Here is a 72,089-nt window from a genome sequence, read left to right as displayed (position 1 = left end):
CAATACGCCATGACAGAAATGACAAAAAGCCCGAAACGTCTCGTCAGTTATGTCATAATGGCCTTAAATGCACGTCAGCCGTCAGTTGGCTGTTCTTGGACGCGAAGCATTGCGAAGCCCCTATAAATACCTCCTCCCTTGTTCATTTTTTACTTTACGTTCAAACCTCTACCCTCGTGCCTTTAGAAATCCAGTACCCTCTTTTATACTCTAACATTTTAACCTCCGTTACGCAAGTACGTTGCAGAATTTTTACTCATTTTCTACTCAAGCCAAGATATATGAGTTGTCAACTTTCACCCTTTCTCTATCTTTTTCAAATTTTTCCCATACAACAATTGCCAAAACCTCCAAATTCATTCCCCAAAAGGTCGCTTCTACCTCCCAAACGACTGTCAGAACCAATGAAACCACTTCCGATGTGTTCGACCTTGGGAGATCCACTACTAATATGGTTACCGATGAACCGGCTCCTGAACCTCCCTTGAAGATGTTCATTCCCGGGGGTTGTTTGATCGCTGATGACTTCAAGGTCGAGAAGCCCTCTTTGGTGCAGGGGCGGGGTGAGGAGGCATCGAGATATATTTGCTCGATCACTGAAGATGATCTCCTCTTAGTCCAAAAGGACTGCAACTGGGCCGAAAAGGACATAGTGGTCCCCGACTCTGAGGAGGCCATTACAACCCACGTTGAGGGATACTTAAGTGTCTACACTTATCACTTTACGTTGGGCCCGGTGGATCCGATCATTATAGACTTCTGTAAGAGGCACAAGGTATGTCTCGGCCAGATCCACCCATCGTTATGGAGGATCGTAATCCTCCTTTGATTTTTTGTGAACAAGATCGACTGCTGTCAGTTCACCATAGATCACCTGCTCCATTTATACAGTCCCCAAATCTTCCGAGGGGTACTGATAAAGCTCGTGCACCGGGCTAGTAAGGCCCCATTTTCAAGCATCGATAAAGACCGGGATCGAGGTTGACATGGGCGTTTTGTCCGGGTTAGGACCCGAGAATTGATTCTGCCCGATTCTAGGCTATTCCCTGAGAAGTGGAATGCATCACGTAAGTACAACTTCTCTTTGAATTTTAATTTCTTGCTCATCTCCCTTTTTCCTCATTGGTGTTTGTGGTGGCGCAGCTGTCGCTCAAGTCCCGAATGTCGTTCCTCGATTAAAGGAATGGATCAAAGGCATTATCTCGTAGATGCCCTACTCCGAGCACTCGTGGCACAAACTTTCGAAGGGCCGTTGGGAGGCCCGTTCTCATGGTAAGATCTTTTTCCCGAATAGGTTGTGCTAGGCTTCTTCTTCTAGCACCACGTTCTTATTATTATTTTTTTACTTCTCTTGTTCAGGTTTGCCTAAGACCGACGAGCTTAGGCCCCCGGTTGGGGACGAGGACTTACCTGTCAATTCTTCTGCTTTAGGATAGCTCAGAGCCACATCAGGGGAGAAGAAAAGGAAAAGGACCCCGAGTTCCCCGAGATCGGAGAAAAAGAAAATGAGAAGGAGGCTGGTTCGTAAGCCAAAGTGTGATGACCCGATAGGTTATCTTATATTTTAAAATCTAATTATGTGATCCAAAGCCTTAAAAATCTCATTTTACCCTCCTCGATTTGCGTGCGCAGTCCCGGCATATTTCCGGAAAGCTTTTTTATGTTAAAAACTATGAAAAATAAGAATTTTTGCTAAAAAATTTCATTTCAGTTGACTTCAGTCAACATTTTGAGCAAACAGACTTGGATTGGTGTTTTGAGGCTCTCGATGGGTCCGTATCGTAATTTCAGACCTGGGCGCATGCCCAGAATCGAATTCTGAGGTCCCTAGCCCGAGTTATTGATTTTTGTTGAAAATTGCAAGTTTGAAAGATTTATGATATTTAAGAATCGACTGATATTTGGATTTATTGATACTGTGTCCGTATTTTCGTTTCGGAGCCCAGTATAGGTCCACTATAATATTTATGATTTGTCTGTGAAATTTGGTGAGAAATGGAGTTCGTTTGACGTGATTCGGACATTCGGTTGTAAAAATAGAAGTTTTAAAGTCTTCTCGAAAATTTCCTTTGATTTAGTATTCAATTCGTAGTTCTAGGTGTTATTTTGGCAATTTGATCGCGCAAGCAAGTTCGTATGATGTTTTAGGACTTGTGTGCATGTTTGGTTTGGAGCCTCGAGGGATCGGGTGAGTTTCGGATATGCTACAAAGTGTTTTGAATTTAGAAAATATAGCAGCTGCTCCAACTGATCTACAGACTTCACATTTGCGAGGTTTGGCTCGCAAATGCGAGCCTCGTATTTGTGAAGAGACCATCGCATTTGCGAGCAGTGGGCTGGGGGGAAGACCTTCGAAATTGCGAAGTTTTGATCGCATTTACGATCCTGGTAGTCCGCATTTGCGAACACTAGTTCGCATTTGCGATCCTGGTAGTCCACATTTGTGAACACTAGTTCGCATTTGCGAACACTAGTTCGCATTTGTGAAGGCAACAGACATAGCCATTCTTCGCATTTGCGATCACTGGGTCGCATTTGCGATCAAGCCTGAGTTCGCATTTGCGAACTATTCTTCGCATTTGCGAAGATTGCAGAGGTGTGACATTTTTCGCATTTGCGATGAAATCTTCACATTTGCGGGCTTCGCAATTGCGAAGCTCAGGTCACAAATGCGACATCTGCAGCTGAACAAATATGACTTAGACGGGATTTTTGGTTCATTTCTCAAATTTTCAAAACCTAAAACATTAGAGGCGATTTTTCCATGACTTCTTCTTCCCCAAATCATTGGTAAGTTATTCTAAACTAGTTTCTTTCAATCTTTCATTACATTTCACAAGTTTTCAACCTAAAATCTAGTGTATTCATGGTGGAAATTTGGGGATTTGGGTAGAGTTAGGGATTTCTGAGGAATTGGGATTTAGACCTCAAATTGAGGCCGGATTCTAAAACAAATTACATAACCAGGCTCAGTGGTGAATGTGTAATCGGGTTTTGGTCCGAATTTCGGGTTTGGACCAAGCGGGCCCGGGAGTTAACTTTTGTTGACTTTTTCAATATTGACCTAAATTGAATCTTTTGCAATCGTGGGTTATCCGTAAGGCTTATTTTGAATCATTTGGTTGGTAATTTGCTAGATATTGTTGGTTTGGAGGCTGGTTTGAAAGGCAAAGCTGTTGTTGAGCTTTGTGTGGTCTTTGGAGCGAGGTAAGTATTATGTCTAACCTTTACTTGAGGGAATTAGGAACCCTCGGACTATTTGCTATGTGAATTTCATGTGAGTGGCGTATATTTGAAGTGACGAGTGCTTATGCGCCGCCGAATTATCTGTTTTTCCCTATATTTTCCCGTTCTTCTTATATTATCTCTTTCCCTGTCTTAGTTGTTATATGCTCTAAATGTGTTTCCATGCCTAATTGCCACTTGTAGTCATTGTTTCCTCCTGTTTATGATACTAGTTCTTTCCATAGATTCATAATCTCCTACCATTTGCTCAAGTTGGTTTATCTGTACCTTATAGTTATAAATTCTGGATTTGTCTCACTGTGTAGTATTACTTATTTGGATTATCCTACTGTACAAGGTTTCCCATTTGTTCAGTTTGGTGTCTTGGAATTGTAAAGGATTTTTCTATGATTTGAATTGTGAGTTTTACTGTGCTTATTGAGTACGTGATATTGAGATGGTGGGATCGGGTTGCACGGCACAACAAGTGAAATAAGAGTGATTTGTTGAGGTGGAATAAGGGTAAATTTGTACTATACGGTGGGATCAAGTTGCACGCCGCAACATGTGGAATAAGGGTGGATTGACATGGTAAAATAAGGGTGAATTATGATTCTGATATTGACATATGGTGGGATCGGGTTGCGCCCGAAACATACACACACACACACACACACACACACACACATATATATATATATATATATATATATATTATATTATTTACTATTGTTGAAATCCTTACGGTGAAATAAGGGAGGAATTTGTGTTGTTTGGTGGGATCGGGTTGCGCGCCGCAACAACCTATATGTTTCCATTTCTTGAGCTGTGTTAGTTTTCTTTTGGTATTTGTATCTGAATTATTAAAGATTGGTGATTCTGGACGACATTAGTTTATTCTTGAGACTGTGGTTATTATTTTCAGTTGGCTATTTAATTCCGTTCAGTATTTCCATTTTCTGTCATTATTATATACTGCATTCAGGTTGTAGTGTAGGTGACCCGCCTTAGCCTCGTCACTACTTCGTCGAAGTTAGGCTCGGCACTTACCAGTACATAGGGTCGGTTGTACTGATACTATATTCTGAACATTGTGCAAATTTTGAAGACGGTCCCAGCGGCGGCTACTAGAGAGCTCGAATTGGACAGCCTGCGGAGACTTGAGGTACAGCTGCTCAACGCCCGCAGATCCTGAAGTCCCCGTCTTTATTTTTATTTAGCTGTGTATTTTCATTCAGACAACTTTGTATTTATTTCAGACCCTTGTATGTATTACTCTAGAAGCTCGTGCACTTATGACACTAGGTTTAGGAATTTGTAGCAGATGTTTTTTCGGTTTTAGCTTCAGCATTTATATTTGGATTATTACAGTTAAATCAGTTCTTCTTCATTAATTAAGTTTAAATTGTTAAAAAGGATAAATTGTTCTAACGTTGGCTTGCCTAGCAAGTGAAATGCTAGGTGCCATCAAGGTCCCAACGGTGGGAATTTCGGGTCGTGACCGTTGGTGAAATTAGGTAAGAATTTCGGGAATGAAATGCTGTGTATTTTCATTCCAAAGACCATTCCTTCCCCAAATCATAGGTAAGTGATTCTAAACTAGTCTCTTTCAATCTTTTATATCTTATAACAAGATTTCAACCTAGAATCTAGAATTTTTATGGTGAAATTAGGATTTTTGAGTAGAACTTCGGAATTTTGAAATTTGGGGATTTAGACCTCGAATCGAGGTCAGATTCCAAAACCAATTGTATATCCGGACTCGTCTCGGAATGGGTTTTCGGATTTCGTAAGTTTTTTTGAGATTTGAGACGTGGGTCCCACTGCCGAATATTTTAATAAATTTTAGATTTTATCCGAAAAATTAGTAAATTCATATGAAATTAATTCCTATGATTCGTATTGAGTACATTAAATTGTTTGTGAATAGATTTGAAGCTTTCAGAGACAAATTTAAAAGGAAAAGTTGTGGTTGAGTAATTGATTGGAATTTGCAAAGAGAGGTAAGTGTCGTGGTTAACCTTGACTTGAGAGAATAGAACCCTTAAATTAATTGTTATGTGAATTTCATGTGAACGGCGTATAGGCGAGGTGACGAGTGTCTATACGTCGTCAAATTAATTGTTTGCCTGCTTACTTGAAAAATCATAAATTGCTTTAAATCATGAATTAATTATTATAATAATTGTTTCTCTCCTATTCTTTGTCAAATATTAATTCTTGAATTCCTGCATTAATTGTTACATGGTATTTGAATTATGTGTCTTAATTGTTATTTGACATTTAACATATTAAATATTAAACTGCATATATTCTCTCTGATTTCTATAATAATTTGCTATTTGCCTTTGTTTGTTCGTAAATAAATCATAATTATTGTATGCTTGTTGTCTTATAATTTTATATTAATTGTTGCATTTATTGGGAAAATTGTTCTATAAGAATTGGTAAATGAATATGTTGGAGGAGCGGGTTGCACGCCGCAACAGAATTAATTATAATAAATATATTGGAGGATCGGGTTGCATGCCGCAACAGACTTATTAAAAGTCCATATTGGAGGATCAGGTTGCACGCCGCAACAAACTTATTAAAAGTCCATATTGGAGGATCGGGTTGCACGCCACAACAGACTTATTAAAAGTTCATATTGGAGGATCGGGTTGCATGCCGCAACTGACTTATTTAAAAGTTGACATACATATATATATATTGGGGGATCGGGTTGCACGCCGCAACAGACTTGATTAAAATGAATATATTGTGATAGCGGGTTTCACGCTGCAACAAAATTGAATGTGAATATACTGTGAGAGCGGGTTGCATGCTGCAACATAATTGAATGTGAATATATTGTGAGAGTGGGTTGCACGTTGTAACATAATTGATGGAAATGATAATTGGTTATGACTGCTGAGTTGGCTTCAATTATTATAAACGAGTTACCCGATTTATTTCTATTATTGTTATTGTTACTAATATTGCGTACAGAAAATGTAAGTGACCCGCCTTAGCCTCGTTACTACTTTGTTGAGGTTAGGCTCAGCACTTACCAGTACATTGGGGTCGGTTGTACTGATACTACACTCTGCACTTCTTGTGCAAATTTTGGAGTTGGTCCCAGCGGCATACCATAGACTTGCTCGGATTTCAGCTACTCAGAGGAGACTTGAGGTATAACTGCACGACGTTCGCAGTTCTGAAGTCCCCATCTGCTTTACCTTAGCTGTGTATTTGTTTTCAGACAACTTTATTTTATTTAGGCCATTATTTGTATTTATTCTGGAAGCTCGTGCACTTGTGACATTAATTCTGGGATGGTATTTAGACACCGGTTTTTTTAATGGATTATTCACTATATTTAAGACTTTAATTCCGCAATTGTTCTTTGTTATTAATAAATTTAAAAATTATTTTAAAAATGAATAATATTATTCTAACGTTGGCTTGCCTAGCAAGTGAAATGTTAGGCGCTATCACGGTCCGAAGGTGGGAGTTTCGGGTCGTGACAGTACTTGATATTGATATGGTGGTATCGGGTTGCACGACACAACAGGTGAAATAAGGGTGATATGTTGAGGTGGAATAAGGGTGAATTTGTACTATACGGTGGGATCGGGTTCCACGTCGCAACAGGTGAAATAAGGGTGGATTGACATGGTGAAATAAGATTGAGCTATGATTCTGATATTGACATATGGTGGGATCGGGTTGCGCGCCGTAACTATATATATATATATATATATATATATATATATATATATATATATATATATATATATATATATATTACAGTTGTTGATATCGTTACGGTGAAATAAGGGAGGAATTTGTGTTGTCTGGTGGGATCGGGTTACGCGCCGCAACAACCTATATGTTTCCATTTCTTGAGTTGTATTGGTTTTCTTTTGGTATTTGTATCTGAATTATTAAACATTGGTGATTATGGATGACACTGGTTTATTCTTGAGGTTGTGGTTATTATTTTCAGTTGGTTGTTTAATTCCATTCAGTATTCCCATTTTTTGTCATTATTATATACTGCACTCAGGTTGTAGTGTAGGTGACCCGCCTTAGCCTCGTCACTACTTTATCGAGGTTAGGCTCGGCACTTACCAGTACATAGGGTCGGTTGTACTAGTACTACACTCTGCATACTGTGCAGATTTTGGAGACGGTCCCAGCGGCGGCTACTAGAGAGCTCGGATTAGACAGCCTGCGGAGACTTGAGGTATAGCTGCTCAGTGCCCGCAGTTCCTGATGTCCCCATCTTTATTTTTATTTAGCTGTGTATTTTCATTCAGACAGCTTTGTATTTATTTCAGACCCTTGTATGTATTACTCTAGAAGCTCATGTACTTGTGACACCGGGTTCAGGGATTTGTAGCAGTTGTTTTTACGGTTTTAGCTGCATTTATATTTGGATTATTGCAATTAAATCAATTCTTATTCATTAATTAAGTTTAAATTGTTAAAAAGGATAAATTGTTCTAACGTTGGCTTGCCTAACAAGTGAAATGTTAGGCGTCATCACGGTCCCAACATAATAATTAGGTTTGTTCGGAGGTTCGAACAATGCTCGTTCTTGATATTATTTTGTTTAAGACTCGTGGGGGGCTTGGTATGACCAACATCTTTCCCCGAAGTGTTTACTTAGAATTTTTTAGATTATAATTTTGCCGAGGGTAGCCTTTGAACCAGTTAGAAATTTTGAAGGCCTTATGTTTTGGTTACGGATCTCAGACGTCTACAAGCCGTTCTAGGACGGATGTAGCCTTTTAAGTTCGGGTGTTTCCCAATGGGCTAATTACCCCGAGTCATCTGAGCTTTCCCAAGACAATAGTCCCAGAATGGGGATGGCCGTAGCCTTTGAAGTTCGGGAACTGCCTAATAGGTTTTGTGCCCCCGGGCTTTATAGCCCGAGTTGTCCGGGCTTGCCCATGACGATAGTCCTTGAGCGGGGGTGATCTCTTGGATTCGGACAGAGGTGGCCCTTGGGCCCGATGTCCTTAAGGAACAAAATACAGTAGTTTTTAAGAGACAAAATACATATCTATAAGGTAGAAACTTTCTTTTATTTATGTGTAACATACAAGATTGCAAATGTGTACAAGCTTCATGTTATGGCCTAAGTGGTCTATGTGGGCACAGTTCATTTGGCCGTTTGGCCCTTACAACAAATCCTATCCACCAAGTCCAGATTTGTTTGAGCACGGAGTTTCCTTCCTGGCTAAAATTATTACCCGAGGGTGATGGCCCTCAGTATTCGAGGATAATCTTAGTGAGGGCTCGGATACTATTGATACGAACCTTAACTCCGGTTCATAGTCGGTCTTCAATTCTAAGTTAGCACGATCCACTGTTGCCTCATTAAAAACCTTGCTAGAAAACCAATTTGGGACAAAACCAGTTCAAGGGAAAAAGAGTGCAACGCTTGCTTTAAGGCCTAATAGTTACATAATTTCTTGGTCGTTACCTGCAAGCATTAGTCCAATTCGTATTATATTTAAAGAAGAGTAATGAATGGGGTCGTACCTTAGCAGTAGTATCATTTTAAGTTGGTTATGTTCTAGTTGTTTGGTAGTCGTTCATTGTTCAGTGTTTCGAGTTTGTATGATCATTTGCCGATGATCTCGATAATTCAATATGGACCTTCCCAATTCGGTCCCAACTTCCCTTCGTTCGGGTTTTGGGGTGCTTAGTGTCACCTTTCTTAAAACATTGAAGTGTCAAAGGTTTGCTCTCCGATTGTAATATCTTTCGATCCATTATTTTTGGGCAGCCAACCGGACAAGGGCGGCCTCACGCCTTTCGTCTAACAGTTCCAGGTTCGTACTCATGGCCTCGTTGTTTGACTCTTCGGTCGCATATCGGAACCTGAGACACGGTTCTCCTACTTTGATCGATATAAAAGCTTTGGAACCGTAGACCAACGAGAATGAGGTGGCCCTGATACTGGATTTTGAGGTCGTATGATATGCCCATAGGACTTCGGGCAATATTTCCTTCCATTTCCCTTTGGAGTGGGTGAACCTCTTTTTGAGGTTTTGGAGTAAGGTTTTGTTTGTGGACTTTGCTTGCCCATTTCCACTAGGGTGATTGGGTGTTGATAGGATCCTTTTGATCTTATGGTCCTCGAAAAACTTGCTCACTTTGCTACCGATGGACTGCTTCCCATTGTCGCACACGATCTCGGCCGGCATTCGAAATCGGCATATTATGTGGTCCCATATGAAATCAATAACTTCTTTCTCCCTGAATTTCTCAAATGTCTGGGCTTCCACCCACTTAGAAAAATAATCAGTTATAAATAAGATAAATTGAGCCTTACCGGGCGCCAAGGGCAGGGGATCGGCTAGGGTGACAAGACCGAATGCAGCAGTTCCCTGGGCTGATGGATCATCAGAGCATGACTCTGATATTCGTCACATTTTCACACGAACTCTTTTGCGTCTTTTTCCATGTTGATCTAGTAGTAGCCAGCTCTGATTATCTTCTGAACCGACGACTCGACACCTGAATAATTCCCGCAGATGCCCTCGTGGACTTCACTCAAAACATACTTGGTGTCTACCGGTTCTAGACATATGGCAAGTGGGCCATCGAATGTTCTTTTGAATAGGGTACTGTCTTTGAACAAGCTGAACTGGGCCGCCTTCGTACGCAGAGCTCTCGATTCTTTAGGATCCGAGGGAAGTTTTCCGGTCTTCATGTAATCTACGTATTTATTTCTCTAGTCCTAGGTTAAGCTTGTCAAGTTTATCTCGGCATGGCCTTCCTCCACTACCGATTTCATGAGTTGTACGACTGTTCCCGAGTTGAACGCATCATCGTCGATCGACGATCCCAAGTTAGAAAGAGCATCGGCCTCGCTGTTTTGATCCCGAGGTATATGTTATAAAGTCTACTCTCTTAATCGATGTAACGTCACCTGTAGCTTATCCAGGTATCTTCGCATTCGTTCCTCTTTAACTTCGAACGTTCCATTGACTTGGTTCATGGCGAGGAGGGAATCGCGATTAGCTTCGATCACCTCATCCCCCAGCTTTTAGCCATTTCAAGACCTATAATCATGGCCTCATACTCGGCCTCGTTGTTAGTCCATTTTACAGTTCTAATAGATTGCCTAACTACATTACCCGTCGGTGGCTTCAACATGATGCCAAGCCTGGACCCCTTTGCGTTCGAGGCACCGTCTGTAAATATAGTCCAAATTACGAAAGAGGTCCCCGAGTTCAACAACAAATCCTTCTCGACCTCCTGAATTAGGGGCGGCGTGAAGTCGGCCACGAAGTCTGCCAAAATTTGAGATTTGATGGCGGTTCGGGGTCGATATTTGATATCGTACCGGTTGATTTCCACGGCCCATTTGGACACTCTTCCCGAGAGCTCGGGTTTATGCATTATGTTTCTTAATGGGTAAGTAGTCACAACACATATGGGATGGCATTGAAAGTACGATTTTAGCTTCCTAGAGGCGCTTAGTAAAGCGAGCGCCAATTTTTCTAGGTGAGGATACCTAGTTTTGGCCTCGCCTAGAGTTCTGCTAACATAATAGATAGGAAATTGCACACCTTCCTCTTCCCGGACTAGATCTCCACTTACTGCTACCTCAGATACCGCTAAGTATAGGTAGAACTGTTCGTCTGCCTTCAGAGTATGAGGCAAATGTGGGCTCGAGAGGTACCACTTGAGTTCCTCCAAGGCTTGTTGTCACTCCGGGGTCCATGAGAAGTTATTCTTCTTCTTCAATAGTGAGAAGAACCGATGGCTCTTATCGGAGGACCTCGAGATGAATCGACCCAAAGCGGCTATGCGCCCGATTAACCTTTGAACGACTTTGATATTGTCAACAACGGTGATGTCCTCGATGGCCTTGATCTTATCGGGATTAATCTCGATTCCCCGATTAGATACCATGAATCCGAGGAATTTCCCAGACCTGACTCTGAATGCACATTTCTCCGGGTTCAGCTTCATATTATATTTCTTCAATATGTTAAAGGTTTCCTGCAAATGTTTCAAATGGTCCTCTGCTCGTAGGGACTTAACTAACATATCGTCAATGTAAACCTCCATTAATTTTCCTATATACTCTTCGAATAGCCGATTTACTAGGCGTTGGTAAGTGGCACCAGTATTTTTTTTAGTTCGAATGGCATTACATTATAGTAGTAGGTACATTATTTAGCGATAAAGGAAATTTTTCATGGTCGTTCGGGTCCATCCAAATTTGGTTGTACCCGGAGTAGGCGTCGATAAAACTGAGGATCTCATGGACGACCGTTGCATCGATCATGCGATCGATGTTTGGCAGAGGGAAAGAGTCCTTGCAGCATGCCTTGTTTAAGTCTTTATAGTCTACACACATTCTTAATTTATTCCCATTTTTATGGACTACTACTACATTTGCTAACCAATCCGGGTACTTAACCTCCCGGGTGGACCCTATTTTAAGGAGTTTAGATACCTCGTCCTTGATGAATGCATGCTTGACTTTGGACTGAGGGCTCCTTTTCTGCTTGACCGGATGGAACTTCGGATCTAGGCTCAGCTTGTGAGTAGTTATCTTTGCCAGAATCCCTGTCATATCGAGGTTGGACCAAGCGAAACAATCTATGTTAGCTATAAGTAATTGAATGAGTTCTTTCCTGAGCTCGGGACTTAACCCCGTGCCTAGGTATACTTTACGATCGGGCAGGTGTTCGATCAATATGACTTGCTCAATTTCTTCGACCATTGATTTGGTAGCGTCAGAATCATCGGGGACTATGAAAGACCTGGGAACTTCGTAGTCATCGTCCTCGCTCGTCACTCGCTTCTCCGGTTCGATCGAGGTTGGTGTCGATACTTGCTATTTGGTTTCCTCTCTGGAAACTATACTTATACCCTTCGATGTCAAAAGTGTGGATACCGGGATCACCTCATCGACCGCGAACATCTCCTTTGCGGTCGGTTGTTCTCCGTAAACTGTTTTAATCCCTCCTGAGGAATTTCAGCACCTGGTGCAGCGTAGAGGGTACTGCCCTCATTTTGTGAATCCAAGGTCTCCTGAACAAAGCATTGTACCTCATGTCTCCTTCGATCATATATAACTTAGCTTCCTATTGGTTCTGGCGGAGTTCACCGGTAATGTTATCTCCCCTTTAGTGGTCATACATGCCATGTTGAATTCGTTTAGAACTCTGATTGTAGGCACGATTTGTCTTGTAGACCTAGTTGTTCCACCACCCTCGATCTAATGATATTGGCCGAGCTACCTAGATCAATTAACACACGGTTAACTCCATATTTATTTATGAGCACATATATTACCAGTACATCGTTTTGCTACTGTACGATGCCTTCAACGTCCTTGTCGTTGAAAGACAACGTTCCTTCTAGTACATAATCTCAATTCCTTTTTTCCCTCGTGATGGATACTTTGGTGCGCTTTAACATAGGCCTCTAGGGAACGTCGACCCTACCGATGATCATGTTAATGACATGCTGAGGCTCCTCCTGCTTGATCTACTTGCTAGAATCTCTATTCCTGAAATGGTTTTTGGCTCAATCGCTCAGGATCACCCGGAGATGTCCGTTGTTGAACAACCGGGCTACTTCATCTCTCAATTGTCAGAAATCTTCTGTTATGTGGCCATGAGTGCCATGATATTTACACATTAAGTTGGGATCCCCTTGGGCTGAATCAGACTGTAGAGGTCGAGGCCACTTGATGTCTTTGATACGTTTGATATCAGATACGATGGTAGCGGCATCGACGTTGAAGTTGTACTTCGATAACCTCGGCGCTTCCTTAGGCCCGATGCACCTGTCGAAATAATTTTTTTCTCATGAGTCCTTGGTTATTTTGACCTCGATTGCTTCTTATTTCACTCCTCACATGGTTTTGTCCAGACCCGTTACCTCTACGATCACTATTGTATGATTAATACCGATCTCTACTTATCCTTGGTTCACGGTCAATGTATCTTTTGGATCTGTCACTAGCTCGGACTGGATAAATAGACCTGGAAGGGCCCCCAAGCTGATCATCTTCGACCCTAATTTTTGATTGATACCGGTTATGCATATCGGCCTAAGTTACAGCCGGATATTCTACCAGATTTTGCTTCAACTGTTGCAAAGCCAATGAGCTTCGAGTATTGGGTCCTTGGGTGAAGGCCTGAACAACCCAATCGTCTGCCACTGGAGGAAGGTCCATCTGTTCCATTTGAAACCTTGACACGAACTCCCTGAGAATCTCGTTATCTCTTTGCTTTACCTTGAAGAGGTCCGACTTCCTGGTCTCGGTCGTGATGGCTCTGGCGTGCGCTTTTACAAAAGCATCTGCAAGCATAGCAAATGAGTCAATAGAATTGAGGGGTGGGGGTAAGTTGTGATATCATATCATAGCTCATTTTTGACAAGGCCTCTCGGAACCTTTTCAGCAGGACAGATTCAATCTCATTATCTTCCAAGTCGTTCCCCTTGATGGCGCACGTGTATGAGGTCACATGTTCATTTGGATCAGTTGTTCCGTTGTACTTAGGAATTTCAGGCATGCGAAAATTGTTTGGGATCCGCTTCGGAGCTGCGCTCGGAGGAAAAGGTGGTGCTCCGGGGATTTGGTCGACCCTGAAGTTGTAGCTCTCCACCTTCTTGTCGTTGGCTTCGATTTTCTTTTCCCCTATTTCTACCCGTATTGTCAATTCCTCAAGCATATTTATTATCTCAAGATTGGTCCCGGGTTCAGCTTCATTTGGCCTATATGTGGCTGGTTCATGAGTGTTTTCCCGAGATGGTTCGGACTCAGCTCTACTGGGAGCGCGGCTTTGGTTCTGCAGTTGAGCTATCACTGCCTGCTGAGCCTGCATCATTTTGAAGATCACCCACAAGTTGATCCCATCTCCTTCACTGTTACGTGTATTTTGGGCTACCGATCAGACTCCCCCGCGGACGTTGTTCTCAGGAACGGAAGGCAAATTTGTGTTAATGGCCACATGTGAGTTGGCATCGATCGGGTCCGCGGCCGGAATTTCGTTGGGATCGGTAGGGGTCACCTCGTTACCGGGCACCATATTGTTGTTCTCTCCATGGTGGCCAGCCTCAGCAACCGTGTTTAGAGGGGTAGATTGGAAGTTCGACATTTTAAACTTAGACTAGAAATTAAAGACACTTCAAAGAACAAGTGTGAAGTAGGGTGTGTTATGGAAATTTATATCAAATTGACACTATTACACTTAGACCAACGGTGGGTGCCAATCTGTTTACCCTTAAAATCGGATAACAATTAAATTTATAAGTGGTTTTAAGGATATACAGATTAAATTGATACTAAACAATAAATTGAGTTAGAATGGACAAGTAAAGATACAGTAAATTCAAACTACGCGAGAAGGATGATTCCAGCCTTAGTAAGCATTCACCCTCGATCCGGGCTCATAGTGGAAAATTTTGATGAACGAGAGAAAAAGCTTACCATAACAATGAAAATAGTAGTATATTTCTTTGGAATGTGTGTTACAATGTGTCAAATAAATTATCATACCCCCCTTTTATATAGTAGGGGAATCCTACTCTAAGTACAATTCCATAAAAGGTAAAAAATTCTTCTGTTTAACTGATTTTCGGTTCTTTATCGATACGTGTCGAGATCCACGACGTGATCTCCGGCCGGTCGCAGATATTACGGCCTTCTGTTGGTCGTGCTTGATTGCCCGACCATGTTCTCCGAAGTCTTTTAGGATTTGGATTGATCTCGAATCATAACCCCGATATTCTCGAGGGCAGGCATTGTTCCCACAGATTCTTACTTGATGAGACCTTTACTTCGATTCTGATCCTTTTGCAATGACCCAACTTGTCATTTTGAGAATTAGCATCTCGTTCAGCAGCTTAAGATCTCGAGCAGCTTTGTAATGCGTATTATGACTTACGTGTGTGGTCGAATTTGGTTTTCGGGTGATTCGGGATCAAATTGGATGAACAATTCTTGTTTAAAAAGTTTAAAAGAAAAGTGTTGACCGGAGAGTTAACTTTTAAGCAAATGACTCTGGAATGGAATTTTTATGATTCCAATAGCTTCGTATGGTGATTTCGAACTTAGGCGTATGTTCGAATTTGGATTTGGAAGTCTGTAGGGCAATTTGACGCATAGTGGCGAAAATTGGAAAATGAAAGATTTTTAAAAGGTTTGACCGGGAATTGATTTTGTTGATGTCGAGGTTGAAATTCGACTCCAGAAATTTGAACAGGTCCATTATGTCATTTATGACTTGTATGCAAAATTTTGAAGTCAACCGGACTTGATTTGATAAGTTTCGGCATCGAATGTAGAAGTTGGAATTCGATAGTTTCATTTAAGCTTGAATTGGGGTATGATTTGTATTTTAGTGTTGTTTGATGTGATTTGAGGAATCGGCTAAGTTCGTATGATGTTTTAGGACTTGTTGGTATATTTGGTTAAGGTCCCGAGGGCATCGGCTGGATTTCAGATGGTTAACAGAATTTAATTTGGATATTTCTAGGATGTTTCTACGTCCTTTATTAAAGAATAAGTTGTATAACATTAAGAAAATGAGCTCCAAATTCATTTTTGATTTAATCATTAAATCCGTATTGAAATTTCGGAGCCATAGCAAAAAGAATCATCGAATTCGGACATCGTATGAGAGAGTTATACCCATTTGCGTGTCGGGAAATATTTTTCGTCGTCATTAGCGTCCAGGGTAGCGTGGGGCGCTATCCCTAGCGCTGGGACTTCTGGAGTTCTGGAAACGGCAGCATAGACAGCGCCCCACGCCACTTGTGGCGCTACAAACATCAGAGGCTCTATAAACACGGGTGTATTCTGCCATTTTTGACAAAAAATAGAGTTGGGGAGCTCGATTTGAGCGATTTTCAGAGGCAAATTTCACCACACAACTTGGGGTAAGTGTTCTTAACTCCCCTGTGATTATATTTCATGAATCTATGGTTATATTCATCATTTAATTCGAGTTTTGATTGAAGAAATTGTGATTTTTGCAAAATCTTACAAAAATGAAATTTTTAGATTTGGAGGTCGATTCGTTATCAGAATTTAATAAAATTGATATGGTTGAACTCGTATCGGAATGTGTGTTCGTATTTCGTAAAAATTCTGTCAGGTTCGGAGAGGCGGGTCCCCGTTGACTTTGGTTGACTTTTTTATGTGAAATTTTAAGTCGACGTTTTATTATCCTGAATTGTTTCCGATGAATTTTGATGAAGTTATACAATCAATTTGGATAGATTTGAGCTGTCTGGAGTTCAATTCAAGCAAGAAGGCTATTTTAGAATATCAGCCTAACTTCAAAAAGGTAAGTATCTTGCCTAACCTTGTATGGGGGAATTTCCTCTTAGGCATTGAGTCTTATGTGGAAATAGTGTGATTGAAAACCATGTACGTGAGGTGACGAGTTTGTACTTGGTTTATATGTTTAAATTATATCGGTTGAAATTCGTAGACACCCTTATGTATTAAATTAGAAAATTGTTGGAACTTAGTAAATCCTTGATTTGTCATGCCTCATTCCTTGTTTGTCGAATTTGTATTTTATATGATAATTTGGTGTGATTGCCACTTGGATTTTTATGTAAATTCCGTGCATTTGTTGATTTGATATTTCTTGGAAATAATCACATTATGGATTTTTCATATAAAATTAATTAAATAAGTTTAAATTGAGGCGTTAATATATTTATCAGAAATTTGGATTAAAGAAGAGGTTGTTCTTGCTGAGTTATTTTTCCATCTTTGCTGTTGCTTTTGAGACTTTTTTATACATTGTGTGGAGCCTTGGGCTATTTGCTGTGAAATTAATTAATTTCGTTGTATCTTTGGAGTTAGTTGTGGCAGGAAGGAAAATTGTGATATGAATTGTTGTATTGTGATGTCGTTTAAACACTCTCCTTGATGTTATTTATGCTTCCTACCTTGCTTGTTAATGATATACATGTGCTTGGTAAGGAAGAGTGTAAAGAACGAAGGGTGATGTCGTGCTATTTGAGAGTGTAAAGCCCGAAGGGTGATGTCGTGCCATTTGAGAGTGTAAAGCACGAAGGGTGATGTCGTGCCATTTGAGAGTGTAAATGTGATGATCCGATAGGTCATCTTTAAATTTAATAATTATTTATGTGTTCTTAAACCCCAAATAACACCATTCAGCTTTTCTCGACTTGCGTGCGCAGTCCGTAAATTTTTTATGTGAAAAAAATTGATTAAAATGTGAAATGGAGCTTCAAAACTTATTTGAGTTGACTTCGGTCAACATTTTGAACAAACGGATTCGGATCAGTATTTTGATAGTTCCGATAGGTCCGTATCGTGATTTGAGACTTGAGCGTATGCTCGGAATTTAATTTGGAGGTCCATAACTCGAGTTATCGTCATTTATTGAAAATTAGAAGTTTCAAACCTTAAAGATTCCCAGGTTTGACCGCAAATTTGACTTTATTGATATCGGGGTCGGAACCCGATACTGGAAATTTGAATAGCTCCATTATGTTATTTATGACTTGTGCGCCAAATTTGAAGTCATTCCGAATTCGTTTCGGCACGAGTTTTGTAAATGGTAAAGTTTGAAACTCCTAAGTCTGAATCGAGGTGTGAATTGTAATTTTGATGTTATTTGATATAATTTGAGACCCCGAGTAAGTCCGTATTATGTTACGGGACTTGTTGGGATATTTGGACGAGGTCCCAAGGGGCTCGGGTGAGTTTCGGACGTGTATCAGATCATTTTTATAAAAATTTGCAGGTATGGTTCTGGTGTGTCGCACCTGCGCAATTTTTGGCCGCAGGTGCGTGATCGCTTCTGCAGAGGTGGTGTCGCTTCTACGACTTTGAGGCCAGGGGTGAAGCTTCGCTTCTGCGAAGCTTGGGACGCAGGTACGATTCCTGCTTCTGCGGTGCCAAGATCGCTTCTGCGGTGCCAAGATCGCATCTGCGATCTTTCTTGCTTCTGCGGCTTCCTTCGCGCTTCTGCACAGTCGCTTCTGCGACGTAAAGGACCGTAGGTGCGGTCCTCTGCTTGGCTGCCCTGTTCCGCAAATGCAAAAATGCTGGACAGAACACATAAAAATCGGGTGTTAGCCATTTTTACTCATTTTTGAGTATTGAGTCTCGGATTTGGGCGATTTCAAAGGAGCTTTTTTCACGACTTCAACTTGGGTAAGTGTTCTATACCCCAAAGTGATTATATTTCATAAATCCACGCTTATATTCATCGTTTATTTCAGATTTAGATGGAAGAAAATTGGAATTTTTTAAAAATGTTTCAAAAATGGAATTTAAGATTTGAAGGTCTATTTGACATCGGAATTTGATAATTTTTGTATGGTTGAACTCGTTTCGGAACGGGTGTTCGGATTTAGTGAGTTTTTTCGAGATTCAAGATGTGGGCCCCACTATGAATTGTTTAGATGAATTTCAGATTTTAATTCAGAAAATTAGTAATTTCATATGGAATTAATTCCTACGATTCGTGTTGAGTATATTGAATTGTTTATCACTAGATTTGAAACTTTCGGACATGAATTCGCGAGGCAAAGGTTTATTGGAATCTTGAATTTTGTTGAGAAGCGAGGTAAATATCATGGTTAACCTTGACTTGAGGGAGTAAGACTTATTTGTCTATTTGTTATGTGATTTAATGTGCGGGTACAACATATATGTGAGGTGACGAGTACTTATGCGTTGTGGTTGAGTCAAAGCATGCGTGTGGAATTTGTTTATTGTGAATAATTACCTATTTAATTAAGATATTCCTTCTTAAGTCATTATTGTTTATTTGATCAATTTTCATGAGATTATTGCTAGTTTAATTATTGTTGAATATTTTGGAAGTTGAGGTCGGTATTCTGGTATTGAATTGATTGATAAGTATATATCCCCGCATTTAATACTCTTCCGAATTTATATTATTATTTTCATAGTAAGGAAGAGTGTAAAAGCACGAAGGGTGATGCCGTGCCAATTTCACATTATTATTTATTGAATTATGAAGTGAGGAAGAGACTTAAAGCACGAAGGGTGATGCCATGCCAAAAGAAAATTAAAGTATGAAGGGTGATGTCGTGCCAGAAGAGAGTTAAAGCACGAAGGGTGATGTCGTGCCAATCTTATTATTTATTTATCAATTTATGGAAAGAATGAGAGTAAAAGCACGAAAGGTGGTGCCATGCCATTTCATATTTTCAGTTGCTCATTTTAATGTTTATGAATTAATTGGCTGCTACGCGACACTTCTCCTGCTGAAATTACTATATCATCCCTCTTCGCATGTTCCCTCCCAAATTTATAAATTGTTATTTATTGTGCTATTGTTGCTTCTTATGTGTATATACTTGTACAGGTTGTTTACGTACGTGTCTTGTCATAGCCTCATCACTACTTCGTCGAGGTTAGGCTCGACACTTATGGAGTATATGGGGTCGGTTGTACTCATACTACACTCTGCACTTTTTGTGCAGATTTTGGAGTTGGTCCCAATGGCGTACCATAGACTTGCTCGGATTCAGCTACCCAGACGAGACTTGAGGTATAACTGCACAACGTCCACAGTTTTGAAGTCCCCTTCTATCTTATCTTAGCTGTGTATTATCTTTCAAACAACTTGAATTTTATTCAGACCTTTATTTGTATTATCCTAGAAGCTCGCTCGTGCACTTGTGACACTAGATTCAGGGATGTATTTTGATGATTCGGTTGTTGTGGTCTTCCGCACTTTATTTCAGTAATTGACTTCCGCTTAAATTGATTTGTTTAAAAATGGTTAAGATTATTCTAACGTTGGCTTTCCTATCAAGTAAAATATTAGGCGCCATCACGGTCCCGAAGGTGGGAATTTTGGGTCGTGACAGTAAAGCACGAAGGGTGATGTCGTGCCATTTGAGAGTGTAATAGCACGAAGGGTGATGCCATTCCATGTCAGTTATATTATCATGTGAGAAAAAGTATAAAGCACGAAGGGTGATGCCGTGCCATTCTTAATATACACGAAGAATAATGCCGTGCCATTTCAATTATATTATCACGTGAGGATGAGAGTAAAAGTACGAAGGGTGATGCCGTGCCATTATTTTTATATTATCATATGTTCATGGCACGAAGGGTGTTTCCGTGCAGGCGAGGATAAGAGACATATATTATATTGTGATATCTTTTCGTATGCATTCATGCCTTTATTTTGAGATGTTATTGTGCACCTATGTTTTCTATGTGACTTGTAGTCTTTGTTGCTTCCTGTGTGCCTCCCACTTTATTTCTTTTATTATTATTGGCATTCTCCCACCTAGTTGGTACTGTTATATGTATGATCTGTGAGAAAAGAGATAAATGCACGAAGGGTGTTGTCGAGCCAATTGATTTGATATATATATATATATATATATATATATATATTGGGTGAGAATGAGACAAGTGCACGAAGGTATTGCCGTGCCATTTGATGTGATATGTTGAATATATTATTCACACCAGGAAAGTTATGAATTTAATGAGATACATGCACGACGGTGTTACTGTGCCATTTGATGTGATATCTTGAATATATTTCTCACACCAGGAAAGTTAAATGAGGTGTCACATGGTGACTTTTACTTGAAAGAATTATATTCGAAAGATATTTACTTGAAAGAATTATATTCGAAAGATATTAATTTGAAAGAATTATATTCGAAAGATATTTACTTGAAAGAATTATATTTGAAAGATATATATTTGAAGGAAGTATATTCGGGATATATTTAATTGTACGGATTACATTCTAAATATTTTTTTTATTTGAAAAACTTATAGATAAAAGATGTATATTTTGAAGGACTTGATTAATTGGTTGTACTTTTGTTTATTATTCATTTGAGCAATATTTATGGTGTTCTTGCTGCCTTGCTGTTTATATCACTAGTTGATTGGTGTTGCTATCACTGCTATTTATTTTCTATTATTTTTGTATGCTATATTGCATAAGTTATTTGACTAGTGAGTGTCTTGACTGTACCTCATCACTACTCCACCGAGATTAGTCTTTATACTTACTGGGTACCGACCGTGGTGTACTCATACTACGCTTCTGCACATTTTTGTGCAGAGCCAGTTATTGGAGATATCGGATTCGGACAGAGATTAGAGTATGATCGCAAGGATTCAAGGTAGGACTGCTTGGTCGTCGCAGTCCCTTGGAGTCTTTCCATTTTATTGTACTGTTAATTTCTTATTCGAACAATATTGCATATTCGACCCATGAGATAATTTCATGTATTCAGTTAGAGTTCGTGGCTCAGTATTACCAGTCTTGGGAGGTTGTTACCCAGGGAACTCTATCCCAAATATAATATCCATTGCGCTCATTATGGGGGGTGCAGACTCCGAAAGGGCTCCTTCAGCCCAAGCGCTATATTAAGCCAAATCCAGGCATAAATAAATAAAAACATGATGCGGAGTGCTGCCCGATCTCATAAATATCACTCACAATCAGGCCCTCGCCCCTCACTCAGTCATCAATCTCTCCAGCCTCTCGGGCTCACAATGTCATGAAACTAGCCCCAAATGATGATATGATGTATCAATAAATAACAACCAAGGCTGAGATATGATATGCAATGAATGAATATGATTGAGTATGACAGTTCAATTTAAACATATAATTCAACAACAGAAACGACCTTAGTGGGTCCCAATAATACCGGCATATAGCCTCAGCATGATTTTTAACATGATTCTCAGCTCAATTTCTTTAACACATGAAAGTACTTGGAAAATACCAAGATTATTTAACTACACAATTTCACGAAATCAATTACGTCATAATTTTCTATGGTACGCGCCCACATGCCTGTCACCTAGCAGGTGCGTCACCTCCAAACGAATAATATAACATGTAGTTTAGAGATTTATACCCTCAGAACCAAGTTTAGAAGTGTTACTTACCTCAAACCATGCAATATCTCTATTCCAATATGCTTGTGCCTCGCGAATCGGCCTCCTAACGCCTCGACTCAAGTCACAATTAATTCGATAAAGTCAACACAAATTATAGGAATCAATTCCATATGAAAATACTAAATTTACCAATTAAATCTGAAAATTCACCAACCAATCATCAGTGAGGCCCACGTCTCGGAATGCGACAAAAGTTACAAAATATGAACGCCTATTCAACCACGAGTCCAACATGCTTACACTATGGCGTGTTATTTATACCAGTCCAGGAGCATGAGAATCTTATTTCATTATCATATACATGCGTACTTGTTTAATTGCTCTTGCATGATATGCTGGGACTGGAGGCATGGGACCATGCCAGGCGATTTATACTATTGGCACATGAGTTGTCCGTGCCGTGTGTGAGAATTTTATTTCTATGATAATTTATCTGATTCATTGCTTTCCTTCCTCTACAATTATGCACATGCGCCTACGGTTATCCTCTTCACGAAATTTGAGGAGTTGGTTGTAACATTGCGGTTGTGGTAATGCTTGTTGAACTTGCAATACGGTTCTCTTCTTTGAGACATCTCCCATATTTGGATACATAGATTGCGCAGTTGTGGCTTGAGTTATATTGGCGTGGCATGTCTGTGGGATAGTTGAGTTTAATAATATAAGGTCATTGGACCTAGAATGAGTGCTATCATGTTTGATTATGGCATGTTGAAAGAATAATTTAAAATTCGGTTTAAATAATTGGCCATGGTACTTGTTGAACGAGGGAAATCTCCGTGACATGTTGATCCGGTGAGTGGTTTGTGAGTTCCATATGTTTCTTTCATTACCAGCAGTGTACGAAGGTTTTGGAATGAGGTTTTGTTTGATATGGGTTTAATACCAGTACCGGGTTGGTTTTGGAGTAGTTACTATGATCGGGAATGGTGCTACAAGCAAGCAAGTTGTGTAGTATGTTATGTGATTATATCTTTGGTTATGGTTATGGCTTGATATAGCGTGTTCAAACTTATACAGTGTGTAGATGTGAAACTCGGGTCTTGTAAGGAGTTTTGGGTCTTGGAAATTGGGTTCTTAGTTTTTCAAACTAAGGTTAAAGTAATAATCTTCAATTATATTATTTTGTCAGGCCTATATGGAATAGGGTGGCGTGGGATCACCCCCGGGTATGTGCACCATAAGGTGAAATAGTGATTTGAAGGTTTAGGAACAACTCTTGGCACATTCGAGGACGAACGTATGTTTAAGTGGGGGAGAATGTAACGACCCGACTTGTCATTTTGAGAATTAGCATTCCGTTCGATGGCTTAAGGTTTCAAGCAGCTTTGAAATATGTATTATGGCTTGCGAGGGTGGTCAAGTTTGGTTTTCAGATGATTCGGGATTTAATTGAAAGAACAATTCTTGTTTTGGAAGCTTAAGTTGAAATAATTGACCTGATGGTGAATTATGTATAAACGACCTCGGAATGGAATTCTGATGGTTCCAATTACTCTGTATGGTGATTTTGGGCTTAGGATTGTGTCTGGATATTTATTTTGAGGTCCGTAGCTAAATTATGCTTGAAATGGCAAAAATAGGAAATTTAAGTTTGGAAGTTTGACCGGGGAGTTGACTTTTTGATAACGGGATCGAAATCCGATTTTGGAAATTGGAACAACTCTGTTATGTCATTTATGACTTGTGTGTAAAATTTGAGGTCAATTGGAATTGATTTGCTAGGTTTCGGCATCGATCGTAGAAGTTGGAATTTTCTTAGTTTTAATAGGCTTGAATTGGAGTGTGATTCGTGTTTTTGATGATATTTGAGGGCCCGACTAAGTTTGTATCATATTTTAGGACTTGTTGGTACATTCAGACGGAGTTTTGAGTGGCTCGGGTGTGTTTCGGGGTTAGTTTCGGCACTCTGATGTTGTTCTGGAACTTTTGGAAGTGCGGGGGCACATTTTGGAGTGTTGAAGCAAAGCCTCATGTGCGGACCGCAGAGAAAAAGTGTGGACCGTAGAAGAAAAGTGCGGACCGCAGAATTATTCTCGTGGCCGCAGAAAAGAGATTCTGCAGGTTCGATGGTCCGATTTCGGAAGCTTATATCTTTTAATCTACAAGGAATTTGGAGATGCTTCAAAAACAAAAATTGTATCCCTTTGTATCTCATTTCCAGAAAGGTATATAATTAATCATTTGGACATTTGTAGAGAAAGTTATGGTCAATTTACTAATGCCTGGTAGTGCAAAGGCTGCTGAAGTGCGGCAAAATAATTTGGAGTACGGCCATAGAACCTGGAATGTGCGGTCAGCACAATGAGGGATCAGATTTTTGTACTTTATAAACGAGGCTTAGAGTATTATTTCATATTTGGACTTTGGGAGCTCGGTTTGTGGCAATGTTTCGTGGGAGTTTCAAGAAATTCATCGGGGTAAGTGATTATAACTCGGATTTGGTTAATATACATGAATATATTATTATTTTCATCATTTAATCAGTATTTTGAGATGGAAATTTGGGAAATATTGTAGAAATTTCATAAAACAAATTTTTGGGACTTGAATGTCGATTCGAAGTCGGATTTGAGTGAAACTAGTATGATTGGACTCGCAATTGAATGGGTTGTCAGATTTTATGAATTTTGTCGGATTTCGAGATGTGGGACCCACTGCCGATTTTTCGAACGGGGTTGGGAATTTTTATAAATTGTTATATTGCAAGCATTGGAGTATATTTTGATTAATTTTCACGTTGTTTGTATAGATACAAATTTGCATGTTGTTATATTATAATTTGCACGTTGTTTGTATGGAGGTTGATACGCTCGGAATGGAATTTCTGGAGCATTGTTTAGCTTGCTCGGCAGCAGATTCGGCCTATTCGAGGTAAGTAACATCTCTAATCTTGGAGTTGAGGGTATGAACCCTGATTATATGTGTTATGTGAATTGTTTGGAGGTGGCGCACATGCTAGGTGACAGGCTTGTGGGCGTGCACCGTAGAAATTGAGACTCGGTTGATTCCGTAGAGATTTATATTCAATTAACTCGTATTTCTCCATGTATTTTTATGTGTTAGAGAAACTGATTTGTGACCCATGTTAGAAATCATGCTTAGGCAAATGTTGGTATTATTGCCTTATTGGGACCCACTGAGGTCATTTTTGCTATCGAATTATTTGTTTAAATTGTAACTTCATACTCAATCATGTTCAATCATTTCATATCATCTCTCAGTCTCTGTTGCTATTTATTGACTCATCATATCATCATTTTGGGCTGATTTTCATGACATTGTGAGCCCGAGAGACTGGAAAGATTGATGACTGAGTGAGGCCGATGGCCTGATTGGGAGGATGATTATGGGATCGGGCTACACGTCGTAGCATGCCATATTGACTTTATATATATTATTATTTATGGGATCAGGCTGCACGCTGCATCATGGTAGAATGATTTATGCCATGATTGGCTTGTTATGGCATTTGGGCTGAAGGAGCCTCTCCGGAGTCTGTACATACCCCCCAGTGAGTGCAGGTACCTACTGAGTGTGAATGTCGAGTGCCGAGTGACGAGTGCCGAGCGATTGGGAGAATTGAGTGACTATGAGGACTAAGTGACTGTGAGGACTGAGTGACTGGGAGGACTGAGTGAATTGATACTCTGAGAGTATGCATATGGTTTTATCACTGAGTTGCATCGCATTCGACATGGACACTTGACATAGGGGCATAGAGATGCATTTTTTACTCATGTTGTACGGTATCATATCATTTATGACTTCTCATAAATATTGACATGTAGGCATAGAGATGTATTTCCTCATGCCTTTTGAAAATGAAACATTTACCTGTTGAAAGTTTTGAGAAAAATCACAGATCTCAGACTTACTCATATTTCGGTGATTTTCGGCAAAAGATTTGAGTTTTACTATTATATTTAAAAAAGAAAATATTTATTTTTCTAGAACTGTATACGAGTTGATCATTTTATTATTGAGTTATTACTAGTGCTGCTTTAAATTGTATTGTTATGAGATGTTATTGGTTATGGGTGTGGACTCAGACCTTGGTACAAGCTCGTCACTACTTTCAACCTAAGGTTAGGTTTGTTACTTATTGAGTACATGGGGTCGGTTGTACTCATACTATACTTCTGCACCTTGCGTGCATATATTGGATGCTGATGTTGCTGTGATCGATGGAAGCTGGATTTGAAGATTTACCTGTGTTCCGGTCGTAGCTGCCTCTTGTTCATGGTAGCCTTAGATTTATAAAAATATGTTTATGTACTTTTCGAATAGATGATGTATTTATTTTATACTAGCTTTGTAAATTCTAATCTTAGAAGCTCATGATTTGTACTACCAGTCCCTGAGAAAAGTTTTGTATAAAAGCGGTGTATTCTTATATCTTATCTGAATAAATCTCATTAAGTTGGATAATGGTTAATTGACTTACCTGACGGATTGGGTTAGGTGCCATCACGACTAGGTAGATTTTGGGTCGTGACAAGTTGGTATCAGAGCTCTAGGTTCATAGATTCTATAAGTCATAAGCAAGTGTCTAGTAGAGTCTTGCATATCAGTATGATGACTTCTATACTTATCTTCGAGAGACTATAGGGCATTTAGGATAATTTCCCATCTTTCTTTCCTTAGCGTGCGAAATTGATTCAGCTTGATACATAACTCTTTGAATTCCTTCCACGCATTCGTGTGTGCATGTGAGCGCTCGGTATCAGTTGTTCATCACTGACTGATGATTCTATGAATGAGGTTCGAGATGTGTATTGTGTGTTTTGGTGATGAGCTAGTCTGGAGAACTTGAGGCCAGGTTTAGACCGCAACTTAGGCTCGGTAGCTTCAGTTGTTTGTACTTGTACATTTGGATTCATATATCCGGTAATGTCCATATGAGTTGAATTTGTGGCTCGATGAGCGGTTGAATGGCTATATGATAAGTATGATGTGACTGCGGGATGTGTTCAGGTGGTTTGAATATGACGAGAAGTGTTTCGTTTTGATGTATAGTCTCGAGTTATGAGTGTGTTGAAGAAACTTTAACGTTGTTAAATTGTGGGACAAATTAAATTCTCGTGTCTTGTGGTGAGTTTAGACCCAGGAAAATTAACTGATTGCGTAGTAATTGTGGCTGCGAAAGGGTATAGCAAGATGCCAATTTGAGGATATGCAGGTGGGTTGTCTCCTGCGGAGTAACCTACGTAGTTGTGTCCCTTATAATGTTGAGTAGGGAGTATCTTTACTACAAGCAGTGTATACGTGTTGAAATTTGAATTTGATTCTAGTTGAGAAAGTTTACTTGGGTGTCAAGATAATGAATGAGAGATTAGCGGATGATTGAGGTATTTTATGGTTGGTGTTGCATGATCTTGAGAAGAATTTTCGTTGAACTGACTACAATATTATGGCAGTAATAGAGTATGAGTATTGTGAGTTATCGAGAGTTTTAATCTATGGCTTTGAGCCAAGTGGGGGAGCCTGCTATTGACAATTTAATTTCATGGTTATATATTAAATTTTAGTCCCGGTTTAGGACATATTTGTGGATCAGTTATGACTTGCAGAGGTTGAGATCGAGGATGACTCGAGTAAGAAAATTCCTGGATATGGGTTATATTGCACTTTATGAGTATATGAAAATCATAGGGATGAGCAAGTTGTTATTTGTGAAGGATATAGTGTGCACGGAGTATGAATTTGATCGGTGGTGTTAAGGCAAAGATTACTTCTTTAGGTGTTGTTATGCTAATGAGGCACGTGTCTTTCGGCCCATTTGGGAGGTACAATTTAGATGTTAGCAGAGTTGATAACTCTCGAGAGGGTTGTAACAGATTCAAAATGTATATGTGGCAATTGAAAATTTTTCGAATTTGTATATCACTAGAATCGGTTATTTACGTTGGATGGTGTCGGGAATTGCGGTAATTCTTTTTTACTATGGATTCTACATTCCAGTATAAGAAAGGTAAAAGAACAATTTTAAATTCACATAAGGTACTTTCAGAGTGGGCTTTTCGGTTGTGGTACTTATGGGGGGTGCTTAAGAAGAATACAGCGGCTTATGGGCCTTAGGGCGATATCGTTTTATGTTAGGATGTCTTATACTGAGCTTTGGGTAATTATGACGTGGTGAGGCTCTACGGATGTTTTGGCGGCAATATTCTTGGGTTTGGTGACCTGTGTGGCTTGGTCGAGTTAGAGGAATTCAGTTCTGATAGCTTGGTTATGTGCAAATGGATTTCAAAGTGTTCTTGATAGTTTCTACCATGGTTTGAGCCAGATATTTTCTACCGGTGTAAGGAACATGTTGTGTATTGTGACTTCCCCCTGGATGGAAGCAAATGGAAGGTTTCTAACTGACCGGGTATGTAATTTGTTGGTAAGTCAGAGTTGATAATGAGAATCCCGTGCTTATCACATGATGGCATGATAGATGTGGTGTGTTGTGCGGGATTAAGATTTACATGTACAAGGTGGCAGTTTATTCTTGAAGGGAAGGTCATAAATTATAGACAGAATGGTCAGTTTCATATATTTAGATTAATATTATAACTGCTCGATAATTCCTGAGAAAGATGCGCATCTCAGAAAGCGCAATGTGTTTTGACTTACGGATGTTCATTGATGTTGCAGCACTCACCTGGTTGATAGACTGCTAATATTTAAATTATTTCTATGTGGTACAGAAGAATTATAGAAGTATTCCTCACGAGGTGATCGTACATGAAAGATGTGTTAGTCATTCGGGTGCTGAACTTGAGATCGGTTATGGTGATTTATGTATTATATGAATGTGGAGACTGGGAGTTGTCAAAAGCATATTGTTTCAAGGTTGCGGCATGTTTGAGATGAGTATTTTATTTAAACTCAGTGGAGACACTAATTGTGTTAATTATTTGTGATAGTTGCGCGCTACGAGTGTGTATATATGCGAGGTTTGAGACCATGTGCAGGCGTTGGGGCAAGTACTCATACTCGGAAGAATGCTTAGGCTATGATATGCCTAGAGATGACTGTTAAGCATAAAGTTATAACGTTTCTCATATTCGTACCTTTGTTGAGAACTATTTGGTCTATACTTGAGGTTACAAAGAGGCTAATTCCTTGAATAAACTGGGTAGTTACTATTTCTGCATAACTTGCCGATTTGAATTGTGATAGCAGACTTTGCACGTGCTTACACTATGGCGTGTTATTTATACCAGTCCGGGAGCATGAGAATCTTATTTCATTATCATATATATGTGTACTTGTTTAATTGCTCTTGCATGATATGCTAGGACTGGAGGCCTGTGACCATGCCAGGCGATTTATACTATTGGCACGTGAGTTGTCCGTGCAGTGTGTGGGAATTTTATTTCTATGATAATTTATCTGATTCATTGCTTTCCTTCCCCTACAATTGTGCACATCCGCCTACGGTTATCCTCTTCATGAAATATGAGGAGTTGGTTGTAGCATTGCGTTTGTGGTGGTGCTTGTTGAACTTGCAATACGATTTCTCTTCTTTCAGACATCTCTCATATTTAGGTACACGGATTGCGCAGTTGTGGCTTGAGTTATATTGGTGTGGCATGTCTGTGGTATAGTTGTGTTTAATAATATAAGGTCATTGGACCTAGAATGAGTGCTATCGGGTTTGATTATGGTTTGTTGGAAGAATAATTAAAAATTCGGCTTAAACAATTGGCCATGGTACTTGTTTAATGAGGGAAAGCTCTATGACATGTTGATCTGGTGAGTGGTTGTAAGTTCTATATGTTTCTTTCATTATCAGCAGTGTACGAAGGTTTTGGAACGAGGTTTTGTTTGATATAGGGTTTAATACCAGTACTGGATTGGTTTTGGAGTAGTTACTATGATCGGGAATGGTGCTACGAGCAAGCAAGTTGTGTAGTATGTTATGTGATTATATCCTTGGTTATGGTTATGGATTGATACATCGTGTTCAAACTTATACAGTGTGTAGATGTGACATTTGGGTCTTGTAAGGAGTTTTGGGTCTTGGAAATTGGGTTCTAAGTTTTTCGAACTAATGTTAAAGTAATAATCTTCAATTATGTTGTGTTGTCAGGCCTATATAGAATAGGGTGGCGTGGGATCACCCCCGGGTATGTGCGTGATAAGGTGAAATAATGATTTGAAGGTTTAGGAACAACTCTTGGCACGTTTGAGGACGAACATATTTTTAAGTGGGGGAGAATGTAACGACCTGACTTGTCATTTTGAGAATTAGCGTTCCGTTCGGTGGCTTAAGGTCTCGAGCAACTTTGAAATATGTATTATGACTTGCGAGGGTGGTCAAGTTTGGTTTTCGGATGATTCAGGAATTAATTGAAAGAACAATTTTTGTTTTGGAAGCTTAAGTTGAAATAATTGACCGGATGGTGAATTATGTGTAAACGACCCCGGAATGGAATTCTGATGGTTCCAATAACTTCGTAGGGTAATTTTGGACTTAGGTGTGTATCCGGATATTTATTTTGAGGCCAGTAGCTAAATTATGCTTGAAATGGAGAAAATAGGAAATTTAAGTTTGGAAGTTTGATCAGGGAGTTGACTTTTTGATATCGGGATCGAAATCTAATTCTGGAAATTGGAACAACTCCGTTATGTCATTTATGACTTTTGTACAAAATTTGAGGTCAATCGGAATTGATTTGATAGGTTTCGGCATCGATTGTAGAAGTTGGAATTTTCTTAGTTTTAATAGGCTTGAATTGGAGAGAAATTCATGTTTTTGATGTGATTTGAGGGCTCGACTAAGTTCGTATCATGTTTTAGGACTTGTTGGTACATTCGAAGGCTCGGGTGTGTTTCGGTGTGAGTTTTTAGCGAATCTGGGCATTTCGGCACTCTGATATTGTTCTGGAACTTTTGGAAGTGCGGGGGCACATTTTGGAGTACTGAGGCAAAGCCTCATGTGCTGAACACAGCGGAAAAGTGCGAACCACAGAATTCTTCTCGCGGCCGTAGAAAAGGGATTTTGCAGGTTCGATGGTCAGACTTCGGAAGCTTATATCTTTTAATCTACAAGGAATTTGGAGATGATTCAAAAACGAAAGTTGTAGCCCTTTTAATCTAGTTTATGTACATTTGTAGAGAAAGTTATGGTCAATTTATTGAAGCCTGGTAGTGGAGAGGTTGCTGAAGTGCATCCGCAGAACCCGGAATGTGCGAACCGCTCAAAAATTGTGCGGTCAGCACAATGAGGGATCAGATTTTTGTACTTTATAAACAAGGGTTAGAGTATTATTTCATATTTGGATTTTGGGAGCTCGGTTTGTGGAGATTTTTCATGGGATTTTCAAGAAATTCATCGAGGTAAGTGATTCTAACTCGAATTTGGTTAATATACATGAATATATCATTGTTTTCATCATTTAATCAGTATTTTGAGATGGAAATTTGGGAAAAAATGTAGAAATTTCATAAAATGAATTTTTGGGATTTGAATGTCGATTCGAAGTCGGATTTGAGTGAAACTAGTATGGTTGGAGTCGTAATTGAATAAGTTATCGGATTTTATAATTTTATCGAATTCCAAGATGTGGGCCCCATTGCCGATTTTTTGAGCGGAGTTGGAAATTTTTATAAATTGTTAAATTGTAAGCATTGGAGTATATTTTGATTAATTTGTACGTTGTTTGAATAGATACAAATCGTTTGGATTGAGTTGAGGAGATAGGAAAGCGTGTGGAGGTTGATACGCGCGGAATAGAATTTTCGGAGCATTGTTTAGCTTGCTCGGCAACAGACTCGGCTTGTTCGATGTAAGTAACATCTCTAATCTTGGAGCTGAGGGTACGGACCCTGATTATACGTGTTATGTGAATTGTTTGGAGGTGACGCACATCCTAGGTGACAGGCGAGTGGGTGTGCACCGTAAAAATTGAGGCTCGGTTGATTCCGTAGAGATTTATAGTCAATTAACTCGTATTTCTCCATGTATTTTTATGTGTTAGAAAAAATGAGTTGTGACTCATGTTAGAAATCATGCTTAGGCAAATGTTGGTATTATTGCCTTATTGGGACCCACTGAGGTCATATTTGCTATCGAATTATTTGTTTAAATTGTAACTTCATACTCAGTCATGTTCATTCATTTCATATCATCTCTCAGTCTCTGTTGCTATTTATTGATTCATCATATCATCATTTTGGGATGATTTTCATGACATTGTGAGCCCGAAAGACTGGAAAGATCGATGACTGAGTGAGGCCAAGGGCCTAATTGGGAGGATGATTATGGGATCGGGCTGCATGCCGCAGCAGGCCATATTGGTTTTATATATATTATTATTTAGGGGATCGGGCTGCACGTCATAGCATGGTTGACTGATTATGCCATGATTGGCTTGTTATAGTGCTTGGGCTGAAGGAGCCACTCCGCAGTCTGTACATACCCCCAGTGAGCGCAGGTACCTACTGAGTGTGAGTGCCGAGTGTCGAGCGATTGGGAGGATTGAGTGACTGTGAGGACTGAGTGACTGTGAGGACTGCATATAATCATACTCTGAGAGTATGCATATGGTTTTATCACTGAGTTGCATCGCATTCGACATGCACACTTGACATACAGGCATAGAGATACATTTTTTCCTCATCTCGTACGGTATCACGTCATTCATGACTTCTCATACATATTGACATGTAGGCATAGAGATGTATTTCCTCATGCCATTTGAAAATGAAACATTTACCTATTGAAAGTTTTGAGAAAAATCATAGATCTCAGACTTACTCATATTTCGGTGACTTTCGGCAAAAGATTTGAGTTTTACTGTTATACTTAAAAAAAAGAAAATATTTATTTTTCCAGAACTGTATACGAGTTGATCATTTTATTATTGAGTTATTACTAGTGCTGCTTTAAATTTTATTGTTATGAGATGTTATTGGTTATGGCTATGGACTCTGACCTCGGTACAAGCTTGTCGCTACTTTCAACCTAAGGTTAGGTTTGTTACTTATTGAGTACATGGGGTCGGTTGTACTCATACTACACTTCTGCACCTTGCGTGCAGATATTGGATGCTAATGTTGCTGTGATCGACGGGAGTTGGATTTGAAGATGTACCTGTATTCCGGTCGTAGTTGCCTCTTGTTCATGGTAGCCTTAGATTTATAAAAATCAGTTTATGTAATTTTCGAACAGATGATGTATTTATTTCATACCAGCTTTGTAAATTCTAATCTTAGAAGCTCATGATTTGTACTACCAGTCCTTGAAAAATTTATAAAAGCGATGTATTATCATTTCTTATCTTAATAAATCTTATTAAGTTGGATAGCTGTTAATTGGCTTACCTGACGGGTTGGGTTAGGTGCCATAACGACTAGGTAAATTTTGGGTCGTGACAAATATTGTCCCAACCCATGTTTGAAATGTCCAAAAATGAGAAAATATTGGACCCCTCTGTCTTATACACTGTCCAATGTTTTCACTTCTGCGGAATATTTAACTGTATTTGCAGTCTCGCAGATGCGAGAATTCCCTTTACTTCTTCGGTTTCATCGCTTCTGCGGACAAGAGGTCTGCTTCTGCGGACACACTTTTGCGGCGGCATTGCCGCTTCTGCAAAGCGGCCCTTCCCTTTCACTTCCGCTTCTGCGATTGACTCGTCGCTGGTGCGAGTCTGCTTCTATGGTCCTCCATGCGCACCTGAAACCACTGCCCTTTCCAAGCCAATTCTGCTTCTGCGCAACCAAGCTCGCTTCTACGAGCTCGCACCTGCAAGCCAAGTTCCGCAAGTGCGATTGCATCAGAGGGAAGAAAGTTCCAGCTTTGTTCTAAGTCCGATTTCGATCTATTAACCATCCGAAACTCATCCGAGGCCCTCTGGACCTCAACCAAATATACCAATAATTTTCAAAACATCATACAAACTTAGTTGAGGCCTCAAATCACATCAAACAACGCTAAAACCACGAATCACACCCCAATACAAGCCTAATGAAAACTAGTGAATTTCAACTTCTACATTCGATGCCGAAACCTATCAAATCGAATCCGATTGACCTTAAATTTCGCACACAAGTCATAAATGACATAACGGACCTATAAAAATTTTCAGAATAGGATTCTGACCCCGATATCAATAAAGTCAACTCCCGGTCAAACTTTCAAACCTTCTATTTCCTAATTTCGCCATTTCAAGCCAGAATCTCCTACCGACTTCCAAATAATTTTTTGGACACACTCCTAAGTCCAAAATGACCATACGGATCTATTGGAATTATCAAAACTCTATTCCAGAGTCATTTACATAGAAGTCAACATTTAGTCAATCTTTTCAACTTAAGTTTTCATCCTTGAGACTAAGTATCTCAATTCATTCCAAAACCTCACCGGACCCGAACCAACTACCCGGGCGAGCCACATAACAATTGTAATGCATAAAATGAGCAGTAAATAGGGGAAACGGAGCCATAATTCACAAAACGACTGGCTAGGTCGTTACAATATTCACTTTGTAGCACAGTTAAAATATAAATAAAGCCATATAGTATTGTATTTCTTAAAAGTCATCTTATATTATATAAAAAGATTACACAAAATAAAATTTCGCAAATAAAAAATTAATTATCCAGCAATTACATTCTCTAATTCCATATTACATAAAGAAGGTTCAAGAGACTCAACTTTATTTTTTATAAGGTGTTGAGTTTAATAAAAAGATTTAAATTGGTATTCTTTCAACAATATGTGTAAGACATGAAAGTAGTCTAAAACAAGAAAGAGAATAAATAATTTCAGAGGAAACAAGTGTCACGACCCAAAATCCCACCACAGGCGTCGTGATGGCACTTAGTCTCCAAAACTAAGTAAGCCGATTATAATTACAATACAAGCCAATTTGTTTTTTTTAAATAAAAACTAACAACAGAAATAGTTACAAACAACCTCCCAAGACTGGTAATACCGAGTCACGAACTCTAACTGAATACATGAAATGATCTCAAGGATTGAATACTCAATACTATTTGATTAATAATTAACAGTAAAATAAAATGGAAATACTTCAAGGGACAGCGATGACCAATCAGCTCTACCTTGAATCCTTGCAATCACACTCTAACTCTGTCCGAGTCCGATAGCTCCAATACCTGGCTCTGCACAAAAATATGCAGAAGTGTAATATGAGTACACCATGGTCGGTACTCAATAAGTATTAAGACTAACCTCAGTGGAGCAGCGATGAGATACAGTCAAGACACTCAAATAAATATCTTTCAAATAAATATCTTTGGAATAAAAGTTACCATGTGACACCTCATTTCAAAATCATAAAAATACGGGTCTCAACCCACTTTCATATTTCCACGGCACCTCGTGCCAATTTCTCTATCACAACCGCACGGACAACTCACATGCTAATGTCATCATTATTTACTCATGGCACCCCGTGCCCACATTTCATATCACAACTGCACGGACTGTTCACATGCCAATATCATTATTATTTACTCACGGTACCTCGTGCCCACATTTCATTTCATAATCCTCCTGGCAATAGCCACAGGCTCTCAATTTCAATATAGACCAGACTATTATCAATTTACTAACAACAAGACAAATTGCACAGGATATAAAAATAAACACAAGGAAAATCACAACATCACATGAAAATTACCAACGCAATAACCCCACACCATCGCATAAAAATTACCAACTCAATAACTCCACATCATCACGTATCATCCCTAACAATGGCCACCCTTATCTCTCCTATAGCCACCCTTATCACTCCTATAATAGCCTCCCTTATCCCTCCGCCCTGACAATATCAATAGCCACCCTTATCGCTCATATAGCCACCCTTATCGCTACGTATAATAGCCACCCTTATCACTCCGCCCAGACAACATCCCAACACACAAAATCACGGTGAAATGCCACCCTTATACCCACAAAATATCAACAGTGAAATGCCACCCTTATATCCTTATAATAATAACTCCAATCACACAACAATTTACGCGGGATATTATCACGACAACACAACACAATCAATTCCTATCACAATTTGCCCAACAACCACAACCAACTCCAATGATATAGTAAAATCAATAAATTTCTCAAAAGTAGCCCAAGGCTCCACACAACATATATAAAACCTCAAAAACAATCAACAGAGATAGATAATACTCAGTATAGGGCAACACCATCATTAATTCAATTTCTTGATAATTATATTAACGCCTCAGTTTAAACTTAGTTCATTAATTATTTGCAGATGAAAAAAATCCATAATATAATTATTTTCAGGAAATATCAAATCAACAAACTCATAGAATTTACATAAATATTCAAGTAACAATCATATCAAATTGTCATATAAAAACAAATTCAACAAACAAGGATTGAAGCATGTCAAATAGATGATTTAATAAATGTCAACAATTATCCAATTTACTACACAATAATGCCTATGACTTTAACCCAATAAAATTTGCACATATAAGCCCGAGTACGTACTCGTCACCTCGCGTACACGACTTTTCACATTTCACAAATGGCACATAAGACTCGATGCCTAAGGGGTAATTTTCCCACTCAAGGTTAGGCAAGATACTTACCTTTTTGGAGTTATGCTGATATTACAAAATTGCCTTCTTGCTTGAATTGACCTCCGGACAGCTCAAATCTATCTAAATTAATTGTATAACTTCATTAAAATTCATCGGAAATAATTCCGGATAATAAAATGTCAACTTAAATTTTTACATTAAAAGTCAACGCGTGGCCCGCCTCTCGGAACCCGACAGAATTTTTACGAAATCCGAACACCCATTCCGATACGAGTTCAATCATACCAATTTTACAAAATTCCGATAACAATTCGACCTCCAAATCTTAAATTTTTGTTTTATAAAATTTCTAAAATTTTCCCCAAATTCCCATCTCAAAATACTAATTAAATGATGAAAACAATGATATATTCATGTATATTAACTAAATCCGAGTTAGAATCACTTACCCCGATGAGTTTCTTGAAAATCCCACGAAATATCGCCACAAACCGAGCTCCCAAAGTCCAAAAATAAAAAATGAGATGAAACCCTCGTTTATATAAAACAAAATCTGATCCCCATTGTGCTGACCGCACATTTTCGTGTACGGTCGCACATCCCAGGTGCTGCGGTCGCACTCCAAATTGTGCGGCCGCACTTCAACAGCTCTACACTACCAGGATTCAATAAATTAACCATAACATTCTCTACAAATGTCCAAATTATTAATGGTATACCTTTCTGGAAACTAGATTCAAAGGACTACAACTTTAGTTTTTAAATCATCTCCACATTCCTTGTAGATTAAAAGATATAAGCTTCCGAATTCGAATCATTGAACCTGAAAATCTCATTTCTGTGGCCGCGAGAGAAATTCTGCGGACCTCACAATTTCAAGTGTCGTCCGCACAATTACCACTACTTTTGCACTTTGGGAGTTTGTGGCCGCACATCCGTACTCCAAAATGTGCCCTTGGCACTTCAACTGTCCCAAAACATCATCAGAGTGCCGAAATGCCCAAACTCATTCAAAACTCACCTTGAAACTCACCCGAGCCACTCGGGACCTCAACCAAACATACCAACAAGTCATAAAGTATAACACAGACCTAATCGAGGCCTCAAACCACATCAAATAACGTCAAAACTAAGAATCACACCACAAATCGAACTTATAAATTTCCAAATCTTCCAACTTCCAAAACTCGTGCCGAAACATATCAAATCAATCCGGAATGACTTCAAATTTTGCACACGAGTCATAAATGAAATAATGGAGGCATTCAAATTTTCAGAATCTGATTCCGGCCCCGATATCTAAAAGTCAACTCCCTGGTCAAACTTTCAAACTTAAATTTTTGTTTTAGCCATTTCAAGCCTAATTTAGCTACGGCCTTCCAAATAATTTTCCGGACATACTCCTAAGTCCAAAATCACCATACGGAGCTATTGGAATCATCAAAACTCTATTCCGGGGTCGTTTGCTCAAAAGTCAACTCTCCGGTCAACTCTTTCTTTTAAGCTTCTTAAATAAGAATTGTTCTTCCAATTTGATCCCGAATCATTCGAAAATCAAACTCAACTACACACGCAATTCATGATACATATTACAAAGATGCTCGAGACCTTAAGTCACTGCACAGAGCATTAATTCTTAAAATGATAAGTCGGGTCGTTACATTCTCCCCCTCTTAAACATACGTTCGTCCTCGAACGTGCCAAGAATTAGTCCGATGACATTAATTTACTGAGTGAATTATTTCACACATACTCATGGATGATTCTACGTCACCGTAAATTTAATAGGGGTCCAACAATACCATCTCAGTGGAGATTATTTCTTTTATCCACACTTATAAACTTTAAAGTCAATTCCTTACACTTCAATCAATTTCAAATGCCTGATTTTTTTATTTTTTATTTTATTTTTTTCATATTAACACACTGTGTTAGTCTCAACCGACTGTATCAATTTCGTGCCCACACACACATTATACGTATGCCCATAACCACATCTCTGATCATAATAGTCATTCATAATTAATTTCAGTATCCTTAATTAATCTCATATTAACCAAAATCTTGTTTCAAATTTTTACAACACTAACAACAACACGAGAGGCATGAAGACCTCATAATTATTTATCTGAATTAACGAGTCACATTTAACGTCACCTGGGCACCCACCTTGTTGGCTAAAACTCAATATTTATAGCACGAATATAGCTAAACATGCACAGAAATACATAAAAGATTTATCAATTAAGCCTAACAGGCATGACTCACTATTAATACTATAGTACAAATTTAGTTTCATAAAGGAAGAATTTAAACTCATAAACTTTTTACTACAAGGACCTCGTCCTTATATAACTTCCACCGCGTCTTGTAACCCAGTTTAAATATTTCACATCATATAAAAATGCAAGGAACTCGTCCTCAACTCATAATCATAAGTATTTTGCACATTGTGCCAACCGAAATTTTTCCATTCCCTTTCTTTCTTCTTTTAATAAATTTCGTAAATAATTTTCACAACACATAATGAACCCCCCATACCAATAGGGCATATAATTTATAAAATTGAGATCAATTATTCTAAAATCACATCAAAACCCACTATAGTGAGTAATAGAAAGTCACTTTTGGACTTATAGCCCTTAATGGTGTACAAAAATAAAAATGATAGACACGGGCTAACACCATAAAATCTCCCAACAGGGATAAACACGGGAGTGGAGTACAAATTCACTAATCCTCCATATAAGGAGTATGAAAGGAGTTCTCCCCTCGATAATCGGAATCAAATCAAAATAAGAATAGTGCTACTTTTACTATAGATTAAACCATACCTGTAACGACACCATCTGGTATATCGGCCTCAGCCAATTCATAGAAATTATATCAACGGGCCGGGCCTCTCCCTCTTGGGAGCCCCCTACCTGCCTGTCTTTCACCCCTCACTAGCTGTGCAAGTGGAGCATCAATCACAATAAAGCCTATAGCCTGAGTGTTTTGATGAAATTCATCTCTCCCAAGTCTAGGACAATCTCTCATGATGTGCCTAGTATTACCACACTCATAACAACGCCTCTGAGGTCGCGACTGCTTGTACTGAACCTGTGCCGGATAACTGGAATACCACTGTAAGAATATCGTGTCGGTGGTGCACTATAAGAACTTACTGGAGCACCCCGGGTAATCTGATGTGCAGATTGAGCTGGCCGACTGCTCGAGCCTCTTCCATAATGGGTCATAGCTGAAGAGTAAAATCCACTGAACCCTCTAGAGCTTCGAGACCTTTTAGCCTCCTTATACTCTATTTCCTCACCTAGAATATCCTCAATCCTCCTCGTAATCTCCACTACTTGTTGAAATGGAGTATCAGTTTGCAACTCTCGAGCCATGCATATTTTAAGATCATAATCGAGCCCTCAATGAATCTGCGGACCCGCTCTCTGACTGTAGGAACCAAGATAGGTGCGTGGAGGGCTAAGTCGCTGAACCTGATAGCATATTCTGACACCGTCATGGTGCCCTGACACAACCGTTCAAACTCTGTGCGCCATGCATCCCGGAGAGTTTGGGAAACAAACTCTTTCAAAAATATTTTCGAAAATTCAGCCCAAGTTGGTGGTGTTGCATCGGCTAGTCTACCTTCTTCATAGATTTTCCACCACTGATACGATGCCTGACAGCTGAAATATAGTATAGGCAACTCCACTCACTTACACAATACCCATGGTGCGGAGAATACAGTGACATTTTTCTAGAAATCCTTGGGCATCCTCTGTAGTTGTGCCACTGAAAGTAGATGGACTATACCTCAAAAACCTCTCAAGTCTCTTTTATTCTTCTTTTGATGCCTCTGGCCTGACTTCAGGCTGAATCGGAATAACAGTTTGTACCGATACTACACCCGGAACCTGACCAATGTGAACTCGCTGCTCTGGAGTACGGGCGGTAGGAGTCTGAGTTACTCCCCCAATCTTTGCAATATTTGGTGCAACAAAGATCAATCTCGCCTAAGTTAATGTACCCAACATATTCAAGAACTGTGCTAAAGTCTCCTGAAGTTCGGGGGTAACAACAGATGCTTCTGGTACCTGTCCCCCAATTGGAGGTACTGGCGGCTCCTCAAGTGCTGCTCTGACTGGTGCTCTAGTCGCGGCACGTGCCCTTCCTCAGCCTCTACCTCGGTCCCGGCCTCTTGCGGCCCTAGCACTATGTGTGGGTGCCTGCTCAGCTAACCCGGTAGTATGTGTCCTCACCATCTGTGAGAGAATAGAGATACAAAGGCTCCAATTCCACAATCAACAAATCCGCACGACAGGAATGAAAGAAGTGGAAATTTTCTAACAGTTCTGTAGCTTCTCGAAGCTAAGTACAGACGTCTTCGTACCGATCTGCAAGACTCTACTAGACTCGTTCATGACTCTTATAACCTATCAACCTAGAGCTCTGATACCAACTTGTCACGACCCAAAATCCCACCACAGGCGTCGTGATGGCACTTAGTCTCCAAGACAAAGTAAGCCGATTATAATTACAATTCAAGCCAATTTTTTGTTTTTTTAAAAAGAAAAAAACAACAGAAATAGTTACAAACAACCTTCTAAGACCGGTAATACTGAGTCACGAACTCTAACTGAATACATGAAATGATCTCAAGGATCGAATACTCAATATTGTTTGATTAATAATTAACATTACAATAAATGGAAAGACTTCAAGGGACTACGACGACCAAGCCGCTCTACTTTGAATTCTTGCGATCACACTCTAACTCTGTCCGAGTCCGATAGCTCCAATACCTGGCTCTGTACAAAAATATGCAGAAGTGTAGTATGAGTACACCACGGTCGGTACCCAGTAAGTATCAAGACTAACCTCAATGGAGTAGTGACGAGGTACAGTTGAGACACTCACTAGTCTAATAACCTGTGCAATATAGTATACAAAAATAATAATAAACAAATAACAACGATGGCAACAATAATCAACTAGTGATATACATAGCAGTGCAACAAGAACACCATAAATATTGCTCAACAAATAATGAATACAAGTACAGCCAATTAATCAAGTCCTTCAAATATAAATCTTTCGCCTATATTTTATTTTTTCGAATAATAATCTTTAGGATATAATACTTTCCAATAAATATATTTCGAATATAATCCCTTCAAATAAATATGTTTCAAATATAATTCTTTCGAATAAATCTCTTTCAAATATAATTCTTTCATATAAATATCTTTCGAATAAAAATCACCATGTGACACCTCATTTCAAAATCATAAAAATACGGGTCTCAACCCACTTTCATATTTCCACGGCACCTCGTGCCAATTTCTCTAACACAACCGCACGGACAACTCACGTGCCAATATCATCATCATTTACTCATGACACCTCGTGCCTACATTTCATATCACAACTGCACAAATAGTTCACGTGCCAATATCATCATTATTTACTCACGGCACCTCATGCCCACATTTCATTTCATAATCTGCCTGGCAATAGCCACAGGCTCCCAATTTCAACATAGATCAGACTATTATTAATTTACCAATAACAAGACAAATTGCACAAGATATAAAAATAAACACAAGAAAAATCACAACATCACATGAAAATTACCAACGCAATAACCCCACACCATCATATAAAAATTACCAACACAATAACTCCACATCATCACACATCATCCCTGACAATGGCCAACCTTATCTCTCCTATAGCTACCCTTATCACTCCTATAATAGCCTCCCTTATCCCTCCGCCCTAACAATATCAATAGCCACCTTTATCATTCTCATAGCCACCCTTATCGCTTCGTATAATAGCCACCCTTATCGCTTCACATAACCACGGTGAAATACCACACTTATACCCAAATAATATCAACAGTGAAATGCCACCCTTATATCCTCATAATAATAGCTCAAATCACACAACAATTTACACGGGATATTATCACGACAACACAACACAATCAATTCCTATCACAATTTGTCCAACAACCACAACCAATTCCAATGATATAGTAAAATCAATAAATTTCTCAAAAATAGCCCGAGGCTCCACACAATGTATATAAAACCTCAAAAATAATCAACAAAGATAGAAAATACTCAGTATAGAGCAACACCTTCATTAATCCAAATTCTTGATAATTATATTAACGCCTCAGTTTAAACTTAGTTCATTAATTATTTGCAGATGAAAAAATCCATACTATAATTATTTTCAGGAAATATCAAATCAACAAACTCACGAAATTTACATAAATATTCAAGTAACAATCACATCAAATTGTCATATAAAAACAAATTCAACAAATAAGGATTAAGGTATGGCAAATAGATAATTTAATAAATGCCAACAATTAACCAATTTACTACACAATAATTCCTAAGATTTTAATCCAATAAAATTTGCACATATAAGCCCGAGTACGTACTCGTCACCTCGCGTACACGGCTTTTCACATTTCACAAATGGCACATAAGACTCGATGCCTAAGGAAAAATTTCCCAACTCAAGGTTAGGCAAGATACTTACCTTTTTAAAGTTATGCCGATATTCCAAAATTGCCTTGTTGCTTGAATTGACCTCCGGACAGTTTAAATCTATCCAAATTAATTGTATAACTTTATTAAATTTTATCGGAAACAATTCCGAATAATAAAATGACAACTTAAAATTTCACATTAAAAGTCAACGTGGGGCCCGCCTCTCAAAACTCGATAGAATTTTCACGAAATTCGAATACCCATTCTGATACGAGTTCAACCATACCAAATTTATTAAATTCCGATAACGAATCGACCTCCAAATCTTAAATTTTCGTTTTATAAAACTTCTACAATTTTTTTCAAATTTTCATCTCAAAATGCTAATTAAATGATGAAAACAATGATATATTCATGTATATTAACCAAATCCGAGTTAGAATCACTTACCCCGGTGATTTTGTTGAAAATCCCCGAAATATCACCACAAACCGAGCTCCCAAAGTCCAAAAATAAAAACTGAGATGAAACCTTCGTTCATATAGTACAAAATCCGATCCCCATTGTGCTGACCGCACATTTTCTTGTGCGGTCGCACTCCAAATTGTGCGACCGCACTTCAACACCTCTATACTACCAGGTTTCAGTAAATTGACCATAACATTCTCTATAAATATCCAAATTATTAATGGTATACCTTTCTAGAAACTAGATTCAAGGATATACAACTTTTATTTTTGAATCATCTCCATATTCCTTGTAAATTAAAAGATATAAGCTTCCGAAGTCGTACCATCGAACCTGAAAATCTCATTTCTGCGGCCGCGAGAGAAATTATGCAGACCGCACAATTTCAACTGCGGATAGCACAATTTCAACTGCGGTCCGCATAATTATTACTGCTTCCGCACTTTGGGAGTTTGCGGCCGCACATCCGTACTTCAAAATGTGCCCTCCGTACTTCAACTGTCCCAAAATATCATCAGAGTGCCGAAATGCCCAAACTCGTTCAAAACTCACCCCAAAACTCACCCGAGCCACTTGGGACCTCAACCAAACATACCAACAAGTAGGGGCGGCTCAAGAAAAGTTGTGGCCTAAAGCCAAACTTTATTAAGAGGCCTTAAGCTTTTAACCAAAAGTTCAAATATATTTTTATTTTAATTTTATTTTGTCTAATGTTTTGAGATGTAAAATTATTAATGATATGTGTATAATTTATTTTAATCGTTCTTTTCTATTTGACAATATAAATAACATATCTAATCTTTTTTTACCACCCATGAAAGTATTAAAGTTCCAATAATAATCTTTTTTAAGTCGAGTAACCTTATTCATACTGACATATTTGAATTCTAATTTTTAATGAAAAAAAATTACATCTATGAAGTGAAAACACACAAAATATCCAAGCAAAGTTTCACTGCTTTAGTTAATTTTGATTGTTATTGTGCGTGCATTAAAACTTGAGAAATAGTAATGACAATGAATGTACAATTTAATTTATTCAATGTCCTTGTTTTTGAGAAAATAAATAGCTTTGTAGGAGAAAATAAAATACAAGTTTTATTATGAAAAAAGGAGAAGACAATATTAATGTCATACTGTAAATTGACCAACATTCATTTTCAATCCTTGAGTAAATAGTTATCTATTCATCTTCTATAAGTATTTTATACTTTTCACCTTATATTATTCAATATTTTTGAAAGAAAATTAATCATAAAAAACATAATTTAGAAAATGGGGCCCCAGAGAATTGGGGGCCTAAAGCCATGGCCTTACCGGCTTGGCTCTTCAGCCGGCCTTGCCAACAAGTCCTAAAATATAACACTGACCTAATCAAGGTCTCAAACTACATCAAACAATGTCGAAACTACGAATCACACCATAAATCGGACTCATAAATTTTTAAATCTTCCAACTTCCAAAACTCGTGCCGAAACATATCAAATCAATCCGGAATGACTTCAAATTTTGCACACAAGTCATAACTGACATAATGGAGGTATTCAAATTTGAATCAGATTCCGGCCCCGATATCAAAAAGTCAACTCCCCGGTCAAATTTCCAAACTTAATTTTTTATTTTAGCCATTTCAAGCCTAATTTAGCTACGAACTTTCAAATAATTTTTCGGATATGCTCCTAAGTCCAAAATTACCATACGGAGTTATTGAAATCATCAAAACTCTATTCCGGGGTTGTTTTCTCAAAAGTCAACTCTCCTATCAACTCTTTTGTTTTAAGCTTCTTAAATAAGTATTGTTCTTCCAATTTGATTCCGAATCATCCAAAAATCAAACTCGACTACACACGCAATTCAAAATACATATTACGAAGCTGTACGAGACCTTAAGTCACTGCATGAAGCGTTAATTCTTAAAACGACAAGTCGGGTCGTTACAACAAGAGAGGAAAAATATTTTTGAGAGGAAATCCATATGGAGAACTGAAGAAAAAATGTTAAAAATGAAAAAGAAGGTGAGAAACAAAGAAGAAAGGTGAAAAAATAAGGAAGAATGGTGAAAAATGAGGAAAAAAGATGGATATAACTAAAATAAGGAGAATATATATAAATATATATATTTTAAAAAATTAAAAGAGGGTTAGGCTAATTAGCCATTATTTTCTGTTAGGTGGACCATTTTGATGGCTTTTTTCAGCTATCACGTGCTCCCAAGTGAGTACACGTGTTATGTCAGGTCATCGACGAGTGAGTTTTAATACGAGCGGCAATATAGTTCGGGTTGGTTTTGCGGACACTGAATAGTTAAAGTAGGAAACTAACAAAAATGTGATAGTCTAAGGGGATTTTAGGATATTAACTCTTTTAAAAATTATAGATGTTATAACTTAAGTAAATTCAAACTTGAAAGATTTAAAATTTTGATAATCAATCATTTACTCACTTTCTATTAGTGTTTCACTCATTCTCGATTCTCATCCATTGCTTCTTTGACTCAAGTCTAACTATAGTAAAACTTAGTGTAATCATGACTTTATAAATATAGTTTGGTAAAAACTTTATTATATATCTGTTGGTGCACTTTGACTTTGAAAACTCATTTTGGAAGGGGCTTAATCATCATTAGTAGATGATACAAACTTAAAATCTATACTAAAAACAAATAGAAAGAAAGAATTAATAGAAATAGCCGCTAAGCCCAATTGCTTAAATTAAAAATACCTGATAGATATATAATATACTTATTGTTCATGTATAATATATGTATAACCATGTATAATCAGTATATAATCTTTGTATACGACTAAAAAAAAGTTAATATTGAATCTGACCGGCTATTTATGTAAAGCTCCCGAATTGAAACAAGGAAATCTAATTGGATCGTTTCATAAATAACTAGTCGTTAGTCACGTGCCGTTATACGTGTATCACTTGTTAATAGTTACATATTTTATATATCTAAGTCATGAAAAGCAAAAATAAAAAATCAAGTTTTAAGATTCAATTATTTATTTCCCCTTTTCTCTCTTAGTTTCCACCAATAATCTTTGAAACTTCAATATGATTCAGGATAACGACGTGTTTGAAATTTATAGAATAAGTATATAAACATTAATATATAAATAAAAAATAAGCAATTAAACAAGTAATTTGACAGCATAAATAAATTTATAAAGGTGGTATGCATATAGATATGAGAATTATGAACTACATATTTCCGGGGCTAACTTCCTTTATATATTCTTTTTATTGAGACAATAGTTTTCACCTAAAATCATTGAAGAATTACAAATTTTGTAAAATCAACTACTCTCCTGGAAGTTAAGATTATACTTGGGAGTTTTATCAGGATGGAAAACTCCAAAATGCTTCTCAGTCTCGGCCCCGATCTTAATATTTTCATCAAATATAGCAAACAAATAAGTTTCTATAGCAGTTCCAGGCTTGTGTGGAGTTCCTGCACCTGACTTCACATGACTAATCAAATTACTGTAATAAGTTCCAGCATTATCTATACTTGCTCCATCTCCACCATCAGATGGCCATCCACTTTCCGAAATAACAATTGGCAAGTTTTCTCCGCCAGCTTTCTCAACTGCATAATAAGTTGCATCCAACATAGCGTCGAAAAGATTATGATAGCCCGATGGATCGGGATTCTGTTGTGTAAATAGTGCATAAGGGAGTGGCACATGAGCAGGGTCGCCAAGATAACCAAAATACGGATAAATATTTGCTAGGACAGGCAAGTTATTCTGTTTCAGGAACCCGATAAGTGGGTTAATGAAACTGCTTATATCGTCGCTAAATACTGACTGAGAAGGTGGATATGTGTTCCTCAAAATCCCTGTCTCTATAGCCGTTGAGACCTTAACCTGAAGTTGAAATTTCGTTATCGCCTGTTGCACGTTTTGCAATGCGGGGATAAGAAAGGGAGCAAATTTAGATGTTGCAACATTAGCAGGGGATACTTCATTTCCAACATTTATATATTTGAACTTAACATCTGGTGAATAAGCCACAATATTTGCATTAACCCAATTTGTAGCTGCATTTGGATCTGTTAAAGCTTGAAGATTATCATTAGGAATATCAAGAATTATTTCAATGTTACTTCCCTTAAGAGCAGTGAGTGTTTCAGCAATTGGATCGTAAACTCTCATATTTGTTATGCCATTAGCTTTATAAAGATTTACAACATCTTGTGCTGATGGTAAGTTGTTACCATTTCTTCCATAACATACTCCAATAGGTTGTGCCTCTGCATCATAAAATAAAAAAAAGATAGTGTAAATAAAGGAATTTATTGTCGAATCAGCGACGGAGCCAAAAATTGTAATAAGGGGATTCAAAAAATTCAAACTTGCGACCTAAAGCAATTTTCTAAACTACTTATGTCACTACAATAAAAACTTTTTCTATGTCAAGGAGAGATTCAAAAGTTTATATGTATATGAAAATTATTATTCTCGCATTATTTACACAGTACTCCAACGAAAGGGATTCAATTGAACCCCTTCATTAATCGTGCCTCCGCCATTACATAAGTACCCAAGTTGACACCCTTTGAAACTAAAGCACCTATTCTGTATAAGATTTTACGTTATCGATATAGTTTAATCAATTATAATAGTTTGTTGACTATTTTTTCAAGCGACCAACCAATATTAATAAAAGAGGGTTACCTATAATTACATTTTAAGTAATCGAGTTATATAAATATTTATATATCAATAGTACATAGAACATAAACTCGTCTGTATAAATTATGTAACAGAAAAAGCGATTTGGTAAATTTCTTAATCATGCATAAAGCATATGGGATACCCAAAAGAAATTAATCCTTTGAAGGTATACAAAAAATAATAACAATAAAATGTTTAAAGTAAAACCAAGATAATGAGATGATGAGAAAATACCTATTATTTGAAGGTATGTCATTACCATACCAACAAATACAAACATCAACAAGTTAGCCATCATGAAAAAGCAATAAGAAACAAATGAAATGTATGATGTAGGAAAAAGACCAAATGATGGCTTCTTATATAGGGAAAAAATGACTAGAGTGTAATATTAAAATTAGTTACTGCAATTTGGTCAACGTTAGGTATTTGTAAAGTCATTTAATACATAAACATATAAGCGTATGTATAGTATTAGAAATTATTTGATGGTCTAATTGAAAATTTTAGTTTAGATTTGCTACTCTATAATTTGTGAGTAGTCCCTCACAATTTTGGAATATGATTAGAGCATGACATAGTTTTTAATATATCATCATAATATCTGTTTTTTTCCCCTCACTGCATTGTGTTAGATGTCTAACGATAGATAATTTTTTTTTTGTCAAATTTAATCGAATTTTGAGCTTGTGGTTTAAATGCTATATCAATTTTAAAATAGTGATACATATCCACGAGAAGTAGCACAAAAAGGGCAAAAACAAAAATCATTGACTGCATGCATTTGACTGCCTAAAAGTTATTCACACAATCAAATTAATTAACTATATATGGAGGTGTTCATGTAAACCGTAAAACCAAACCAAATTAAAAACTGAAGTACACCGACCAAAAACAAAAAAACGATATTTTTTTGTTTGATTTGGTTTAAAACTGATAAAATTTAGTTTGATTTTAATTTTAAGTAAAAAATAATTGAAAAAATCAAACCAAATCGATTATATAAATACCTATTTAAAACTTATAATTACGCACATATATGTACGTTTTTACATATTTTTCTTAAATTGTTGAGTATGTTTTATTTTCTTTGTGGAAGTGGCTTTTCTAACTGATTAAGCCTTGTTACTGTCTGATAGTTTTATTCAATTAAATTTTTTAAACTGTGTTTTGCAACATTTTCCTTTGAACACAGTTATTATTCCCAGTGGCGGATCCAGGATTTGAAGGTCGTGAGTGCTCACTCTAACATAAAGTTGCTGTTAATCGCATAGTAGAAGTATATAATTATATAAACACGACAGAAAAAAATTAATGAAAAGATTACGATTAATATTATCATTATCAAAAAAGACTTTTACACACAAGTCATAATGAACTACTAACAATATTATCATTATTAACAAAATTCTAGCCAAAAGGTATAACTGTGCTCGGCGATTATTCACATATTGAAAACGATAAATAATAACATCATTGCTTATAGTTACGAAAGCTTTTCGCTTTTCTGTTTTTTACTTTTAAAATACCCAATTTTTTTTCTTTGAGCCACAAAAATTATTATGAGACAAAACATATTAAGAGAGGCACATTTTTTTCTTTTCAATTTCTCTAGCTTTAATCAAATCTTAGTTCTTACTTTTTCCCTTTTATGTGTCACAACGAGAAGAAAATGTATATAAAAAAAAAGAACAAAAAGGAAATGTCAGCAATGGAAAGAATAAGGTTAGATTTGGAATTAGGGAAAGAAGGGCAATGCATTGCGGGAAAGTAGCGGAATTCGGCGTGGCTGATAAAATATTTACTATCATAAAAAGCAGCTAAATTTTCCTAAGAAAAACTGCTTAGCGTAAGAATCGAACCTAGCCACCTCAAAAAACAACAAGCCTTAACTTCCGCCGTTGATCCAAAGCACCCAAGTATACTTTTGTTACTGGGTGTTGCCTATTACAATTTAGATATAGTTTTACTATTTTCTATTATAACTACCCGAGCTCACATTGGGGTTAATGGGTGCTTGAGCACCACAAATTGATACCTAGATCCGCCCTGATTATTCCCTCACTAAGACTTATTTTTGAGTAGATGTTCTTCTGCAAAATATATTAAGACTTGTGAGTACACTATATATCTAATTAATATAATTTTTTCTCAATATAGGTCTAATGTCTGATGTTGGCCTTTTCACTAGCCATATGATCAATTAGTCTATTTCGAGAATTTCCTACAATTTTTCCGATGTCAAGTAAGGGACTTGATGTCAAGACTCTGAGACTTGAGAATTTTCAAAAAAGAAAAACAATAAAAACCGGGGGAAACTGTAAAATCGACAAAAATGGAACCGATGTAGTTTCTGTTATATTTGATGTGATTTGGTTCAAATATTTTAAAACATATCTTAATTGATTTGGTTTCTTTTTAGGTAAAACCCGATCCAAATCGAATGATGAATACGCCTAAGGCCCTAACTATTGGTAAATATTTACACTCAGGGTGTGTTTGGTATAACAGAAAATATTTTCCGTGGAAAATATTTTTCAAGAAAATATTTTTTTGGAAAACAAGTAATAATCTTATTCATTTTCCGGTGTTTGGTACGCGTAAACTTCCAAACACATAAACTTCCGAACTCATAACTTTGGAACTTATAAAATTTCGAACATGTAAACCGAAAGATGAAAAAACTAAAATTGAAAATATATAAAAAAAATATTTTTTTCGGGGGTGGGGATGCAGAAAAACGAAAAAACAGAAATTTAAAATTAAAAAACAAAAAGTAAAAAAAAAACAAATTGTGAGGTGGTGGGGCAGTCGAGGGGGGGGGGGTTGGCGGGGTGGGGGTGGATGGTGCAGAAAAAAGAAAAAACAGAAATTTGAAATTATAAAAAAAAAAGTAAATTTTTTTATTTATTTTGCGGGGGGTTAGTAGGGTGGGTGGTGACCAAACAAAAAATTAAAATTTGAAAAAACAAAAGCCTTTTCTGAGAGAGGGGTGGGTGGATAGGCATGAGATGGGGTTAGGTGGGTGGGTCTGGGGGTGTGAGGTGGATTGGTGAGGGTGGGAAATAGGGTGGGGAAGGTTGAGAAAGAGTTTTGGAAAATGTTTTCCCTTCTCTTGATAAGGAAAATATTTTCCTCCGATTGAAGGAAAATGAATTCATAAGAAAAATATTTTCCAAAATATTTAAACCAACCAAATATGAAAAAATTGAAAAACATTTTCTGTTTTCCTTCGTACCAAACACACCCTCAAAATGAATTATTTTTGAAGAAGAGAGGGGTAGTCTGTTTGAGTCAATTAAATTACCAACTGTGAAAAGTTTTTACACCACTATTGGCTAACAATATTTTTTTTAATAAAGTAAATGTTATGATTCAAGTAAATTCAAACTTGAAAGATCTAAAATTATACTACTGACAGTATGAGTTTCAATTTGAAACAGATGAAGCAAGTTTTAAAATTTGGAGAGGTAATAAACGTGTGAGTTATAATTTCTTTAACAAAACCTTTCAATGATATATATATATATATATATATATATATATATATATATATATATATATCCCACCACAGTCGTTGTGATGACACTTAGTCTCTAAGACTAAGTAAGCCGATTATAATTATAATTCAAGCCAATTTTGTTTTTTTAATTCAATACAGGTGTCAAAACCAATAGCGAAAATATTCACAAATGACCTCCCAAGACTAGTAACACTGAGTCACGAACTCTAAGTGAATACATGAAATGATCTCAATGATCGAATACTTAATACTATTTGATTAATAATTAACAGTACCATACAATGGAAAGACTCAAAGGGACTGCGACGACCAAGCAGCTCTACCTTGAATCCTTACGATCACACTCTAACTTTATTTGAGTCTAATATCTCCAATACCCGGCTCTACACAAAAATGTGAAGAAGTATAGTATGAGTACACCACAGTCAGTACCCAGTAAGTATCAAGACTAACCTCAGTGGAGTAGTGACGAGGTACAGTCAAGACCCGAAATTCCCACCTTCGGACCGTGATGGCTCATAATATTTCACTTGCTAGGCAAGCCAACGTTAGAACAATATTAACTATTTTTAAATTAATTTTTAAATTTATTAATAACAAAGAACAAATGCGGAGTAGTAAAGTCTGAAATGTAGTGAATAATCGTTAAAAACAAAGGTGTCTAAATACCATCCCAGAATTGGTGTCATAAGTGCACGAGTTTCTAGAATAAATACAAATAAATGTCTGAATAAAATAAAGTTGTCTGTAAAACATACAGCTAAAGTAAAATAGACGGGAACTTCAGAACTGCGGACGCCGTGCAGTTATGCCTCAAGTCTCCTCTGGTAGCTGAAATCCGAGCAAGTCTATGGTACGCCGCTGGGACCAACTCCGAAATCTGCACAAGAAGTGCAGAGTGTAGTATCAGTACAACCGACCTCATGTACTGGTAAGTGCTGAGCCTAATCTCGACGAAGTAGTGACGAGGCTAGGGCGAGTCACTTACACTAACTTGTACGCAATATTAGTAACAACAACAAATAATAGAAATAAATCAGGTAACTCATTTATAATAATTGAAGCCAACTCAGCAGTCATAATCAATTATCATTTCCATCAATTTTCGTTGCAGCGTGCAACCCGCTCTCACAATATATTCACATTCAATTCTGTTGCAGCTTGCAACCCGCTCTCACAATATATTCATTTTCAATCCTCTCATATAATTATTTTTAATCAATATATATATTTACTTTTAAATAAGTCTATTGCGGCGTGCAATCCGATCCCCCAAATATTAATTTTTAATAAGTCTATTGCGGCGTGCAACCCGATCCTCCAATATGGACTTTTTAATAAGTCTGTTGTGGCGTGCAACCTGATCCTCCAATATATCCATTTCAATCATTTTTGTTGCGGCGTGCAACCCGATCCTCCAATATATCCATTTATCAATTCTTATAGAAGCAATTTCCCCAATAAATGCAACAATTAATATAAAATTATAAGACAACAAGCATACAATAATTATGATTTAATATATTCATTTACCAATTCTTATAAAAGAAATTGCCCCAATAAATAGAATAATTAATATAAAATTTTAAGTCAACAAGCATAGAATAATTATGCTTTAATTATGAAATAAACAATGACAAATAGCAAATTATTATGGAAATCGGGGAGAAAATAGACAGTTCAATATTTAATATGTTAAATATCAAATAACAATTAAAACACATAATTCAAATAGCATGTAACAATTAATGCAGGAATTCAAGAATTAATATTTGATAAAGAATAGGAGAGAAACAATTATTATAATAATTAATTTATGATCTAAAATAATTTATGATTTTTCAAATAAGCAGGCAAACAATTAATTTCACGACGTATAGACACTCGTCACCTCGCCTATACGTTGTTCACATGCATTTCACATAACAAATAATTTAAGGGTTCTATTCCCTCAAGTCAAGGTTAACCATGACACTTACCTTGCTTTGCAAATTCCAATCAATTACTCAACCACAACCTTTCCTTTGAAATTCGTCTCCAAAAGCTTCAAATCTATTCATAAACAATTCAATATACTCAATACGAATAATAGGAATTAATTCCATGTGAATTTACTAATTTTCGGATAAAAATCTCAAATTCATTAAAATATTCGAAAGTGGGACCCACGTCTCAAATCCCGGAAAAACTCGCGAAATCCGAACACCCGTTCTGCTACGAGTTCAACCATACAAAAATTATCCGATTCCGATATCAAATGGATCTTCAAATCTAAATTTTTCGTTTTTGGAAGATTTTAGAAAACTCTGATTTTTCTTCCATAAATTCACGGATTTATGATATAAACGAGTATGGAATCATGAAATATAATCAACATAGGATAAGGAACACTTATCCCAATGTTTTCCGTGAAAATCGCCCAAAAATTCGCCTTAACCGAGCTCAAAACGACCAAAATATGAAAATAATATCGGACTCTTCAATATATACACTGCCCAGGCATTTTCGCACCTGCGGTGCCTGGACTCGCACATGCGAGCTCGCATCTGCGAAATGGGGCTGCCAGGCTAGGCTTTGCACGTGCGGAGGAAAAATGCGCACCTGCGCTGACCTCCGCTTCTGTGATTACTGTGTCCGCTTCTGCGGACGCGCGGGTGCGTGCAGGTTTCCGCACCTACGGAATTTTGCCCAGCCGCGGACACATCTGCAATGGAAGGTTAGCTTCTGCGAGCTCGCACCTGCGGTCAAAAATCCGCAGGTGCGATTACAACAGAAGGCAAAATTTCAGATTTTACTTAAGTCCAATTCTTGTTCCGATTTCGATTCGAGTCACACTCGGGGTACTTGGGACCCCGTCCGAATATACCTATGAGTCCCGTAACATAGTACGGACTTACTCGGGGTCAAAAATCACGTCAGACAATGCTGAAATTATAATTCACACTCCGATTCGAACTTTGAGTTTTAAACTTTTTCATTTGCAAATCTCGTGCCAAAACATATTAAATGAATCCGGAATGACTTCAAATTTGGCACACAAGTCCTAAATGACATAACGGAGTTATTCAAATTTTCATAATCGGATTCCGGTTCCGATATCAAAAAGTCAACCCCATGGTCAAACTTGGAAGTCTTTAGCCTTTAAATTGCTAGTTCCGTTAAATGGTCATAACTTGAGCTAGGGACCTCCAAATTAAATTCCGGGCATACGCCCAAGTTTTAAATCACGGTATGGAGCTACCGGAACTATCAAAAAACCAATTCGGGTCCGTTTGCTTAAAATGTTGACCAAAGTCAACTTAGTTGAGTTTTAAAGCTTTATTTCACATTTTAATCTATTTTTCACATGAAAACTTTTCGAAAAATTTTATGGACTGCGCACTCAAGTCGAGGAATGATAAATGGTGCTTTTCGAGGTCTTAGAATACAAAATTACTTATTAAATTTAAAGATGACATTTTGGTCATCACATTTTTCACCTCTAAAACAAACGTTCGTCCTCGAACGGAGTTAGAAAAAGTACCTGAGCTGGAGAAAAGATGTGGATATTTACTTCGCATGTCCGACTCGGACTCCCAGGTAGATGCCTCTACCGGCTGACCTCTCCATTGCACCCGAACTGAAGGATAACTCTTAGACCTTAACTGTCGGACCTACCGGGCTAGAATAGCCACCGGCTCCTCCTCGTAAGTCAAATCTTTGTCCAATTGGACTGAGCTGAAATCTAACACATGGGACGGATCACCATGATATTTTCGGAGCATAGACACATGGAACACCGGATGAACCGCTGATAAACTAGGTGGTAATGCAAGCCTGTAGGCTACTTCACCCACCCTTTCAAGAATTTCAAAGGGTCCGATATACCTAGGGCTCAACTTGCCCTTCTTTCCGAACCTCATTACACCTTTCATAGGTGAAACCCGGAGCAATATTCTTTCTCCAACCATGAATGCAATATCATGAACTTTATGGTCGGCATAACTCTTTTTCCTAGACTGAGCTGTGCGAAGTCGATCCTGAATAATCTTGACCTTATCCAAGGCATCATGTACCAAATCGGTACCCAACAACCAAGCCTCTCCTGGTTCAAACCAACCAACTGGCAATCGACATCGCCTTCCGTATAATGCCTCATATGGAGCCATCTGAATGCTTGACTTGTAGCTATTATTATAAGCAAACTCCGCAAGTGGCAAGAAATGATCCCAAGAACCTCCGAAGTCTATAACACAAGCGCGGAGCATATCTTCCAATATTTGAATAGTGCGCTCTGACTGTCCGTCTGTCTGTGGATGAAATGTTGTACTTAACTCCACCCGCATGCCTAACTCATACTGTACAGCCCTCCAGAAATGTGAGGTAAACTACGTACCTTGATCTGAAATAATAGACATGGGCACAACGTGAATGCGGACAATCTCACGAATGTAAATTTTAGCTAACCTCTCTAAAGGATAGGTAACTGCCACTGGAATAAAATGTGCTGACTTGGTCAATCTGTCTACAATGACCCAAACTGCGTCAAATTTTCTCTGAGTCCATGGGAGCCCAACAACAAAATCCATAGTGATACGCTCCCACTTCCACTCAGGAATTTCTAACTTCTGAAGCAAACCACCAGGTCTCTGATGCTCGTACTTAACTTCTTGACAATTCAGACACCGAGCTACATATGCAACTATATCCTTTTTTATTCTCCTCTACCACTAATGATGCCGCAAATCTTGATACATTTTGGCGGTACCTGGATGAATAGAATACCTGGAACGGTGTGCTTCTTCAAGAATTAATTCACGAAGCCCATCTACATTAGGAACACAAATACGACCCTGCATTCGCAGAACCCCATCTTCCCCCACAGCAACCTGTTTGGCATAACCGTGCCGCACCGTGTCCTTAAGGACAAGTAAGTGAGGATCATCATACTGCCTCTCTCTGATGCGCTCATATAAAGAAGACCGAGCGACTGTGCAAGCTAGAACCCGACTGGGTTCTGAAACATCTAACCTCATGAACTGATTAGCCAAAGTCTGAACATCTGTAGCTAATGGCCTCTCACCAACCAGAATATACGCAAGACTGCCCATACTCACAGCCTTTCTACTCAAAGCATCGGCCACCACATTGGCCTTTCCGGGGTGATACAAAATGGTGATATCATAGTCTTTCAACAACTCCAACCATCTTCTCTGCCTCAAATTAAGATCCTTTTGTTTGAACAGATACTGAAGGCTACGATGATCAGTAAATACCTCACACGAGACACCGCAGAGGTAATGCCTCCAAATCTTCAGCGCATGAACAATGGCTGCCAATTCTAAGTCATGAACATGATAATTCTTCTCGTGAACTTTCAACTGCCGTGACGCATATGCAATTACCTTGCCATCTTGCATTAATACTGCACCAAGCCCAATGTGAGATGCGTCACAATATACCATCCTGAACATGTGGGTAATACCAACACTGGCGCCGTAGTCAAAGTAGTCTTGAGCTTCTGGAAGTTCAACTCACACTCGTCTGAAAACCCTTCCAGGAACCGACGATAATAACCTGCTAAACCAAGGAAACTCCGGATCTTTGTAACTGAAGTAGGTCTAGGCCAATTCTGAATAGCCTCAATCTTTTTAGGATCCACATTTATGCCTTCTGCCGATACAACATGCCCTAAAAAGGCAACTGAGTCTAACCAAAACTCACATTTTGAAAACTTGGCATATAACTGATTATTCTTCAAGGTGTGAAGCACACTTCGAAGATGCTGCTCATGTTCCTCTCGACTGCTGGAGTAAATCAAGATATCATCAATGAATACAACCATAAAAGAATCCAAATAAGGCTTGAACACCCGATTCATCAAATCCGTAAATGATGCTGGGGCATTTGTTAACCCAAATGACATCACTAGGAATTCGTAATGCCCATACCGAGTTCGAAAAGCTGTTTTAGGGACATCAGATGCCCTAATCTTCAACTGATGGTAGCCAGACTTTAAATCGATCTTCGAAAATACCTTGGCACCCTGAAGCTGATCAAATAATTCATCAATTCTTGGCTGCGGATATTTGTTTTTGATAGTGGCCTTGTTCAACTACCGATAGTCTATACACATCCGCATAGAGCCATCTTTCTTCTTTACAAATAATACTGGTGCACCCCAGGGCGAGACACTAGGTCTAATAAATCCATGATCAAGCAAGTCTTGTAACTGCTCTTTCAATTCTTTCAACTCTAGCAGGGCCATACGGTATGGTAGAATAGAAATGGGCTGAGTGCCCGGAGCCAAATCAATACAGAAGTCAATATCTCTGTCGGGTGGCATCCCCGGCAAATCTGCAGGAAATACTTCTGGAAATTCACGAACAACTGGTACTGAGTCCATAGAAGGGACATCCGCACTGGGATCGCGAATATAAGCCAAATAGGCTAGACACCCTTTCTCTACCATACGCCGAGCTTTCATATAAGAAATAACCCTGCTGGCAGAATGACTAGGAGTTCCTTTCCACTATAACCAAGGTAAGCCCGGCATGGCTAGGGTCACTGTCTTGGCATGACAATCCAATATAGCATAATAAGGGAACAGGTAATCCATACCCAAGATGACATCAAAATCTACCATATCAAGAAGTAGAAGATCTACACTAGTCTCAAGATTACCAATAGTAACCACACACGAACGATAGACATGATCTACTATAACAGAGTCTCCCACCGGTGTAGATACACACACAGAAGCACTCAGAGAATCACAAGGCACAACCAAATATGAAGCAAAATAGGAGGACACATAGGAATAAGTAGATCCTAGATGAAATAGAGCTGAAGAATCTCTATGGCAAACTGGAATAATACTTGTGATCACAGCATCAGATGACTCGGCCTCAGGCCTAGCTGGAAAAGCATAAAATCGGGGTTGGGCCCCACCTCTAATGGCCTGACCTCCCCATCTAGCTGCCTGACCCCTACCTCTAGCTGGCTGAGCAGGCGGTGAAGCAACTGGTGCCGGTATGATGGCACGAGAATCTTGTCGGGATCTGTTACTCACTAATCTAGGGAAATACCTCCTGATGTGATCCAAATCTATAAAACGGGACTCATATTGAGTAACAGTCACACTGCCCTGCTGTAGACGCTCAAATTGCTTGCGGAACTGGAACCTCCTCCTGAAGGTCCACCCGAGGTTCTACAACAGGTGCAACTGCTCGAGCTCCGGACTGAGCTCTACCTCGGCCTCTGCTTTGACCTCTAGCACGACCTCGACCTCGACCTCTACCCTTGGCCATAGTTTCCACCAGGGTTTCTGGTCCTTGTCCATCAGAGAGGTATTATGTGTTCTCACCATCTGCGAGAGAATAAGAGTAGAATGGTTCAATCATCGATGATAAAATAAAATCGCACGACAGAATAAGAAAGAAGTAATATTGTTCCTAAACTTCATAGCCTCTAAGAGATAAATACAAACGTCTTTGTACCGATCCTTCAGACTCTACTAAGTTTGCTCGTGACTCGTGAGACATATGTAACCTAGTGCTCTGATACCAACTGTCACAACTCGAAATTCCCACCTTCGAACCGTGATGGACCTAACATTTCACTTTCTAGGCAAGCCAACGTTAGAATAATATTATTCATTTTTAAAATAATTTTTAAATTTATTAATAACAAAGAACAAATCCGGAAGTAAAGTATGAAATATAGTGAATAATCCTTAAAAATAACGGTGTCTAAATACCATCCCAGAATTGGTATCACAAGTACACGAGCTTCTAGAATAAATACAAATAAAGGTCTGAATAAAATAAAGCTGTCTGTAAACAAACACACAACTAAAGTAAAATAGACGGGGACGTCAGAACTGCGGACACCGTGCAGTTATACCTCAAGTCTCCTCTGGTAGCTGAAATCCGAGCAAGTCTATGGTACGCCGCTGGGACCAACTCCAAAATCTGCACAAGAAGTGCAGAGTGTAGTATCAGTACAACCGACCCCATGTACTGGTAAGTGCTGAGCCTAACCTCGACGAAGTAGTGACGAGGCTAAGGCGGTTCACTTACATTAACCTGTACGCAATATTGATAACAACAACAAATAATAGAAATAAATCAGGTAACTCATTTATAATAATTGAAGCCAACTCAGCAGTCATAACCAATTATCATTTCCATCAATTTTCGTTGCAGCGTGCAACCCGCTCTCACAATATATTCATTTTCAATTCTCTCATATAATTATTCTTAATCAAGTACATATATTGACTTTTAAATAAGTCTATTGCGGCGTGCAATCCGATCCCCCAAATATTGACTTTTAATAAGTCTGTTGCGGCATGCAACTCGATCCTCCAATATAAACTTTTTAATAAGTCTGTTGCGGCGTGCAACCCGATCCCCTAATATATTCATTTCAATCAATTCTATTACGTATATGGACTTTTTAATAAGTCTATTGCGGTGTGCAACCCGATCCCCAAATATATTCATTTCAATCAATTCTATTATGTATATGGACTTTTTAATAAGTCTATCGCGGCGTGCAACTCGATCCCCCAATATATTTTTTTACCAATTCTTATAAAAGAAATTGCCCCAATAAATGCAACAATTAATATAAAATTTTAAGACAACAAGCATAGAATAATTATGATTTAATTATGAAACAAACAATGACAAATAGCAAATTATTATGGAAATCAGGGAGAAAATAGGCAGTTTAATATTTAATATGCTAAATGTCAAATAGCAATTAAAACACATAATTCAAATAGCATGTAACAATTAATGCAGAAATTCAAAAATTAATATTTGACAAAGAATAGGAGAGAAACAATTATTATAATAACTAATTTATGATTTAAAATAATTTATGATTTTTCAAGTAAGCAGGCAAATAATTAATTTCACGATGTATAGACACTCGTCACCTCGCCTATACGTCGTTCACATGCATTTCACATAACAAATAATTTAAGGGTTCTATTCCCTCAAGTCAAGGTTAATCACGACACTTACCTTGCTTTGCAAATTTCAATCAATTACTCAACCACAACTTTTCCTTTTAAATTCGTCTCCCAAAGCTTCAAATCTATTCATAAACAATTCAATATACTCAATACGAATCATAGGAATTAATTCCATATGAATTTACTAATTTCCGGATAAAAATCTCAAATTTATTAAAATATTCAAAAGTAGGACCCACGTCTCAAATCCCGGAAAAACTCTCAAAATCCGAATACCCATTCCACTACGAGTTCAACCATACAAAAATTATCCAATTTCGATATCAAATGGACCTTCAAATCTACATTTTTCATTTTTGGAAGATTTTAGAAAAGTCTGATTTTTCTTCCATAAATTCACGGATTCATGATATAAACGAGTATGGAATCATGAAATATAATCAATATAGGATCAAGAATACTTACTCCAATGTTTCCCGTGAAAATCGCCCAAAAATCCGCCTTAACCGAGCTCGAAACGACCAAAATGTGAAAATAATATCGGACTCTTCGATATATACACTGCCCAGGCATTTCCGCACCTGCAGTGCCTGGACTCGCACATGCGAAAAAAAATCTCGCATCTGCGAAATGGGGTTGCCAAGCGAGGCCTCGCACGTGCGGAGGAAAAATGCGCACCTTCGCTGACCTTCGCTTCTGCGATTACTGTGTCCGCTTCTGCGGACGCGCGGGTGCGTGTAGGTTTCTGCACCTGCGGACTTTTTCCCAGCCACGCCAGGGTGCATCTGCGATGGAAGGCTCGCTTCTGGGAGCTCGCACCTGCGGTCAAAAATCCGCAGGTGCGATTACAATAGAAGGCAAATTTTTAGATTTTGCTTAAGTCCAATTCTTGTTCCGATTTCGATTCGAGTCACACTCGGGGTACTTGGGACCCCGTTCAAATATACCAACGAGTCTCGTAAGATAATACGGACTTACTCGGGGTCAAAAATCACGTCAGACAATGCTGAAATTACAATTCACACCCCGATTCGAACTTTGAGTTTTAAACTTTTCCATTTGCAAATCTCGTGCCAAAACATATTAAATGAATCCGGAATGACTTCAAATTTGGCAAACAAGTCTTAAATGACATAACGAGTCTATTCAAATTTCCATAATCGGATTCCGGTTCAGATATCAAAAAGTCAACCTCGTGGTCAAACTTGGAAGTCTTTAGCTTTTAAATTGCTAGTTCCGTTAAATGGTTATAACTTGATCTAGGGACATCCAAATTAAATTCCGGGCATACGCCCAAGTCCCAAATCACGATACAGAGCTACCGGAACTGTCAAAACACCGATTTGGGTCCGTTTGCTAAAAATGTTGGCCAAAGTCAATTTAGTTGAGTTTTAAAGCTTTATTTTATATTTTAATCCATTTTTCACATGAAAACTTTCTGAAAAATTTTATGGACTACGCACACAAGTCGAGGAATGATAAATGGTGCTTTGCGAGGTCTTAGAATACAGAATTACTTATTAAATTTAAAGATGACATTTTAAATCATCACATATATGCTTTTCAATTAATAATCTTCAACATATAATACTTTCCAATAAATCTCTTTCAAATATAATTCTTTCAAATAAATCTCTTTCAAATATAATTCTTTCAAATAAATCTCTTTCAAATATAATTCTTTTAAATAAATCTCTTTCAAATATAATTCTTTCAAATAAATATCATCATGTGACACCTCATTTAAACTTTCTGGTGTGAGCTATATATTCAATATATCACATCAAATGGCACGGCAATACCTTCGTGCACTTGTCTCATTCTCACCCAATGTATATATGTAGATCAAATTAATTGGCACGGCAACACCCTTCGTGCATTTATCTCTTTCTCACCGTGCATACATATAGCAATATCAACTAGGTAGGAGAAAAATCAATAACAATAAAAAAATAAAGTGGGAGGCACACAGTAAGCAACAACGACTACAAGTCACATAGAAAACCTAGGTCTACAATAACATCTCAAGATAAAGGCCTGAATAAATACACAACGAAAAGATATCACAATATAATGTATGTCTCTTATCCACGCCTTCACGGAAACACCTTCGTTCCATGAACATATAATAATATAAAAATAATGGCACGGCATCACCCTTCGTGCTTTTACTCTCATCCTCACCTGATAATATAAATGAAATGGCACGGCATCACCCTTCGTGCTTTTACACTCTCAATGGCGCGATATCACCCTTCGTTCTTTACACTCTCAATGGCACGGCATCACCCTTCATGCTTTACACTCTCCCTCATATGATAATATAAATCAAATGGCACGGAATCACCCCTCGTGCTTTACACTCTCCCTCACATGACAATATAAATCAAATGGCACGGCATCACCCTTCGTGCTTTACACTCTCCCTCACATTATAATATAAATCAAATGGCACGGCATTACCTTTCGTGCTTTACACTCTCCCTCACATGACAATATAAATCAAATGGCATGGCATCATCCTCCGTGCTTTACACTTTTCTCTACCAAGCACATGTATATCATTAACAAGCAAGGTAGGAAGTATAAATAACATCAAGGAGAATGTTTAAGCGACAACACAATACAACAATTTATATCACAATTTGCCCAATGACCACAACCAATTTCAAAGATATAGCAAAATCAATAAATTTCTCAACAAATAGCCCAAGGATCCACACAACGTATATAAAACCTCAAAACAACAATAGAGATGGAAAGATAACTCAACATAGGATAACGCCTTCTTTAATCCAAAATTGTGATAAATATATTAACGCCTCTTTTTAAGCTTATTTAATAATTATTTGTAGATAAGAATTCCATAATGAATTTAATTCCAAGAATATTATCAAATCAACCACACACGGAATTCACATAAAAATGCAAGTGACAATAACACCAAATTATCATATAAAATACAAATTTGACAAACAAAGAATGGGGCATGACAATTCAAGGATTTACTGAGTTCCAACAATTTTTCCAATTTAATACATAAGGGCGTCTACAAATTTCAACCAATAATAATTGCACATATAAACCATGTACGTACTCGTCATCTCGCGTACACAGCATTCACATTACACAAATGGCACATACAACTCAATGCTTAAGGGGTAATTCCCCGACTCAAGGTTAGGCAAGATACTTACCTCGACGAAACTAAACCGATACTTTAAATGATCTTCGCGAGTGAAACCACCTCCGGACGGCTCAAATCTGAAATTCGCCCCTTCATAATACTACGATGGTCCACCACACTAAACAAATTTCAGTCTACAACAATGCAACATAATTGCGCCAATATTAGCAAGATTTCTATATGTTAAGTCATTTATACATTTTATCAAACATCTAATGTGCATATTTTTCTACAACCTCCTTCAATGGAATTTCTTCACCTAAAAATCACCTTCCACACAAATGATTGATCTCACAATCATCTCTAGGTCATCCACAACTTTCCTTAGCACATGCATGCCCAACAATTCACTCCCAACCCATAAATCTTATCAATTAATTCATTTTGCAATCTCTGCAATACCATCACACCTAGGTTGGGAACTTATCACTTCCAATCACCATCCCATAAGTCCTAACACATATTTCGTACATAAATAATCACCATGAATTAGTTAGAGGTAGTAGTCATACCTATTGTAGACCAAATCTTGAAAGACAACTTTTGGGGTGTTTTTGAGATTTTGAAGAAATCCTATGGAATCCAATCAAAATCTTGTTGTAACTAGTGATTAAGAAGTGAAACCATCATAAAAACACACTTAAAAACTCACCTTAGGTGTGTATTGGAAGCCTTGGCCGGATGGGTGATGGAGAGAAAGCCCTAGTATTGAAGAAATGACTTAGCCCCTCTCTCTACCCGTCCTTGAGGTTATTTAATGGACTCCTACATGCGTGGTCGTGCATCTGGGCAAGTGTCCGCGCATCCGGCCGCGCACCTAAGGCAGAAAGTCTCAAATATGTGCGGTCGCGCATTTGGGCGCACATATGATACAGGTCCAGTAAAATGGCCATAACTTTCTGTATCCTTATGCAAATGACAAACATTTTGATGTGTTGGACACTAGACTCAAAGGGTTGTAATTTGATAGGTTATACACCATATAACTCTTCATATCTAGAGAGTTATGCTCGTGTGAATTTAGGTCCTGTGCGAACTCACTTGAAACTTTATCCCATCATATAATTTTCAACTTGACTTAGACTTAGGGCTCTTCTTAGACCATAAAACATTCTTAATGCACCTCGTACATATATTATCATGATAAATTGATATCATTCAAATTATCAGTCTTGTTCATACCCGAATTGATATAATTAACACCCGTCAATCTTCTTAATGGTCTTAAAACACTTAGAATTTTTCCGGGGTGTTACAGTAAATTTGAAAGTTTAATCCATAAGGGTATGATTTTCAATACCTCCTCATCAAAATGGAAATTCGGAGTCCAAGCTTTGGGTATTATAGGTTTGTTATTGATTGTGTATGGCCCTAAGAACAGGACCTCATCCCCTATTTACTGTTTCTCCCATATCTATTTCTGCTATTGTGACTTTTTGGGAGGTTTCGTTTTAGTTTTTGGAGTATTTTGGGACACTTAGTCCCTCAATGGAGGTTTAAGCCTTAGGATTTGGACCGTAGTCGGAACTATATGAAGACAACTCCGGAATGGAATTCCGTCTGTTTCATTAGCTCCGTTAGGTGATTTTGGACTTAGGGTCATGTCCGGATTGTGTTTTAGAGGTCCGTAGCTTATTTAGGCTTGAAATGGCGAAAGTCAAATTTTTGGAGATTTTGACCGGTTAGTGGAATTTTTGATATCGGGGTCGGAATCCAATTTCGGACATTGGAGTAGGTCCGTAATGTTGAATATGACTTTTTTGCAAAATTTAAGGTCAATTGGACGTGATTTGATAGGTTTCAACATCGGTTGTAGAAGTTTAAAGTTTCAAGTTCATTAAGTTTGAATTAGAGAGTGATTCGTATTTTTAGCGTTGTTTGATGTGATTTGAGGGCTTGACTAAGTTTGTATGGTATTTTAGGACTTTTTGGTATGTTTGGTTGAGGTCCCGGGGGCCTCGGGTGTATTTCGGATTTAATTTGGACTTAGGCTAGTTGCTGAAGATTTTCTGGTTTCTGGTGTTTTCGCACCTGCGGAGGGGAGACCGCAGGTGCGGGATGACATGTGCAAAGGACGAGCCGCATATAGTGCCAAGAAGGAGCTGGGCAGGGGCCGCAAGTGCGAAGATTTTCCCGCACCTGCGAGAGTTGCAGATGCAGGCAACTGGGCGCAGGTGCGAGGGGAAGCCGCAGGTGCGATGCATTTCCGCACCTCCGATAGTCGTAGATGCGGTCGCATAGCCGCAGGAGTGGAGCCTGGGATTCTAAGTGGAATCCACACCTGCGATGGTATTTCCATAGGTGCGGCATCACAGATGCGACAGAGAGTCCGCAAGTGCGAGACTTCTTGACAGAACGCTTAAATGCAAAGGTTCGCGAGTTTTGCTCATTTTCAACATAACGAGCTCGGGTTTGGCGATTTCTTGAGAGAATTTTTGAGGGGTTTCTTGAGGTAAGTCCCTTGTGCTTATGTTTGATCAATAATCTTGCTTCCCTATTTATTTTCCCACCTAGTTAGTGTGTATTTAAGGTGGAATTTGGGAGTTGGAGGCTCGGGATTTGAAGAGTTTGATTTGGGGTTTTGAGTAGTCATTTGAGGTCGGATTTTGATAAATTATGTATGGTTGGACTCGTGAGTGAATGGACTTTCGGATTTTGTGATTTTTGCCCGATTCCGAGACGTGGCCCCGGGTCTACTTTTTAGGGCGAATTTCAGAATTTTTATTAAAGTATTGATTTCATTAATTTGATGAGCCTATTATACTTGTATTTATGATATGTAATTGTTTTTGGCTAGATTTGTGCCATTCGGAGTCAGATATTCATGGAAAAGGCATTGTTACCGATTGATTGAGCTTGGTTCGAGGTAAGTGGTTTGACTAACCTTGTGTGGGGGAAATCCCCTAAGGATTTGTATTATTTTTGTTATATGAGCGTCATGTACGTGAGGTGACGAGTACGTACACGGGCTAATTGTGTAAAAACCCAATTTTTTCTACTAAGTAATAACCTGAATTCTTTGTTATTTGAGTTTCATTAGCATGTATAGTAACCTGCTAGATTAGAATAGCATGCCTACTTGCCCTAACTTTTTACTTTGAACTACGTGCAATATGTTTAGTGAATTTACTTGTCCTTCCTTAACTGGTACTTAGGTTGAACTATAGAATTTGGTGTCGTAACTATTGAATTTTATTGTTTAGCTGCATATTTACTTTGGGACTATGGAACGGTATTCCGGGAGACACCCCTACACATTTACGTTTGGGACTACGAAACGGTATTCCGTGAGATCCTCGGGAGATCTTATTTACTTTTGGGACTACGAGACGGTATCTCGGGAGCGCCCCTTTTGTTATCACATTGTTTGTGTGTTGTTATTCCTCTATGAATTCTTTCTGTTAAATTTTCTATTTTACTTCATTTTATTATATCATCTGTCTTGTTATTATATCCCAGTAGGGCCCGGACCTGACCTCGTCACTACTCTACCGAGGTTAGGCTTGGCACTTACTGGGTACCGTTGTGGTGTACTCATGCTACTCTTCTGCACATATTTTGTGTGCAGATCCAGGTACTTCTTATCAGCCCCGCTACTAGCTGAGAGTGCTTGTTGCTGTACGGAGACTTCAAGGTATATCTGCCGCGTCCGCAGACCTCGGAGTCCCCCTCTATTCCCTCCTATGTCATTTACCTTCCTTACTTCTGTTATTAGACTTTGCTGTATAGAGATATTGGTTTCCTTCTATAGCTTGTGACTTATGATGTTCCGGGTTTTGGGATTTTTGTGTATTTTTGAATAGTATGTTATTGCACATGCCAGGAGGCATGGTATCCAGTTATGTTGTTACTGCTACAGTTAGTTGTTAAATTTATGTTTTCATTTCATTATTCCGCAAAATGTTAGGCTTACCTAGTCATAGAGACTAGGTGTCGTCACGACGTCATACGGAGGGGAAATTTGGGTCGTGACAAGTTGGTATCAGAGCTCTAGGTTCATAGGTGTTGTGAGTCACAAGAAAGTTTAGTAGAGTTTCGTGGATCGGTACAGAGACCTCTGTATTAATCTTCGGGAGGCTATTGAACTGTTAGGAAAAATTGCACTTCTTTGATTCCTTGTATTGCGAAATTGTTGACTTCGAAATTCTAAACTTCTGTATTCTATTCTCTCACAGATGGTGATGACACATACAGGCATATCTGATGACCAGACACCCGCGCCCCCTACTAGACCCGCGAGAGACCGGGTCCGGGGCCGGGGTAGAGGCCGATGACGTCCACGTGGTACCGCCAGAGCACCCGCACGAGCTGCTACAGAGGAGCCCCTAGTAGCTCCAACTGGAGGGCAGACACCTGAGGCACATGTTTCTGCGCCAGCCCTCTAGGAGACTCTAGCCTAGTTTCTGAGCATGTTCAACACCTTAGCTCAGGCAGGATTGATCCCAGTTGCTCCTGCCACATCTTAGGCCAGGGGAGGAGCACAGACTCCCATCGCCGGTACTCCAGAGTAGCGGGTTCAAGTCGACCAGGTCCCAGAGATTGTACCAATGCAGCCGGTAGCTCCAGCTCAGCTCGAGGTTAGGACAGCATCTTCTGAGGTGGAGAAGCTCAGACTTGAGAGGTACAAGAAATACCACCCACCTACCTTCAGCGGATTGGCTACAGATGATGCTCAGGGTTTTATGGAGGAGTGTCATCGTATTCTCCGTACTATGGGTGTAGCAGAGACGAGCATGGTTTCTTTTACTAGAGTATGTCCCTCAGAACCTCGGGGTCTCATGACGTGTGGAGTTTTAGCAGCTACGCCAGGGTGCTATGACTGTGTTAGAGTATGCAACCCGTTTAAGTGATTTGGCCCGACATGCACCGGTCTTGGTTTCCACAGTTCGAGAGAGGGTTCGATGGTTTATTGAGGGAGTCCACCCCAGCATCCGGATTAGTATGGCCAGGGATTTGGAGATGGATATTTCTTATCAGCAGGTTGTGAGTATTGCTAGGAGATTGGAGGGCATGCTTGCCTAGGATAGAGAGGAGAGAGAGATCAAGAGGTCTTGAGAGACTGGTTATTATTCTGGAGCTTGTGCCCCAGCAACTCGCCATGGTAGGGGTCATGTGAGCCACCCCGTTCATTCAGCTCTTCCAGTCGCCATCAGTGTTCCAGCTCCTTCTAGACCCCAGAAGCCTTATTATGCACCGCCAATATCTAGTGTGCCTCACGCACGTGGTGTTCCTAGTGCCCAGTCCAGCAGACCTGGCCCAAGCTAGTCACAAATGCCACGCTCTCCCAGAGCTTGTTTTGAGTGTGGAGACACTCGCCATATGGTGAGGGATTGCCCCAGGATTAGGAGGGGTGCAGCTCCACAGACTTCTCAGCCACAACGTGCTCCACCGGGTCCTCAGGCTATGATTACAGCACCAGCTGCCACCCCACTTGCTCAGCCAGCTCGAGGTGGAGGTCGGGGAGGTAGAGGTTGCCCTAGAGGGGGAGGCCAAGCCAGATATTATGCCCTTCCTGTTCGTACAAAGGCAATTGCTTCTAATTCTGTCATTACAAGTATTGTTTCGGTCTGGCATAGAGATGCGTCGGTATTATTTGACCCAGGATCTACATATTCTTATGCGTCGATATTATCGGTCGTGTTTGATTGCTCTTAGTGGTTTTGAGACCAGAGCCGATTTATTATTGCTCAGCATGGTGGACTTTGATATTATTTTGGGCATGGACTAGTTGTCGCCCCATTATGCTATTCTTGATTGTCACGCCAAAACTATGACTCTGGCTATGCTAGGATTATCGCGATTAGAGTGGAGAGGTACCTTAGAGTATACTCCCAGCAGGGTTGTTTCATTTCTTAAATTTCAACAAATGGTTGAGAAGGGGTGTGAAGCATATCTAGATTATGTGAGAGATGTGAGTATTGATACCCCTACAGTTGAGTCAGTCCCAGTAGTGAGGGATTTTCCAGATGTATTTCCAGCTGATCTTCCGAGTATGCCTCCCGACAGAGATATTGATTTTGGCATTGATTTGTTGCCGGGCACTTAGCCCATCTCTATTCCTCCATATTGTATGGCTCCTCCTGAGTTGAAATAGTTGAAGGAGCAGTTACAAGAGTTGCTTGATAAGGGCTTCATTCGGCCTAGTGTGTCACCTTGGGGTGCTCCTGTCTTATTTGTGAAAAAGAAGGATAGTTCTATGCGGATGTGTATTGATTACCTCTAGTTGAACAAAGTCACAGTGAAGAACAAGTATCCATTGCCTCGTATTGATGACTTATTTGATCAGTTACAGGGTGCCAAAGTGTTTTCCAAGATTGAGTTACGTTCAGGATATCATCAGTTGAAGATTCGGGAGCCAGATATCCCAAAGACTGCTTTCAGGACCAGATATGGTCACTATGAGTTTCTTGTTATGTCTTTTAGGATGACCAATGCCCCAGCAACTTTTATGCACTTGATGCACAGTGTGTTCCGGCTTTATCTTGACTCATTCATCATTGTGTTTATTAACAACATTCTGGTGTACTTCCGGACTCGGGAAGATCATGAGCAGCACTTGAGGACTGCGCTTCAGACCTTGAGAGAAAAGAAGTTATATGCAAAATTTTCAAAGTGTGAGTTTTGGCTAGACTCAGTGGCATTCTTGGGTCATATAGTATCGAGTGATGGGATCCATGTGGATCCGAAGAAGATTGAAGCAGTGCAGAGTTGGCCCAGACCATCCTCAGCTACGGAGATTCAGAGTTTTCTTGGTTTGGCGGGGTATTACCGTCGGTTCGTTGAGGGATTTTTATCTATTGCAGAACTTATAACCAGGCTGACCTAGAAGGGTGCTCCGTTCAGGTGGACAGAGGAATGTGAGGAGAGCTTTCAAAAGCTTAAGACAGCTTTGACTACAACCCCAGTATTGGTATTGCCTATAGGTTCGGGGTCTTATACTGTATATTGTGATGCATCGCGGATTGGTCTCAGCGCGGTGTTGATGCAGGACCGTAGGGTGATTGCCTACGTGTCCAAACAACTGAAGGTGCATGAAAAGAACTATCCTATCCATGACCTTGAGCTAGTAGCCATTGTTCATGCCTTGAAGATTTGTACGGTGTCCCTTGTGAGATCTATACCGATCACTATTTGTACGGTGTACCTTGTGAGATCTATACCTATCACCAGAGTTTGCAGCATTTGTTCAAGTAGAAGGATCTTAATTTGCGTCAGAGGAGGTGGTTAGAGCTGCTTAAGGATTATGACATCACCATTTTGTACCATCCTGGGAAGGTCAATGTGGTGGCCGATGCTTTGAGTCATCGGGCAGAGAGTTTGGGGAGTTTAGCATATCTACTAGCAGCAGAGAGGCCATTGGCGTTGGATGTTTAGGCCTTAGCCAGCCAGTTTGTGAGATTGGATATTTTTGAGCCGAGTCGAGTATTGGCTTGTGTTGTCTCTCGATCTTCTCTTTATGATGGTATCAAGGAATGTCAGTATGATGACCCCCATCTACTTGTCCTTAAGGACGCGGTCCAACACGGTGATGCTAAGGAGGTCACTCTTGGGGATGATGGTGCACTGAGGATGCAAGGCAGGCTATGTGTGCCTAATGTGGACGGTTTGCATGAGTTGATTTTCCAGGAGGCTCACAGCTCGTGGTACTCCATTCATCCAGGTGCCACGAAGATGTATCAGGACCTGAGGTAGCATTATTGGTGGAGGAGGATGAAGTAGGACATAGTAGAGTATGCGGCTAGATGTCTAAATTGCCAGTAGGTGAAGTATGAGCATCAGCGATCGGGTAAGTTGCTTCAGAAGATAGAGATTCCGGAGTGGAAATGGGAGCAGATCACTATGGACTTCGTTGTTGGACTCCCACGGACTCAGCGAAAGTTTGATGCAGTTTGGGTGATTGTAGATAGGCTGACCAAGTCAGCTCATTTTATTCCAGTGATGACTACCTATTCTTTCGAGCAGCTAGCTAGAATTTACATCCACGAGATTGTCAGGCTTCATGGCGTACCAGTATCTATCATCTCTGACCGGGGTACGCAGTTT

General features: G+C 38.7%; 1 protein-coding gene across 1 annotated transcript; it reads right to left on the bottom strand.

Moving 5' to 3' along the window:
* Positions 1–46,849: 46,849 nt before the first annotated feature.
* On the bottom strand, positions 46,850–48,689 carry LOC107770298 (glucan endo-1,3-beta-glucosidase, acidic-like). Its single transcript, XM_016589592.1, has 2 exons — positions 48,606–48,689; positions 46,850–47,947 (listed from the first exon to the last, which is right to left on the bottom strand). Exons 1-2 carry the CDS (start codon positions 48,667–48,669, stop codon positions 46,989–46,991), a joined length of 1,023 nt encoding a protein of 340 aa, XP_016445078.1. The 5' UTR covers positions 48,670–48,689; the 3' UTR covers positions 46,850–46,988.
* Positions 48,690–72,089: the final 23,400 nt, after the last annotated feature.

This window comes from Nicotiana tabacum, chromosome 9 (genome assembly GCF_000715075.1).
Source record: "Nicotiana tabacum cultivar K326 chromosome 9, ASM71507v2, whole genome shotgun sequence".
In the NCBI taxonomy this organism is placed as follows: Eukaryota; Viridiplantae; Streptophyta; class Magnoliopsida; order Solanales; family Solanaceae; genus Nicotiana; species Nicotiana tabacum.
The sequence above is the reverse complement of the archived record's forward strand: the minus strand, read 5'-3'. Positions and strand labels throughout refer to the sequence as shown.

Coding starts and splice junctions, on each gene's coding strand:
- LOC107770298 (XM_016589592.1), bottom strand. CDS start 48,669: ATGATGGCTAACTTGTTGATGTTTGTATTTGTTGGTATGGTAATGACA. Junction 47,948..48,605: donor GACATACCTTCAAATAATAG/GTATTTTCTCAT, acceptor TTTATGATGCAG/AGGCACAACCTATTGGAGTA.